At 45.6% G+C, this 72089-nt stretch overlaps 4 protein-coding genes across 5 annotated transcripts in view; 1 reads left to right on the top strand and 3 right to left on the bottom strand.

Moving 5' to 3' along the window:
* The window catches only part of LOC311122865 (protein lin-28 homolog A-like), a gene marked incomplete at both ends in the record, with an annotated part of 10595 nt that extends 9865 nt beyond the window's left edge, over positions 1–730 (bottom strand). Inside the window, one exon of the mRNA XM_084158112.1 lies at positions 700–730. Coding sequence (XP_084014238.1) covers positions 700–730 — 31 coding nt within the window. The remainder of the gene's footprint in view (positions 1–699) is intronic.
* An 8421-nt stretch (positions 731–9151) lies between these two features.
* LOC311110541 (glycoprotein endo-alpha-1,2-mannosidase-like protein) lies at positions 9152–19090 on the top strand (the record flags this gene model as incomplete). 2 transcript variants are annotated; one of them, XM_084153052.1, is made up of 4 exons in its annotated part: positions 9152–9659; positions 9910–10019; positions 16480–16556; positions 18454–19090. In XM_084153052.1, the coding sequence occupies 4 exons, from the start codon at positions 9152–9154 to the stop codon at positions 19088–19090; spliced, it is 1332 nt and encodes a 443-aa protein (XP_084009178.1). The 2 variants fall into 2 exon arrangements, with proteins under 2 accessions (XP_084009178.1, XP_084009177.1); XM_084153051.1 differs by having other exon boundaries at positions 9910–10058.
* A 4565-nt stretch (positions 19091–23655) lies between these two features.
* LOC311109970 (metal regulatory transcription factor 1-like) lies at positions 23656–50494 on the bottom strand (the record flags this gene model as incomplete). The annotated part of the gene is made up of 10 exons (XM_084152954.1): positions 23656–23996; positions 24261–24330; positions 30478–31118; positions 31225–31282; positions 34042–34116; positions 34344–34477; positions 35886–35982; positions 47991–48102; positions 48493–48731; positions 50021–50494. 10 exons carry the CDS (start codon positions 50492–50494, stop codon positions 23749–23751), a joined length of 2148 nt encoding a protein of 715 aa, XP_084009080.1. The 3' UTR covers positions 23656–23748.
* A 4255-nt stretch (positions 50495–54749) lies between these two features.
* Positions 54750–60586, bottom strand: LOC311117487 (splicing factor 3A subunit 3). The gene is made up of 15 exons (XM_084157528.1): positions 60179–60586; positions 59831–59878; positions 59627–59679; positions 59404–59509; positions 57957–58029; positions 57781–57872; positions 57605–57687; positions 57128–57266; positions 56897–57033; positions 56533–56640; positions 56368–56437; positions 56004–56168; positions 55724–55834; positions 55374–55464; positions 54750–55107 (listed from the first exon to the last, which is right to left on the bottom strand). The coding sequence occupies exons 1-15, from the start codon at positions 60272–60274 to the stop codon at positions 54974–54976; spliced, it is 1506 nt and encodes a 501-aa protein (XP_084013654.1). The 5' UTR covers positions 60275–60586; the 3' UTR covers positions 54750–54973.
* Positions 60587–72089: the final 11503 nt, after the last annotated feature.

The following is a 72089-nucleotide window of genomic DNA, read 5'->3' as shown; positions in this document are numbered from 1 at the left end:
GTCGATATATTATCCATACGAATATACTTATTTTTTCTCAAAAAGCTGGTATATTAGACGGACTCTTTTTCAAGTTGTTTTGAAATGGAAACGTATATGCTAATGGTGATAATAATAAGAATAATAGGTCTAATCATAATAATCATAATAGCCTAATTATACATAACAAGACGATAATAATGATGCATCATTATAAATAATAATATGCGTACTAAATATAGGCTAATCGAAATAATATCGTCAAAATTAATAATTTGAATAAATATACACGTTTTAAATGTATCAACCATTGTAATATTATAGATTTTAACTTGTTGATTTACACAATACAGGCCTAAATAATTCCCAAGCACGTATGGGATTGACTCTGATAATGTAGCCTAATAAAAGTTTGCCTTTTCATCCCACGAGGAGCCACAAGAACCGAGAACACAATATATTTGAATATTTGAAGAAAAAATATATAGATAATATTCAACTTGAAGATTCAGTTACCAATGAAAAGTATAAAGCAACATGTATCACCTATAGTCATAATTTATCCCAAAACTTCTAAGCAAGCACTGAAAACCATTCTTCCATGAAAAGAGATTGTAGGTCCCAAATCGAACAATAAATAATTACAACAACATTCTCAGGCAAAAGTGTGTTGTTGCTTTCGGAGAACGTTCCTTATCTAAACACTGATGACCGATCTACCTGTAAACTGCTGTTCGGAATAAGAGCCCATCCCTTTCCCGGGTATATTTTAATCCAGGGTTGCCGTGTCCTCCTCTCCCCAGTCCCCCTGCCCTGCCCTGTCCACCTCCAACCCTCCTCCACTCTACACAACAACACTTTCCCGAATACAGTTTAACAAAGGCGCAGAAGAGGAACGGAACAGCAGTGGAGACAAACAAAGAGGGTTGGAGATACTTTCGCCCTGACAACCAGTGCTGTAAAACTGCTGGGAAGCATTTCTCAAAAGAATCCCCAAATCTGAAAGACAATGCAAGGAAACCCAACCCGCCCTCTTTTTGTCTCTTCTCATAAAGAGATCTTTCCATCGAATCCCCTCCAAGATCTTCAAAGAACCTGTGGAACCATTGCCTGTACCTTCTGCCATGGTTTGGGGGGTTCCTGGGCCTCATACAACTCCAGAAGAATCAGGCAATAAACTCTGGTTTATCGGTGCACGTTTTTCGGTAATCCCTCTTTGGAAAATAGTGTATTTTCCTTCTCCTGGTCTCTTGCACAATATAGAGAGCGAGCCCCCTCTGATCCTCCTATACCTCTAATATCAACCCCCACCTTTTCGGTCCAGTCCACCACGTGATGCTCAATTGCAATCTTCTGGCTGATAAATTAGACATTCCACGGTGATAGGGCCCAAATTCTCCGAGCGACCAATCAGCGGTGAGGACCACCTAGCTGTTAGCAGCGGGGCCTTGAGGGACCCACACCCCGTGCGACCCCCTCCTCTTCCCCGACAGGAGAGAGCCACAACCCCCACACCCCCTGGAGCATATGCGGATAGTCAGTCACTCAGGTGCATAGTTTCACGGAGACCATTCAAATTAAACCTTGCCCTTCCACATTCCACACCACCATGTTTGAAGTTAAAAGGACATCTAAATCCAGTAGCATACATCAACCTATAGCTGTGTTCTGTTTCTGTTTGTTGCATTCACACATGAACACACTAAAAAAGTCACAATAAAATACATCTATAAACGAAACAGAATAGGTTAATATCAGAAAAATAAATGTAGCAATGGGCAGGGAAAAAAATAGAAGACCTTATTAAGGTAGCTGATCTTACAAAAATATCCAGGATAGGCAGGCCTACATGCATTCCCCTTTGTCATTTCGTTTGAAACAATTTTGAGCTAACATATTTTGCTACTGTCATACGTGTTTAGGATGACTATCGACTACACGCTGTAAATAAAGGATAGAAATAAACACCTATCTCTTGAGATATTAGTTCCACACAACCCTCCTGTGAATGTTGCTCTTATAATTCACCATAACTTGCTTGTTATTTGTGTCCTAGCTTGGGGGTGCACCGTCCGTGAAAGGCGGTTTAAAAGGTTGGTTTCCCTCAGAATCGCGAACGGATACAGATAATGAATGTGAACGTAAACAGAGGGGTTGTGTTGCCTTGTGTGAGAGGGGGAGGGCCTATCCTTATAGACTACAAGGCTAGGGCACATTATTACGGATGCATTGTTATAATTTTGTAGTGCCCTCTCAATATTGGTAAGTTTAAATGGAAAATAAATCCAGATAGAACCACCTTGAAATGAATCCAAAAAGTTGAGTGAAGAGTCACTCCTACAAATCCGACTATTTCTCATCATCTCAATTGTGATTGGGAGGATGAAAAAACAATCTAGAAAAATAAGACGTTTACAGGCTACCAATGCAATCCCCTGCAATGAGACAATTCCCCCTGATGGGAACTGCAGACTAAACGTGAGGTAACAATAGGATAAAAAGATGGGTAACAGAACAAGTAATCATGTGTAAAACACACCAAGTCACACACACACAATAGCCCTACTTCATAGTGCCCATATATTTGGCATATATTTCAAGTTAACAGAGGGAAAAAATGGGCTACTCACCACAATTGGGATCTTTTGGACACATTTTAGAAAGTAATTCTTGGTGAGCTCTTCAAAGGCAAGGCTATACGTAAAACATGTCAGTACCTTCACCGACTTGACAGATCTTGACACGGGTATTTATGGCCTCTGAAACCCAACGGTTCAGGAACCCTGCTGAAGCATTTGAATAATTAGCGACGATGAGTCACCTTTACCGGATCTGTGCCCTAACTCAGCCATCAACGCTTTCCAATGGCAGCTGTCATGACATTGACAATGCAGGTGTCATCCGGCTTTCCTCTAAGCACTGAGTACACAGCATGAACTCAATAGGCTACAAGACATCATTTGATATAAGTCAATTAAAATGTCGGATAATTAAAATGACTAAGATAACTTGGGTTGTGGGAATGAGCTGCATCATAAGTGGAAAGACCATCCACCTGTTGCGGTAAAGCGCCTGACAAAGACAGTGACTCACGCGTATCAATAGTAAAACGTGTTACCTTGTCGGATACAGGAAACGGAAACCAATCGCACGTTGTGAACAGGACACTTTGAGGCCGTGCATGTCCGTTGGGCAGCTGGTGCACGGGGCCATATGGGACCCTTGTCACCTGCACCCTCGTGCCTTACCCTTCTTCTTTACATGTGGGCCAACGACACCTGTGAGATAAGGCGCCCCCATGATGAACGGGAAGCAGAGGAGGGAGTCATTTTGGGATGGACATAGGATCCTCCATCTTACCAAACCATGAGTTATCTTAGAGCATTACCCACTGGACAGAAAGAGAGAGAGAGCGCTAGGGAGAGAGAGCGAGAGAGAGGGAGAATGGCAGATAGAGAAGTAGAGATATAGAGGTGAGAGGGAGAAAGAAAAAGAGGGAGAGGGGCAGATGGAGGGATGGAGGGACAGAGAGAGAGAGAGAACGAGATGGCTAGAGAGAGGTGTTAGCTATTTAAAGCTATATGACTGGTTTCATTCATATTCTCCTCTAATAATCTCTCAGGCTTGCTGCTACACTGCAGGCTTCTCTGGGTCACCATGGAGATGAAGGGCCCAGGATATGTTGGTCAGAGCACAAAGAGGGCTGGCCTTAAGGTGACCCCTGTCACACACAGGGGCTTAGTAATTACAATGCCTCGACATGTGCTCACTGGTCACACACACTGCAAACCCCCACCCAACTTCCACACACACGCATGCTAGCAAACACACAAATGCATACACCCACACTACCAGATGTTATGTAATAGTGACTGAAAGGGCAGGGGGTTCTATCTATCTTACCCCTCTCATGGTTGTTGACTATCATTCCTGTAACAGCAGGTAAGATATCTGTAAGATTATCTACAACCAGGCTGCAAAAGTGTATAGTGTTTCTCTTTTGACATGGGTTAATTAATTGAATGTGTGTGTGTGTGTCTGTCTGTGTCTGTGTGTGTGTGCGCACACATGTGTGTGTTGTTGGGGGCATGAGGTGTACTGATCCATGTTTTCATATCAATAATTGCTTTGAGGAGTAGTTGACCTGAGAAACATGTTAGGGCCTTGTGGTTGGTTGAAGGAGAAAACAGCCCAGTGGCTCCATATGGTTTCAGCTGTCAGCTCCCCTCTCCCCTTCCTCCCCCAGGGGACAGAGCACTGATCAATAACCTGATCCATCTATACCTGATCCATACATCATACTGTGACGCTCTGACAGGAAGCCCTCTCTCTCACTTTTTCTCTCTTCCTTACTCCCACAAAAAACATTTCCTTACAAAAGCCTGTGGCTTTTATATCAAAAAAAAATTTTCAATCACTGTGGTACATTTTTCAGATGCAAGTGGCATATTTTTATAACTGATAACACTTGTCTTATGTTCAGAATCTTTGATTGAGCATTCATTGGAGTTAAACATTTCTTTCACCCCTGAGTTATTCATGCAATATCAACGTTTTTCGTGAAATACCATGAGAACATTTTGTTTAGTCACCAACACATCAGATAATGATAGGCTCACCGTTTAGTCATTTTAATTAACGTAATCCAATTGTAACAACTGCATGATACAATTTTAAAAACTGATATTTTTGAAGTGCTGAATAGAAGGAATAAAATAAGGTAAATACAATTTTTTATAAAGTATTTAGCTATGTACAGTATGTACTATTTTTCAAGTTTATGGCAAATATTATTATTTTTTCAGCATTTGTTTGTATCCAATGTAAAGTTTGGAGCATGTTGAGAAAAATGTCAGTTTTACAGTTTCAGTATCCTTACTGTAAACAGCACATACGTAGAATAAATCATCAGATATAGGAGTATTGTGGCATGTACTGTAAATCAGAAGCCTACAGTAAAAAGGTATTGGTGTAGCCTGGTATATGTATCCCATTTCTGCCCCATGCAACATTGCACAAGATTAACTTTTCTATGTGACTTGTTACTGTAACTGCTACAGTATCACCTCTCTCGCTCTGCTTGACAAAAGAATCAGCTTACAGTGTATCAGTGAAACTCAGATAATAAGTGAAATATACTGCAATTTACAAACCAAGTATTTCAGCATTTCAGCAGTGCAATGTATACTTCTGCACCATAAGTTCAAATGGTAGCACATAGAGTAACTCTTTACACTTTGCCCTACTGTATTGAAGCACACTGGCTGATGTAGAATGATAATGATGTAGTAATTACAGCCACATCCATATATGATTTGGTTTTACCTTCCAACCTAAATTGATGTAAATTGATACATTCATGGTGTAAAAATAGAGCATTTTACAGTGCTCAGCAGTTCTCAAACTATATACGTAAACTAGGCACTATACAATTTTGAATAAGCAGTTCTCCGTTTTGAGCAGTTTGATTAAGTGATAGTTAAATGTATGTATTGTTAGCCAATTACAAGAAATCTTATCAAAAGTAATGTGAGTATTGCATTGTGAAAATCAGATACTTAGTTTGAATATGTATGTAAATGAAAAGAGCGATTTGGTGCAGTGAACAAGAGACTTTGAATTTTTTGTTGTTGTACTCAGTCAATTGAAAATGTGCTCAGAGTTTTGAAACATGAGTCATTTTGATGATCTGTTTAGATTTGTGTGTCTACAGTTGTGAAAATGTACCACATAGTTGTTAAAATTGCAGCAAAGTGATTGAAAAAAACGGTAATAAGTTACATACCCTATACATTCATGTCGAAGTATTCTGATTGCAGGTTAACCGTTTTAAAAATGGAATAACATGTAGCTAACCGTGTTTGATTGGTTAATGTGTTGTTACTTGTTAAAGTCAGTACAATGGAATAAGACTATTGAGACTGTTGTGAGATCTGATTAAGGTAAGACAGTCCATCTCCAAGCCATCTGCTGAGGGAGCCAATACATCAAACTGCTGTGACACTGTCACTGTTGGTTTTGCTGATTACCTGCCAATAGGGGTTGAGAAACAGAGATACTAAAAACAGTTCATTTTCACATAAATTTTTCAGATATTCTACAGTCGTGTGTGTGTGTCAGAGCAGAGAACATTTCTGGCTGGCGTTTGACGATAAACGTTAAAGTAGCATTTATATATATATGTCACACACACCGGATAGGTGCAGTGAAATGTGTTGATTTACAGGGTCAGCACAGAGCCCACGGAGCAAATTAGGGATAAGTGCCTTGCTCAAGGGCATATCGAAATACTTTTCACTTTGTCGGCTAGGGTATTCGAACCAGCGACCTTTCGGTTACTGGCCCAACGCTCTAACCTAACCACTAGACTATTTCAGCACCTTGGACAGCTATTACACCTACAGCGAAAGCTCTAAAAACAAACTGTTGATGATTTCTGAAAGTTAGATCTGGCACTCGACGAAGACTGTTAGTCAGAAGAAACGTTCATATATCAAGCCACAATGTTGCATTTTTTCATAAAGCTTCAAACATTCAAATCACTTTATGCAGAATCAAGTCAATTCCTGAGCTAGAACACGGGATTGATGATTGACTTCAAGGTGTCTCTATTTACATTTTAACTAATCATGTGTCGATCGATATCGTTATTCGATAACGAAAAGCGCCCATGTATAAATGTTGTGAACCCATCCCTTGTGGTGCATGGTACTATAGTCTACCTTTCAATTCGTCTCACAATTCAAACTCGTTTTAATGATACATTGCCTCCCCCTGGTGGTGACAGATGTATATGCATGGACACAGTGAGAGATTACATTAAATTCGTCCTCTCTCTCCATCATCACTGAATGCCACTGAACCGGTCACTTTCATTAATAGTGTGTGGCTCGGATCCACACCAGTCATATTTCTCACATCAAGAAGATTACTGTAAAACAATGTCTCTCTCATCCCACTAGATGTCGCTCTGGTTCTGTTACACATTTGCAGAGGCCTAAACTGGATCGAGGCTTGTTTGAATTAAATAGATAGAGTTTATATTTTTTGTGCATGAAACCTAAAGACACACACATATACAAATCATAATGAAGACAACATCAACAGAATAACATAATGAAAAACCATTTTGTTAGCTATATATGCTAGTGATCTTTTAGCCTTAAAAAAAAAGAAGACAACAATGAAAAATAAGAAGCCTTAGGCTATAGAAAGCAACATAAGCACAGTCAGGGGCCCTCCATAACAGAAAAGCCTGACTGATTATTATGGAGAGAAGCGAGCTGTGCCAGTGGGCTCGATTCGAGGAGAAGATCCTAGCCGTGGGTGTCCACTCCACTCCGGTTCCCAGTGCGCGCTGCCGGTGCTGCGGCTCTAATCCACCGTGTGAGTGGGTATTTTTCTGCCTCCAAGGAGCTAATCTTGCCAGGGCTTCTAGCTCGTCCAAAAGGATGTGGTGGGTGGCATCATCTTTCATCTCAACCGTCAACTTCGAAGCTTCCACATATTTAAATGTTTTAATGGTTTCGACATAGGCCCACTCAGCCCACAGATGCTTCGTTGAATTGGAAATCTCCTGTGTGAAACGCAATAATGCTCAAGAAGAAGTAGGCTATTTCAAAGATTTATGATTCAGATTTTTTTGCTGTTATCTTTATTGGCAAGGAACAAAATAACTCTGAAAAGGCGCTCATCTGGGGCCACACAAGGGCCCTTAGCCCTCGTTGTTATTTTATGTTTATTAAAATGTAATCGCTTTCACTCTCCACTACCATATACTGACAAACTGTGTTCTACAGCCTGTAGACATAGGCTGTTTCATATAGGCAAAATCGTACAAGTTGAATCTCTTTTGTTCAATAAATTGTAGATGTTAGTCAATGTGTCCAAATTGTAACATATAGCCCACATAGCCTATAGTGTGACCAGCCAAATTATCTGTGAGAGAAAGGCTTTTGAAATAGGAGGATCTTTTGAAATAGGAGGATAGCAAGAGAATGCAACGCAGCCTACTTATATTTCTACACATAGATACTGAGTTAAAGTAACCATATTAGGCTACAGCACAAACAAAGGCAAAAGTAATAGGCTACCCATTGGTTCCACGCGCGCTCTATTTTCCTCTCAAAGCAGTGCGCGGGATTAATCCATAGACATTAAAACCAGGGTTAATCCCACCCACTCTGCTCGCCCCCACATCGCACCATCGAGCGCTGTGCTCAGCCTCCTCCTCTTCCTCTACCCCTTCCTCCTTCTCCTGCTGTGTGTGGCGAGAAAACGATAGATATAAAAGCAGTCTGCCTAAAACCGCATGTCGACCTAGCGCAGACTATTACATTTCGACAAATTCTACCGTTCTGGATATGTGATGGATTATAACGGTTTGTTCCCTGAAGAGCAGGTTCAAATGCATAATCAAGGTAGAGAAGAGACGCGGATAAACAAGGGGTAGAGGTAGCAGGCGAGCGGAGAGCACTTGCAGAAGACAAAGGTAACTGTGCTACGAACTATGTGATGAATTAACAGCCGAGAAGAACAGCTGGGAGTTTGCAGGAAGCATAGTTTGAAAAAAAAACTCGAGAGATTGGCTTTTGAAATATGAACAGAGCGACATGCTTTCTCTGCCTCCTCTCTCTGTGGAATCTACAAATGAGCTCTCCGCGATCGGGAAGCATAAAACCCCTAAAATGACGATGCCCTGAAATAGTAATGACAGTCAGTCGTTAGGAGAAGCTAAACCGTAACCGTTAGAGACTGATGTGCTATTCGTGGATAGAGGCAGAAAACTAAGGACAAATGAGAGATTCGTTTAAAAACACATTACCAGGAAATTATGATGGTTTGACAGGCTATAGCTTAGATGTTTGAAGGGACATGTATTTGATTCTTTGCGTTCAAGTCAGACGTCGAACTCAAGCCACGAACGCTGGCACTCTGAACTCTATGACGAAACGCGCAAACCACTGTAGTGATTGAGTGGCTTTTCCCACATTCTTCTCATGCTAAGTGTGTATACTTGAAGACTTCACATGTTGATGGAAGAGACTGACATAGATCTACATACGCTATAGTTTCGACGAAAGCAATCGACCGCTCGACTGTCCATTCATCTCAGCAACTCAGCACAGAGTGTTCTACTAAGCTTCTTTCAGCACCAGGGACAGCTACCAAAATGACACGGCTGCGCAAGAAAGCTTTCATTGCACTTTTCTTATTCACCCTCTTCATTTTCGGGACCATGATGGGCCTCAGAACACTGAAACCCAGCGATGGCTTCTCAGACCTGGCCCCGGGGATGGGAGAATTTGTGGGGGAAAGAGGAGGCGACCGGCGACGGCCAGTTTCAAACGACATGGTAGTTTCCCCTGGTCAGTCCCATCTAGCCAGCGACACCAAAGTCGTCTTCACAAAATCCGACCGTGACTACAGTATATTCTACGACGTACAAATCTTCTATTACCTATGGTACGGCACCCCACAGATGGACGGTAAATATATTCACTGGGACCATGTTCTAGTACCGCACTGGGACCCTAAGATCGCCGCCAGCCACGCCAAAGGAAGACACACTCCTCCCGAGGACATAGCGTCGAGTTTCTACCCGGAGCTAGGACCATACAGTTCCAGAGACCCCACCGTGCTGGAGTCACACATGTCGCAGATTGAAGCGGCTGCAGCAGGTAAGGGATTTCGGCACCACTTACCCCTCAAAACTGAAATATTATCATCAAATGGTGTCCTGGACATGATACTGTACCTCTCAAATATTGAAGTATTGAAGTAGCTTCACTTAAACTCCCCAATTCAATCTGCACCAATGTTGTGCACCTCATACTTTTGAGCTTTCATAGGAAGGGGGATGTGTTATAGACCTACCCTCATGTCAATAGTCATACCAAAGACTGTACTCACTAACTGTTTCCTCCCCAGGGGTTCTGGTTCTGTCATGGTACCCACCTGGCATTGCAGACAACCATGGTGAGCCATGTGAAGACCTGGTGCCTGCTGTCATGGACGCTGCCTACAGACACAGCATCAAGGTAACTGGTGAGAGAACCGGTATGTTTTTACACTTTCTGGTGGTTTACTGAATTAATAAATGTCTGGCTACGGGGTTGGGGTCGATTCCATTCCAATTCAGTCAATTGGAATTTCAGTTTTCTTCCAGAATGGACTGAATTCAAAAGGAATTGGCCTCAACCCTGGCTGGCTAGGTGGCAGTGATGATTGGTTGGTAGGTGCTTAAGGATTTATGTTATTCACTCAGATTCTAAACTTGAGATTCAGAAAACAGACCTACGTCTTGTGTAACAGCATGTCACAAGAGACTATGTTAACTCTGACCTTTGTTGTAGTAGTCTAAGTGAGTATCAGTCATGGCCTTTGAAATATTCATGTTAGAAAAACAGCCAATGTGTATGTCATAACTTCACTGTGTTCCCTCAAAGACAAACGCAATGCATTTCGTTTTTAGAGGGTGAAGTGTGTGATATTGGTTTTGGAATGTATTTTCTATGCCTAAAACCATCTGTTCTAGCCCATTTTCTTCCTCCATCTCCTATATTATTGATGTAGTCAGAGAAAACAAATTTCTTCAAAAACCTCTGAAGGTCCTCTGAAGGCAGACTTATTTTTCTTCAGGATTTTAAAACCAAAGGAAGACCGTTTCGAATTGACTTGGAGGAGTGACTCAGGGAATATGGTTCAAGGCAGCATTGGCCCCAGAGGCATAACTGGGACTGACCATGCAGCCTGAGGCCTGTGTGCATGGCACGAGAGGGTCTCTCTCTCTCTCTCTCACACACGCACGCACGCACGCACGCACGCACGCACGCACGCACACACACACACACACACACACACACACACACACACACACACACACACACACACACACACACACACACACACACACACACACACACACACACACACAGCATAAACCCATAGCATGCTGAAGGTGCCTTTGACAGAACAGTGCGAGGCAAGCTACAGCAAGCTTAGTCCAGAGTTAGTTAAATAAAGCCCAAGGTTCTTCCTTCCATCCGCTTTCATATTTAGAATATGGCAGGCTTACATTAGCAGAAGACAGTGCAGACCTTTATTTCCAACAGTGTGTGTAGTGTGGAATTGAATGAATAATGAGAAGTACTGTAGGTCTGTTTGGGACTTACACAACAGTAACAGTTTGTATCTCTGTATGACTAACCTGAGGGCTAACACTGCAATGTTCTGTTCCAACCAGTGTTCTAGAATCACTGCCACACAGGAAATATAGGTTGAGGTAGAGGGACAGAGAGATTTCTTTCCTTGCATAATTACTTGATCAACACATTAAATAATGAATAAGAATTTACAGAGCCTAATGTGTAAACATTAAACTGCCTCAGGCTTAGTTGATTATTACTTCTCACAATAAAAACACAATGATAAAACAAACATCTGTGTTAAATATTTAGATGTTTCTATCACGATCAACGTCCCAAGTTTACAGTCAGCGTAGCTACACCTAAGGGCAGAATGCAAATAGGAGAATCTGTTCCCACTACACTACACGACGTGTGAACAAACAAACTGAAAAACCGCTTCTCATCCCCTGTACACACACACACACACACACAGTTTTTTCAGATGAGGAAAGGGACAGATTGAACAGCACATAAGCTCACCTTGCCGCTCGGCCTCTCTGATTTCAAAACCAGCGAAGACACAAACTGACAGCCCAGCGAGCGAGTGAGCCCGGTCGCTGCCGTGCCAAACACTGTGTTGCCATGGAAACTGTTTATGAAGGAGAGCCAGAGAGAGGGTGTGGGTGTTCTTTCCAGAGAGAGGGTGTGGGTGTTCTTTCCTTTCTATCTAGCCCGCCACGCTCCGTCATGGCTCAACGATTCTATCAGCGGTTGTCGGTGAGCTGAAGTAGACCTTTTGCTATACAGCAGCTGAGGTAAACTTCCTAGTCGTCAGGCAGTTTAACCCTGGTCCCAAATCTGTTTGTGCTGTCTCGACAATGACATTACATTTTAGTCATTTAGCAGACGCTCTTATCCAGAGCGACTTACAGTTAGTGAATACATATTTTTTTTATACTGGCCCCCCGTGGGAATCGAACCCACAACCCTGGCGTTGCAAACGCCATGCTCTATCAACTGAGCTACATCCCTGCCGGCCATTCCCTCCCCTACCCTGGACGACGCTGGGCCAATTGTGCGCCGCCCATGAGTCTCCCGGTCGCGGCCGGCTGCGACAGAGCCTGGATTCGAACCAGGATCTAGTGGCACAGTTAGCACTGCGATGCAGTGCCTTAGACCACTGCGCCACTCAGGAGTGAGGTAGGTGTTGGCTATACAGTAGGTGTTGGCTATACAGCACAAACAGATCTGGAATCAGTCTAACCCTGGGGTGAGAGAGGGCAGCCATCACTCAACTGTATGTCAGCCCTGCTGTCACAGTCCCATTCATGTCATTTGGATCATACACAGTCATCTGTGTCACACAGCAATCACAGTCATCTGAATGCTGAGAGACTCCCTGTTGATCCTTCAAGGTGTGGTGTGTGGAATGTGGATCCGATCCAGGTCTCCCTGGAAAAAGTTTTTAAACCTCAAGGGATTTCATCCTGGTTGGATGTACAGTGGGGGAAAAAAGTATTTAGTCAGCCACCAATTGTGCAAGTTCTCCCACTTAAAAAGATGAGAGAGGCCTGTAATTTTCATCATAGGTACACGTCAACTATGACAGACAAAATGAGAAAAAAAAATCCAGAAAATCACATTGTAGGATTTCTAATGAATTGATTTGCAAATTATGGTGGAAAATAAGTATTTGGTCAATAACAAAAGTTTCTCAATACTTTGTTATATACCCTTTGTTGGCAATGACACAGGTCAAACGTTTTCTGTAAGTCTTCACAAGGTTTTCACACACTGTTGCTGGTATTTTGGCCCATTCCTCCATGCAGATCTCCTATAGAGCAGTGATGTTTTGGGGCTGTCGCTGGGCAACACAGACTTTCAACTCCCTCCAAAGATTTTCTATGGGGTTGAGATCTGGAGACTGGCTAGGCCACTCCAGGACCTTGAAATGCTTCTTACGAAGCCACTCCTTCGTTGCCCGGGCGATGTGTTTGGGATCATTGTCATGCTGAAAGACCCAGCCACGTTTCATCTTCAATGCCCTTGCTGATGGAAGGAGGTTTTCACTCAAAATCTCACGATACATGGCCCCATTCATTCTTTCCTTTACACGGATCAGTCGTCCTGGTCCCTTTGCAGAAAAACAGCCCCAAAGCATGATGTTTCCACCCCCATGCTTCACAGTAGGTATGGTGTTCTTTGGATGCAACTCAGCATTCTTTGTCCTCCAAACACGACGAGTTGAGTTTTTACCAAAAAGTTCTATTTTGGTTTCATCTGACCATATGACATTCTCCCAATCCTCTTCTGGATCATCCAAATGCACTCTAGCAAACTTCAGACGGGCCTGGACATGTACTGGCTTAAGCAGGTGTCACGCCCTGACTCTGAGGACTCTTATTTGTTGAGTCAGGGTGTGATTTTCCTTGTTGTGTTTGTTCATTGTTGTAGAATCTAGTATGTCTAGATCTATGTTGGCCGGTGTGGTTCTCAATCAGAGGCAGCTGTCGCTCGTTGTCTCTGATTGGGGACCATACTTAGGCAGCCTATTGGCACTAGTGGGTTGTGGGATCTTGTTCCGTGTTAAGGTATGTTGTGTTTGTCTACCTTGGACTTCACGTATCGTTTGTTTATTGTTTTGTCATTGTGTTTATTCGTTAATAAACATGAATGCATATCACGCTGCGCCTTGGTCCTTCTCGTTCGTCAACGATCGTGACAGCAGGGGGACACGTGGTAGGCTTTGTTACTTTGGTCCCAGCTCTCTGCAGGTCATTCACTAGGTCCCCCCGTGTGGTTCTGGGATTTTTGCTCACCGTTCTTGTGATCATTTTGACCCCACGGGGTGAGATCTTGCGTGGAGCCCCAGATCGAGGGAGATTATCAGTGGTCTTGTATGTCTTCCATTTCCTAATAATTGCTCCCACAGTTGATTTCTTCAAACCAAGCTGCTTACCTATTGCAGATTCAGTCTTCCCAGCCTGGTGCAGGTCTACAATTTTGTTTCTGGTGTACTTTGACAGCTCTTTGGTCTTGGCCATAGTGGAGTTTGGAGTGTGACTGTTTGAGGTTGTGGACAGGTGTCTTTTATACTGATAACAAGTTCAAACAGGTGCCATTAATACAGGTAACGAGTGGAGGACAGAGGAGCCTCTTAAAGAAGAAGTTACAGGTCTGTGAGAGCCAGAAATCTTGCTTGTTTGTAGGTGACTAAATACTTATTTTCCACCATAATTTGCAAATAAATTCATTAACAATCCTACAATGTGATTTTCTGGATTTCTTTTCCTCAATTTGTCTGTCATAGTTGACGTGTACCTATGATGAAAATTACAGGCCTCTCTCATCTTTTTAAGTGGGATAACTTGCACAATTGGTGGCTGACTAAATACTTTTTCCCCCCACTGTATATACCTTATATGTATGCCATCTACTGTATCTCCAAGTAAGGACATGGTGTGCTTCATTGAAAGGTTGGCAGGCATTGTCTCTCAGTTGCAGCAAAGACAGTCACAGAGAGAAAAAGGCCTTAGATAATACTTTAAGGTAGAGAGTATTATTTGCCTTAAAGTAGAGAGCAGTATCGTGGTTATTATCTATCTCCAGCAGATAAAGTTCACTGCAGGACCACTGGAAGGAATATAACTCCAAATCACTTTTCTTTTTTTAAAGGAGGATGGAGGATCACTTGAGACATGACAGAGAGGTTGAGGTCCTGAGTTTAGATATTGGATATGACCGCTGGAAGCTAGGAGTCGCTACTTCAGCGGTCCGCTCTTTCTCATCCTCCTCCCAGTCTTGTTTTTCAGTTTTCATGAAACAAAAACTCACTCCACATCCAGCTCCTCTCTCTAAATGTAGCTCCTGCCCTGTGCCATTCCATTGCCTTATGTCCTTACTCTCGGGATACAAGCGCTCTCTCTCACACTCACACACACACACCCACATCGACACACACACACACACGCACGCGCACACACACACACACACCCTATGAGGCCCTGGAGTCAGAGAAGGATTTGTAGATGATCTGCCAGCTATAGGCAACCTCTGATTGGCTGATCCCAGCCCGGAGGCCTCTGACACACACAATAGTCTGACAGGATCAATTTCATCCGTTCGATTAGTCCCCAAAATAACTGTTATTCTGGAAGGACACTGGGGTCCATGACATTTGATTAAACACATATTGCACATTAATTCCCTGAGGAACAGGTTCTACACTCTTAGAAAAAAGAGGTGAACCCATAGGAGAACCCTTTCTGGTTCCAGGTGGGACCCTTTTTGGTTCCAGGTAGAACTCTTTTTGGTTCCATGTAGAACCTTCTCCTACATGGAACTCAAAAGGGTTCTACCTGGAACCAAAAAGGTTTCTTCAAAGGGTTCTCCTATGGGGACAGCCGAAGAACCCTTTTAGGTCCTAGATAGCACATTTTTTTCTAAGAGTGTACTATTTAAATAATATGCCATTTAGCAGACGCTTTTATCCAAAGCGACTTACAGTCATGCGTGCATACATTTTTTGTGTATGGGTGGTCCCGGGGATCGAACCCACTACCTTGGCGTTACAAGCGCCGTGCTCTACCAGCTGAGCTACAGAGGACCATTTACTGATGGATATGCCAGTTGGAGGGTAAATGACGAAACGCATTGGTTTGGAACAATAATCCGAATCACTTTAGTCGCCAAGTACGTGTACAAATACCCAGAATTTGACTCAGTGAATAGGTGCTGCCAGCAATAGACATTGTACAAACAGAAAACAGACACATAGTCAACATACAGAATATACTGTATAATACACTCTTTAAAAAAAGGTTTATCTAGAACCTAAAAGGGTTCTTTGGCTGTCCCCATAGGAGAACCCTTTGAATAACCCTTTTGGGTTCCATGTAGAACCCTTTCCACAGAGGGTTCTACATGGAACCAAAAAGGGCTCTACCTAGAACCAAAAATAGTTATCCTATGGGGACAGCCGAAGAACCCCTTTGGAACCCTTTTTTCAAACAGTGTATAAATACAGTAAATTCTGTTCATGTACCTTTGTTGGAAAGAACGGTATTGACAGTATTTATTATTTCTCTATGCCAGTGCATTGAACAGTCAAACAGATGGTGCTCACCACACCTTACCAATTGAATTCTGAAGGCATTGCCTTACTGCATTTCAATACAACAATCAAATGGCAATGTGCTGATATACTAATGAATGTGAACATTGCTTTTCATTACTTCTTCATTTACAGGACAGTGTTTACATTCAAGTGGTATAATAATGCTTCAAAGACCTTGAAAATGTGTATTGCATACAGTATTGTCCTCTTTATTAAGGGTTTATTATGATCAGTCTCCCTACTCTGTTCACACAGGTGGCGTTTCACATCCAGCCGTACAAGGGACGGACTGACCTCAGCATGCATGATAACATCAAATACATCATTGACAAGTAGGTTGACCTTCCACTGTCCTATACATCAACATGTCCTCTTATCTCTCTTTCTTTCTTCTCTCTCTCAAACTACATCATTGACAATTCACATATCTCTCCAATCCTCTTCTCTCTAGATCATTTATTTTTTACATTTTTAGTCATTTTGCATATGCTCTTATCCAGAGCGACTTACAGTAGTGAGTGCATACATATGTATACTTTTCGTTCATACTGGTCCCCTGTGGGAATTGGGATGTGAGTACCCACAACCCTGCAAGTGCCATGCTCTACCAACTGAGCAACACATTGACAAGTAGGTTGGACTTCCGACTGTTCTGTACATCCACTTCCTCTAGCCAGCCACTCCACTTCTCCTCTAATCTCTTCTCCTTTCCTCTCTCCACTCCCCCCCTCCCTCTATCTCCACTCTCACTCCCCACTTCTCTCTTCCTTTCTCTCTCTCTGCCTCACTCTCGCTCTCAAACTCGCACTCGCACTCATACAGATTAAGATTTTCTTATCACTTACTTTAAGCCAAAGGTCAGAGCTCTGCTTTCCATGTCAATGTCCAGTGACTGGAGGTCTAGGGATCTGGAGAAATCGGAGCCTTCTTCAGGTCTGAAGGAGGTAGAGAGAATGAAACCGCAAGTAGTGGTGAAAGTGATTGTATCACTTTCACTTTCACTTTTAGAGTATTACTCTGAGGGCTTGAGACAATTGATAGTGCCACTAAAAGATTAGTACCTGTGGGAAAATGTATAAAAAGAGTTGGAAGAGACCAGTAGTAGCCTGCATGTCCCAGATCTGTTTGTGCAGTCTTGTCAACTCCTATGGTCATTATCTGTTTGTGCAGTCTTGTCAACTCCTATGGTCATTGCCATGCCAAACATATTTAGAACAACGACTATACATATATGTAGGATCTTCATTTGAGCCAGTTTGCTACAGCAGGAAAATAATCCTGCAGCAACAGGAATGTGAATTATTATGTGGATTAAAATTAATGGACATTATTGTAGGGGTTGATACACTTTTCATAAGGGAAAATCAAGTCTGAAATTTCAAAGTGGAAATTACAAACTTCAGAAGCCTTTTTAACCCTCAAATATACTACAAGTTTAATATTTCCTGCATTGCAGGAAAGTTCTCCTGCTGCAGGGTGATCAAATTAAGATCTTACATCTGTAGGAGTCGGTTACAGTGCACCAACAGATCGGGACCAGGCTAGACCAGTAGAGGACAGAAATATGAATATGTGATGTTTTATATAATGAGGCATGATAGTGATCAACATTGTCCCAACTTTGAGACACCCTCTGTGGTAGGGCGGTAGGGTTAGCGTATCGTAGTCAAGCTAACTGAACAGTGATGATCGTGATTGAGGACAAGCCTAGTGTACCTTGACTTGTATTTATTATGTTTCCAGGGCGAGATGTTTCTGCCAACTTCTGCACAAGCAACTGTGCTAGCCATCTGCCTGAAAATAAACCAGAGAGAGAATGAGAGTGGGAGATAGAGAGAGGGGGTACATTTATAAATGCTGATCTCTCCATCTCCATTCACACATTCCAAACGTGCTCTTGAAAATAATAGCACCATTTTCTGTAGACATCTGGCACTTCACTCAATTGAGAACCATTGTGTTGGCAGAACCTCCTGCTTTGTAACAAGTGTAAAAATAAAATTTAAAAAACACTTTTATATAATAATCTCTGACTGTAAAATCGAATCACCCAGGTGGGTGATACACATTGGGAGTGGAAGATTGGCTACCTATGGAGTCATTATATGTTTTTCTTCTTGCTTGTTCACTTCTCTATAAAAAAAAAAGCGTGATTTGTATGTATACTGCAATTCAGCTTCTAGCTGCATATGTAAACATGAACTAAAGTAAACAAAATCTTTACCTCAGGTACGGGAACCATGGCGCCTTCTACCGCTTCAGGTCGACCAAGGGGCGGATCCTTCCTCTGTTCTACATCTACGACTCCTACCTGACCCCACCTGAGGCCTGGGCCGAACTGCTCCACCCCACCGGCGCCCACACCCTCCGTGGCACGCCCTACGACGGCATCTTCCTTGCCCTGGTCGTAGAAGAACGCCACAAACACGAGATCCTGGCCGGTGGCTTCGACGGCATGTATACATACTTCGCCTCCAACGGCTTCTCCTTCGGCTCTTCTCACCAGAACTGGAAGGCGGTCAAGGACTTCTGTGACGGGAACAACCTGCTGTTTGTGCCCAGCGCTGGGCCGGGATACGTCGACACCGCAGTGAGGCCGTGGAACAACCACAACACGAGGAACAGGGTCAACGGACGCTATTACGAGACCAGCCTGCAGGCTGCGCTATCGGTGCGGCCGGAGATCGTGACCATCACGTCGTTCAATGAGTGGCATGAGGGGACACAGATTGAGAAGGCGGTGCCCAGGAAGACGGTGACGCGACTGTATCTGGACTACCAGCCCCACCGGTCAGATCTATACCTGGAACTCACCAGGAAGTGGGCCGAACACTTCAACAAGGAGAAAGACAAGTGGCTCATGTAGAGGACAGGACTCCTGATTGGACTGAGTCTATGGGAATAATACCTTTTGGGTGTGACTAGAGCAAGTAAAACTGAGGAGCTTTTCCCACTACTGAGCTGAGCCGAACCGAGCCAAACCAAGCTGTACTGAGCTGGCCTGGTTAGTGGTTACACATCCACCATAGTTGCTGGAACCTGCTGAAAAGAACAATTTGGAAAGAAAATAGCACAGCCAGCACAGTTTGGTTCAGCATGGTAGTGTGAAAAGTGGCCTCACTACTGAGTATTCCGAGTCGTTGTGAATATAAACCGTATTTATTTTGAGAGTGAAGCAAAAATGTGTACATTTGGCCCCATACTCCAGCATTTTGGATTTGAGATCAAATGTTTAATATGAGGCGACAGTACAGCATGTCACCTTTTATTTTAGGGTATTTTCATACATATCTTGTTCTATTCTATTCATACATAGAATGCCGCAGCCCGTCTGGTGTTCAACCTTCCCAAGTTCTCTCACGTCACCCCGCTCCTCCGCACACTCCACTGGCTTCCAGTTGAAGCTCGCATCTGCTACAAGACCATGGTGCTTGCCTACGGAGCTGTGAGGGGAACGGCACCTCCGTACCTTCAGGCTCTGATCAGTCCCTACACCCAAACGAGGGCATTGCGTTCATCCACCTCTGGCCTGCTGGCCCCCCTACCTCTGCGGAAGCACAGTTCCCGCTCAGCCCAGTCAAAACTGTTCGCTGCTCTGGCACCCCAATGGTGGAACAAGCTCCCTCACGATGCCAGGACAGCGGAGTCACTCACCACCTTCCGGAGACACTTGAAACCCCACCTCTTTAAGGAATATCTGGGATAGGATAAAGTAATCCTTCTACCCCCCCTTACCCCACCCCCAAAAAATATATTGTAAAGTGGTTATCCCACTGGCTATAAGATGAATGCACCAATTTGTAAGTCGCTCTGGATAAGAGCGTCTGCTAAATGACGTAAATGTAAATGTAATATCTGTTTAACCGTTCAGAAATGAAAAACTTAATGGATCTAGCCCCCCCATTCGAATACGTTTTTTTTATTCTCATAAGTATTTGGACAAATTAACATATAGCGTATTAAAGTATTCAAAAGTTTAGTATTTGGTCCTATATTCATAGCACGCAATGACTACATCAAGCTTGTGACTCTACAAACTTGTTGGATGTTTTGGTTGTGTTACAGATTATGTTTTGCCCAATAGGAACTGAATGGTGAATAATGTACTGGAGTCACTTTTATTGTAAATAAGAATAGAAGACATTTCTGAACACTTCTACATTCATGTGGATGCTGTCATGATTATGGATAATAATGAATGTATCCAGAATAATGATGAGTGAGAAAGTTAGTGAGAGTGTAGCATATTTTTTTGTGTGTGTGTGTGTGGGGGGGGTATAAACCTTTGACTACTTTAATACACTATAAGTGAATTTGTCCAAATACTTATAAGAATATTCTTTTTCAAACGGGGGGACTACATACACAAAAGTGCTTTCCTTTCGGGGGCGGCAGGTAGCGGCAGGTAGCTTAGTGGTTAAGAGCGCTGTGCCAGTAACCGAAAGGTCACTGGTTCTAATACCCGAGCAGACTAGGTGAAAAAATCTGTCTGTGCCCTTGAGCAAGGCACTTAACCCTAATTGCTCCTGTAAATCGCTCTGGATAAGAGCGTCTGCTAAATGACGTAAATGTAATTTCTAAACTGTCAAACAGACATGTATGAAAATGCCCTCAAATAAAAGGTGACGTTCTGTAGTCGCCTCATATAAAACATTTGATCTCAAATCCAAAATGCTGGAGTATAGAGCCAAATGTCCACATTTTATCTTCACTATCCAAATAAATTCGAGGAGTGTATGCTTTTGACTGGAGCAAATGGGACTGATGGCTCACACCATTGATTTAGCAACAATTCCACCTGGCCTATCAGAGGGCAAGATGAAGGTTCCACTATATTGCTTACACCTATCCAATCCTCTCAGATCTGCAAAAGCATCTAGGGGGAGGGGGCTAGGGCTTGATTTGGGATTCAGGGCTACACTCATGATTGAACCTGTCTCTGTGTTCATCTGTGTTCATCAACTCTTCTGTTCTTCTCTGAAATGAACATTCTCAAATGAACTTTTCCATTGATGTGAATTTAATTTTTTTTTTTTTACATCTGAATACACAACACAAATACTTTTGTACAAAGTTTCATTGGTTGGTTTACATCGACTTATGTTAGTGCAGAGAAATAGCCTGTTTTGAGTGACTTAAGTCTATTCCTTTCAGATTAGTTATGTTGTGATAATAGCCACAGTAATGATATAGCCACTGGGGTTGTGTAGTGTGGGTGACCTTTGAGACTTTCTGACATTGAGGACTTATTCTTTCCTGTATTACTTTTAAATGGTGAAAAATAAACATATTGTCTGTTTACTATGTGAGAATCTTTGGTGCGTTTGAAATAGGGTGGTTTCGACAAAACCGAATCAGCAAGGTTCAGACCCACCATTTGGGAAGGAGCCTGTTCTGTAGTACACTGTTCTATCATTATCAAGCCATACCAGGCTGCCTGGTCCCTGCCCAACACACTGCACTAGCTACTTCATCACTCAACTCAAGTCAAATAAAAACCATGGGGTCAGTGCTGAGTCTCTGTCCTATTCCACACCCACCCACACAGTGCCCAAGCACATCAGCCGGTAACACCAACTAACCAACCAGGCGTTGTGCGGTTATAAATGTCAGGCTTCACAGCACCGTGCAACGGCCGGCCACGACACTCCTCATCATCACTGATGTTTCTAGTTCCAGGTGACAGATCAGATTATTCCAGGTGACAGCTCTATGGTTTGGTAACTCAGAATGACAACAGTCGAAAGGGCAGTGAACTGGGAGAGAGGAGAGAAAGAGAGCAAGCATGAAGAGGAGAGAAAGGGACAGAGAATCAAAGAGAGAGAGAAGTATGAAAATAGAATTTGACTGACAAGACATTGGGAGGGTGTAAATAAAGAAGTAGTTGACTTTTAGAAAGCCAGTTGTTCCTTGACTTTAGCATCATCTTAGCCTGGAATCCAAACTGCTGTTCTACAATGGTAAAACATTTAAGTCATTTAACATTTAAGTCATTTAGCAGACGCTCTTATCCAGAGCGACTTACAAATTGGTGCATTCAACTTAGGATAGCCAGTGGGACAACCACCCTTTTCCCCCTTTTTTTTAATGGGGGGGTGGGAGGAAGAAGGATTACTGTTATACTATTCCAGGTATTCCTTAAAGAGGTAGGGTTTCAAGTGTCTCCGGAAGGTGGTCAGTGACTCCGCTGTCCTGGCGTCGTGGGGGAGCTTGTTCCACCAAAACTGAGCATATCAGTTCAGATTCTAAATTAGCATCATCCATACAGAGCTTGTTCATCCTTGAATCCAGCGCCATCTGATCATACTGCATGGGTCCATCAGGCCAGCTAAGTAGAAGCAGGCTAGGAAAAACCTCCAACCGAAAGATAATGTTTCCTTCTGTTAACTTAGTAACACGTTTAGAATGTTGAGGTCATTTGAAAACATTGTCCAATCTAATGGCCAGTGACAGAAAGTCACAACAGAAAAAAAGAAAGGGAGAGAGAGCGAGAGAGAGAGAGGAAATGCATCTAAAGGCAGCAGGGTTGGCCGGGGTGACGTCGTCGAGGGAATTCTGCCACTCAGAGAGTTCCAAACCAGGAAGCCCATTAAGCTAGTTCAATAATGCAGAACAACATTCAAAGAGGCACAATCAAGTGGATTTGTGTACATTAAAAAACTGTTACTTTTCAGAGCTCCAAAAGGAGCCTGATGCAGTCACCTCAGCTAACCTGTCCCTCTGATCAAAATGGCAGTAAGCAGAACAGTTCCAGATTAAAAACGGTTATATTATGAACATTGAAGAAAAAACAAATATTTTTGCTTTGCCAGATTAGTTTGCTAGTGTCTAAATACGCTGCACTGTATTGTTATAGCAGCATTTGCTACTTACATCATCTCCCATTATTTGAGACCCTTGAATACACAGAGATCATTTGCAGGTTCAGAATGAAATGGTACGGATACATGACGCACATTATGCAAATAACAATTTGCATTCCACACACATTTGACAAAAACTGCAATGCTAAGTACTGCATGGGGAGTGATAGTCTGTTTTGACAACAGTGCTTTTTCTGTCTGCGCCATCAAAATAAATGTCACCTTTAATGTTTCCAGTGGGACTGGATGTAAAGAGGAATGTTGCTGCAGAGGATTTGTATTTGAGTCAACCATTTTCCACACTACGTTCAGCGGCCAGCCACTGTTCAAGCCCAATTCATAATAGACCGCTACCAGACATGTCATAAATCTAAATAAAACACTGTAGTTAAACTGAATTGATCTGATCCACACTGAAATGCAGCATATGATTGCTTTCTACCCTTAGCAACCAGTCTGGGGTTGGATTGGATTACTGTTGGTTAAGGTTATGGGGACAGGGTATGGAGACCTGATCTTGAACTAGGTATTAACAACAGAAAGAGTTAAGTACACAGTACAGTGCATAGAGACGCCTCAGTTGGATAAGGAACAGGAACAGTTTCTCCAGTAACAAAAAGGTTGACTTGAATTTTCATCGGACAGGTGGAGGTGGAGGCTGCTATGGTGGAGGGGGCTGGAGTGGTGGGTCCTGGGGCTGAGTGGGCTGGGGTGGTGGGTCCTGGGTTGATAGGTCCTGGGGCTGCTTGACCTGGGTACCAGAGGGTTCACCAGTAGTTTGACAACTAGTCTGTTTCTCTGTGTCTGCTGCTGTGCTGCCGTCTCTGCAGGGGCACCGACACTGGCATGACTCTCCCTGTCTAATGACGACGACAGGGAGACACAGGCCTATCTGCTGCAGAGCTATCCCTAGCAGACAAGACAGAGAGCATGTCAAATAATGTTTTAAAAAGTCAATACATCCATAAAAATTGTACAGTACAACAACCTCACAGATACGGTCTTGTAGCTAGCTTTACAATATCTACAGCTCTGCAACTGTAATGTTTAGCGATCAAATACATTGAAATGATCAAAATGTAGAATACTAGTGTAAAAAGCACACCTAAATTCATCAGAGGTGGCATATACCGGTAAATATCACAAAGCAAAAGATGAATCTCTGTAAATTACCTGTGTTCCCTCCCATAGGTATTTCTGTGGTAAAATAGAGCTTCTCTACTGTTGAGCCACCGTGTTGTTGCTGAAATACAACAGAAGAAGAGAAGAGCGCATGTTCAGCATATAATTAACAGAATGTCAATGCCTCGTGGCTAAACAGAGGAATAGTTTCATTAAAACAACTGAAGGTCAATTAACAGTTGTACTGGATGAGATTCAGCAGGCCAATGATTGGACAGTCCCTCTCCACATCTGTCACAGATTCTGCCGAGGCTGCCCCTCCTCCTTGCTCGGGCAGGTTTCGGCGTTCGTCGTCACCGGAGTACTAGCTGCTGCCGATCTATGTTCTATGTCTACCTGTTGTTGTCAGATTGTTTCACACCTGTTGCCCATTTTGGAATTACTCCGCCCCTATTTAACCCTGTGGCTCCCATTGTGTTCTGTGTGTGTTTGTTGTTTGTTTTCGGATGTCGTTGGTGAGCGGGTTTATTCCTCCCTGCGTGGAGGTTTATTGTTTCTTTACGTGTTTTAGTAAAGATACGTTTTCTTTGAGTTCTGTGTCCTGCGCCTGACTTCGTCTACCGCATTACACTGACACCGTGACAGAAACACGCACCAATATGGAGTCAGCAGGAACAACTGGATCTACCGAGACGATGGAGGAACGAGTCCAACGTCAAGAGACGGTACTTCAGAATCTCGGTGCCACAATGGAACGAGTGTTCCAGATGATGGAACGATTTGAGAGAGGTGGTATCCCTTCACCATTTCCAACCACACAACCACCTACAACACTGGCTACCACTTCGCCACCTGGGTCCAGTGGAATTCGGCTCTCGCTCCCGAGGGCATATGACGGTACACCTGCCGGGTGCCAGGGATTTCTCCTCCAGGTAGAGCTCTACCTGGCCACCATTCACCTGGCGCCCTCGGGATACGAGAGCGTGTCCGCCCTCATCTCCTGTCTATCGGGGAGGGCGCTTGAGTGGGCCAACGCCGAGTGGGGAGGTATAGACTCGAGAACTGTCCGCTACGAGGATTTCACCCGCCGCTTCCGGGCGGTATTCGATCATCCACCTGAAGGGAGAGCGGCGGGAGAACGTCTGGTCCACCTACGACAGGAGATGTGGTGGTCCTCTGTAGCTGTTCTCAACTGGCTTACCTGGTTAAATAAAGGTGAAATAAAAATAAAATAAATAAAAGTAGCTCAGCTGGTAGAGCACGGCGCTTGTAACGCCAAGGTAGTGGGTTCGATCCCCGGGACCACCCATACACAAAAATGTATGCACGCATGACTGTAAGTCGCTTTGGATAAAAGCGTCTGCTAAATGGCATATTATTATTATATTATTATGAGGAGCGCGCAGGATTTTGCGCTGGAGTTCAAGACTTTAGCAGCCAGCGCGGGATGGAATGAGCGAGCCCTTATCGACCACTATCGTTGCAGCTTAAGGGAGGACGTCCGTCGGGAACTGGCCTGCAGGGACACCAATCTCAACCTGGACCAACTGGTGGACATGTCCATCAGGTTGGATAACCTGTTGGCAGCCCGCGGACGTTCTGATGGGGGGCTGTCCATTCCATCCCCCAGCACCTCCGAGCCTACCCCCATGGAGCTCGGAGGTGCTGCAGTTAGGGAGACTGGGAGAGGGACCGTCCCCTGCACCAAGTGTGGCCGCAGAGGACACACTGCTGGTCAGTGCTGGGGAGGGTTCTCAGGAGGTCGAGGCAGCAGGCAGAGCACTGGTCGACCGTCTCAGGTGAGTAGGCACCCGACTAACCCAGAGCTCCCTGTTGCTAATATGTGTATTGACATTATGTTTCCAGAATTTTCTCCCCATTCCCAGCATAAGGCGCTAGTAGATTCAGGCGCGGCTGGGAATTTTATTGATCGCCAGTATGCACGTAGTCTAGGGATTCCCACAGTGGCTGTTGATAAACCTTTCCCTGTTCACGCATTAGATAGTCGCCCGTTAGGGTCAGGCATAATCAGGGAGGTCACGGCTCCACTGCTGATGATGACGCAGGGGGGGTCATGAGGAGAGGATTAGCCTCTATCTGATTGATTCTCCTGCGTATCCTGTGGTGTTGGGACTTCCCTGGTTAACCATTCATGACCCCACGATTTCATGGCAACAGAGGGCTCTCAAGGGATGGTACGGTCAGTGTTCAGGGAGGTGTTTAGGAGTTTTCTTGGGGGCAACTTCGGTGGAAAGTCCAAAACCAGGTTTCCACCATGCACATTCCATCCGAGTATGCAGATTTGGCTATCGCCTTCAGTAAAAAGAGGGCGACTAAATTACCACCCCATCGTCCGGGGGATTGTGCGATAAATCTCCAGGTAGGAGCTGCACTTCCCCGGAGTCACGTGTATCCTTTGTCTCAGGAGGAGAAGGCGGCTATGGAGACATATGTCACCGAATCTCTGAGGCAGGGATACATTCGGCCATCCACTTCACCCGTTTTCTCAAGTTTCTTTTTTGTGAAGAAGAAAGATGGTGGGTTACGCCCGTGCATTGATTACCGTGGCCTAAATCAGATTACCATCAAGTACAGCTATCCATGACCTCTGATAGCTAGTATGACGGAATCATTGCACGGGCACGCGTCTTCACAAAATTGGATCTCAGGAGCGCGTACAACCTAGTGCGTATCCGCGAGGGAGATGAGTGGAAGACGGCATTTAGTACCACCTCTGGACATTTTGAGTATCTGGTCATGCCATACGGGTTAATGAATGCTCCATCAGTTTTCCAATCATTTGTGGATGAGATTTTCAGGGACCTGCACGGACAAGGGGTAGTGGTGTATATTGATGACATCCTTATATACTCCGCTACACGGGCCGAGCATGTGTCCCTGGTGCGTAAGGTGCTTGGAAGACTGTTGGAGCATGACCTGTATGCTAAGGCAGAGAAATGCCTGTTCTTCCAGGAGTCCATCTCTTTCTTGGGGTACCATATGTCCGCGTCAGGGGTGAGGATGGAGAGTGACCGCATTTCGGCCGTGCGTAATTGGGCGACTCCTACCAAGGTAAAGGAGGTGCAGCGATTTTTGGGTTTTGCCAATTACTACCGGAGATTTATCCGGGGCTTTGGTCAGGTAGCAGCTCCCATTAACTCGTTACTGAAGGGGGGGGGCGGTGCGTCTGCGGTGGTCAGCTGAGGCGGACAGGGCTTTTAGTCGTCTGAAGGACCTGTTTACCTCGGCTCCAGTGCTGGCTCATCCGGACCCCTCCTTAGCCTTCACGGTTGAGGTGGATGCATCCGAGGCTGGAATAGGCGCTGTACTGTCTCAGCGCTCGGGTACGCCACCTAAACTCCGCCCCTGTGCCTTCTTTTCGAAGAAGCTCAGCCCGGCGGAGCGCAACTATGATGTGGGGGACCGGGAGCTGTTGGCTGTGGTCGAAGCTCTGAAAGCGTGGAGACATTGGCTTGAGGGGGCTAAACACCCTTTTCTCATTTTGACTGACCGCCGCAATCTGGAGTACATCCGGGCAGCGAGGAGATTAAACCCTCCCCAGGCAAGGTGGTCCATGTTTCTCACCTGTTTTGTTTTCACCCTTTCTTACAGGCCAGGTTCCCAGAACGCTAAGGCAGATGCTCTGTCCCGACTGTATGACACGGAGGGGAGTTCCGTGGAGCCCACTCCCATACTTCCGGCGTCGTGTCTGGTGGCACCGGTGGTGTGGGAGGTTGACGCGGAGATCGAGCGGGCGTTGCGTAACGAACCCACTCCTCCCCAGTGTCCAGAGGGTCGTGTGTACGTACCGCTGGATGTCCGCGATCGGATGATCTATTGGGCTCACACGTCACCCTCCTCTGGGCATCCTGGCATAGGTCGGACAGTGCACTGTCTTAGTGAGAAGTACTGGTGGCCCACCTTAGCTAAGGACGTGAGGGTTTATGTTTCCACCTGCTCGGTGTGCGCCCAGTGCAAGGCTCCTAGACACCTGCCCAGAGGGAAATTGCAACCCCTACCCGTTCCACAACGACCATGGTCCCACCTATCGGTGGACTTCGTGACGGATCTTCCCCCCTCACAAGGGAACACCACGATCCTGGTTGTTGTGGATCGGTTTTCTAAGTCCTGCCGCCTCATTCCGCTGCCCGGCCTCCCTACGGCCCTACAAACGGCTGAGGCCCTATTTACACACGTCTTCCGGCACTACGGGGTACCTGAGGATATAGTGTCTGATCGGGATTCCCAGTTCACCTCTAGGGTTTGGAGGGCGTTCATGGAACGTCTGGGATTCACGGTCAGTCTGACCTCAGGATTTCACCCAGAGAGTAACGGGCAGGTGGAGAGAGTCAACCATGAGGTGGGTAGGTTTCTGAGGTCGTATTGCCAGGACCAGCGGGGGAAGTGGTCGGTTTTCCTCCCCTGGGCAGAGATAGCCCAGAACTCCATCCGCCACTCCTCCACTAACCTTTCTCCATTCCAATGTGTATTAGGTTATCAGCCGGTCCTGGCACCTTGGCATCAGAGCCAGATCGAGGCACCTGCGGTGGACGAGTGGTTTCGGCGCTCGCAGGAGACCTGGAACGCTGCTCATGTACGTCTGCAGCGGGCCATCAGGCGGCAAACGGCGAGCGCCGACCGCCACCGCAGTGAGGCCCCGGTGTATGCACCGGGGGACCGAGTCTGGCTCTCGACCCGAAACCTGCCCCTTCGCCTGCCCTGCCGGAAGCTGGGTCGGCGGTTTGTGGGGCCATTCAAAGTCCTGAGGAGATTGAACGAGGTATGTTATAGGTTACAACTTCCTACTAATTATCGTATTAATCGTTCCATGTGTCTCTCCTCAGGCCGGTGGTAGCTGGTCCACTCCAGGAGTCTGAGATACGGGAGGTTCCTCCGCCCCCGCTGGACATCGAGGGGGCACCGGCGTACTCGGTTCGTTCCATATTGGATTCGAGGCGTCGGGTGGGGGGCCTGCAGTATCTCGTGGAGTGGGAGGGGTACGGTCCGGAGGAACGGTGCTGGGTTCCTAGGAGGGACATCCTCGATCCCTCCATGTTAAGGGATTTCCACCGCAATCATCCCACTCGCCCCGCACCGCGTCCTCCTGGCCGGTGTCGACGCCGGGGGGGGGGGGGTACTGTCACGGATTCTGCCGAGGCTGCCCCTCCTCCTTGCTCGGGCAGGTTTCGGCGTTCGTCGTCACCGGAGTACTAGCTGCTGCCGATCTATGTTCTATATCTACCTGTTGTTGTCAGAGTGTTTCACACCTGTTGCCCATCTTGTAATTACTCCGCCTCTATTTAACCCTGTGGCTCCCATTGTGTTCTGTGCGTGTTTGTTGTTTGTTTTCGGACGTCGTTGGTGAGTGGGTTTATTCCTCCCTGCGTGGAGGTTTATTGTTTCTTTACGTGTTTTAGTAAAGATATGTTTTCTTTGAGTTCTGTGTCCTTCGCCTGACTTCGTCTACCGCATTACACTGACACCGTGACAACATCCTAATAAAAAGGCCAATAATGGGCCTCCCGAGTGGCGCAGCGGTCTAAGGAACTTCATTGCAGTGCTAGAGACGTCACTACAGACATGGGTTCGATCCCGGGCTGTATCACAAATAAAAAAAATCGGGAGTCCCATAGGGCGGCGCACAATTGGCCCAGCGTCGTCCGGGTTAAGGGAGGTTTTGGCCGGGGGGGGCTTTACTTGGCTCATTGCGCTCTAGCGACTCCTTGTGGCTGGCCAGACACCTGCAGGCTGACCTCGGTCGTCAGTTGAACAGTGTTTCCTCCGACACATTGGTGCGGCTGGCTTCCGGGTTAAGCGGTCATGTTTCAGTTTACGCATGACTCGACCTTCGCCTCCCGAGCCCGTTGGGGAGTTGCAGCAATGAGACAAGATCGAAATTGGGGAGAAAAAAATTATATATTTATATATAAAATACCATTTTTAAAAAGGCCAATAATTGGACGACCCTCTCCATATTTTTATTAAAAGACCAAATGATTGGACGGCGGCCTTCTCCATATTCTAATTAGCTGGCTTTACTACCCTCCTGGTTAGGAGGTTTCAATAAAGCATCTAGAATAATGACACCAATAAATACCGTATGACAACAAATTATACAATCATAAAAAACTGGCCTATAAAAACATATTATATTCCTAGATCAACATCTAATAGCAAACCTTATTAGCTGCTTATAATAACTTATAAAAGGCCTAACTTGTTATAATTATAATAACAACCTATTACTAACTTGTTAATGATGACTTACTGACAGCTGTGTCTGCGTGTCCTGCTGCCTCTGGTCATTGATACTGTTCAAAAGCCACTGGAAGTTCTGAGTGGACAAGGTGATGGGCTGGAGGGTACTGTGGGAAGGGACAGTAGGAGGAGCAGAGTACCCCAGGGAGAGGGGTGTTAGTGGGGCCTGGAGGGAGGAGCTGGGTGGTGGAGGGTATGGGCCTGTGCCTGGTTGAGAACAGATGGAGGGCATGGCAGCTGGCTGTAGTAGTAGGCTCTGGGTGGAGCCTGGTTGGGAATGGAGGGTGGTGGTTGGTTGTGGTAGTAGGCTCTGATTGGAGCCTGGTTGGGAATGGAGGGTGGCGGTTGGCTGTGGTAGTAGGCTCTGATTGGAGCCTGGTTGGGAATAGATGGATGCGGCTGGCTGTTCTGGATTCACCTCATGTTTAGGTATTTCACTGATCATGGGAGAGACAGGAACTGGAAAGGGTTCACTAGGGGTCCACCCAGGGGTGAGGACAGCGATGGGCTGGGGTACAGGATGGGGTACACCAGGGATAGAGTCAGAGGGTTCAGGACAGGTAGAGATGAAAGAGGGAGATGCTTCTGGAAGCACCACTGTTGGAGATGGGTTCTCCAAACTGCATGAGGGCACTGCCAGCAACGACACATCTGGAGAAGATAGGGGACTGATAAAAACGATTTGAAGGGCTTAACAGGAGACAAGGCATTTAGACAACAAAGCACTGGTGGTGTTGAACACAACATAGTACAGTACCCTGTGGCTGGGGCTTGTCTTGAAACAGCAGTTCAAACATCAGGTCCAGGGCATCAGACTGCCACAGGGATAAGACAACAGCAGAGTAATGTTAGTCTAACAGGTAAAACATATACAGCACGTGTCTTAGTTACCATCTATTACATTTAGCTACATTATTTACCATACAGTATGCACAACATATACATGTATACAATTTGCCCTGAGACATGACTGTAGTCTTTAATATTGTCTATATAGCCAATAGCATAGGGCTAACTGTATACTGTATATATACTCAGTACCGGGTCGGACCACCCTTTGCCTCCAGAACAGCCTGAATTCTTCGGGGCATTCTACAAGGTGTCGGAAACATTACACAGGGATGTTGGTCCATGCTGACATTACGCAGTTGCTGCAGATTGGACGGTGGTACATTCATGCTGTGAACAGCCCGTTCCATCTCATCCCAAAGATGCTCTATTTGGGTTGAGGTGCAGGGACTGAACAGACCACTCTAGTAAGCTGTCATGTTCCAGGCTCTTTTTCCACTCCTCAATTGTCCAGCGTTGGTGATCGCGTGCCCACTGGAGCCGCTTGTTCTTGTTTTTAGCTGATAGGAGTGGAACCCGGTGTGGTCGTCTGCTGCAATAGCCCATGCGCGACAAGGACCGACGAGTTGTGCGTTCCAAGATGCCGTTCTGCACACCACTGTTGACCTGCGCCATTATTTGTCTGTTTGTGGCCCGCCTGTTAGCTTGCACGATTCTTGCCATTCTCATTCGACCTCTCTCATCATCAAGCTGTTTTCCACCACAGGACTGCCACTGACTGCATATTTTTGGTTTGTCGCACCATTCACAGTAAACCCTAGACACTGTCGTGCGTGAAAAGCCCAGGAGGGTGGCCGTTTTTTTAGATACTGGAACCGGCGCGCCTGGCACCGACGATCATACCACGCTCAAAGTCACTTAGGTCACTCATTTTTGACAATTATAACGTTCAATCGAACAGTAACTGAATGCCTCGATGACTGTCTGCCTGCTTCATATACAGTTGAAGTCGGAAGTTTACATACACCTTAGCCAAATACATTTAAACTCAGTTTTTCACAATTCCTGACATTTAATCCTAGTAAAACGTCCCTGTCTTAGGTCAGTTAGGATCACCACTTTATTTTAAGAATGTGAAATGTCAGAATAATAGTAGAGAAAACGATTTATTTCAGCTTTTATTTCTTTCATCACATTCCCAGTGGGTCAGAAGTATACATACACTCAATTAGTATTTGGTAGCATTGCCTTTAAATTGTTTAACTTGGGTAAAACATTTCGGGTAGCCTTCCACAAGCTTCCCACAATAAGTTGGGTGAATTTTGGCCCATTCCTCCTAACAGAGCTGGTGTAACTGAGTCAGGTTTGTAGGTTCTCCTTGCTTACATACGCTTTTTCAGTTCTGCCTACAAATTTTCTATTGGATTGAGGTCAGGGCTTTGTGATGGCCACTCCAATACCTTGACTTTGTTGTCCTTAAGCCATTTTGCCACAACTTTGGAAGTATGCTTGAGGTCATTGTCCATTTGGAAGACCCATTTGCGACCAAGATTTAACTTCCTGACTGATGTCTTGAGATGTTGCTTCAATATATCCACATAATTTTCCTTCCTCATGATGCCATCTATTTTGTGAAGTGCACCAGTCCCTCCTGTAGCAAAGCACCCCCACAGCTTGATGCTGCCACCCCTGTGCGTCACGGTTGGGATGGTGTTCTTCAGCTTGCAAGCAACACCCTTTTTCCTCCAAACATAACAATGGTCATTATGGCCAAACAGTTCTATTTTTGTTTCATCAGACCAGAGGAAATTTCTCAAAAAAGTACGATCTTTGTCCCCATGTGCAGTTGCAAACCGTAGTCTGGCTTTTTTATGGCAGTTTTGGAGCAGTGGCTTCTTCCTTGCTGAGCGGCCTTTCAGGTTTTGTCGATATAGGACTTGTTTTACTGTGGATATAAATACTTTTGTACCTGTTTCCTCCAGCATCTTCACAAGGTCCTTTGCTGTTGTTCTGGGATTGATTTGCACTTTTCGCACCAAAGTACGTTCATCTCTAGGAGACAGAGCGTGTCTCCTTCCTGAGCGGTATGACGGCTGCGTGGTCCCATGGTGTTTATACTTGCGTACTATTGTTTGTACAGATGAACGTGGTACCTTCAGGCGTTTGGAAATTGCTCTCAAGGATGAACCAGACTTGTGGAGGTCTACAATTTTTTTTCTGAGGTCTTGGCTGATTTCTTTTGATTTTCCCATGATGTCAAGCAAAGAGGCACTGAGTTTGAAGGTAGGCCTTGAAATACATCCACAGGTACACCTCCAATTGACTCAAATGATGTCAATTAGCCTATCAGCAGCTTCTAAAGCCAGACATCATTTTCTGGAATTTTCCAAGCTGTTTAAAGGCACAGTCAACTTAGTGCATGTAAACTTCTGACCCACTGGAATTGTGATAAAGTGAATTATAAGTGAAATAATCTGTCTGTAAACTTTGGAAAAATTACTTGTGTCATGCACAAGTAGATGTCCTAACTGACTTGCCAAAACTATAGTATGTTAACAAGAAATGTTGGAATGGTTGAAAAACAAGTTTTAATGACTCCAACCTAAGTGTTTGTAAACTTCCGACTTCAACTGTAGCAAGCCACAGCCACGTGACTCATTGTCTGTAGGAGCGATCCATTTTCGTAAACAGTGTATTTTTTAAAGACATATTGCATGGTGATATGTTTATTCAGACAGTGTGTGATATTGAAAATGTGGAAAGAAAGAGGTACAAAATTACTTACATTACTTTCTCTGAGCTGAGAGACAGTGGAAATCAGGCTCATATCACTGAGACATGGGGAACGAGGATTCAAGTCCTGTTTCAAAACATGATTATTGATTCATTATAAGAGATGATTAGAGAGCACCGCATATTGAGAACAGATTTAAAAGACAGAAAAATACAGAGAAAATCTATTGATTGCATGGATATTTGATCAGTAAGTCTTGACACATACTGTGCGAGACAGAAACTGATGAAATGTGTCATTGTCAAAACATCATTAACAAGTGCCATTTTCAGTCACATGGTGGGAGGACTCACCTCTGAGAGGGAGTGGCTGTGAGTTATGGCAGCTGACGGTCCAGGCTTGTGACCTTTGATGTTGTCCCTCAGGCTGTTGGAGGAGCTTAGGGAGTTATCACCGTCTGTGTTCCCCTGAAGGAGGGGTGGTTCGCCTAGGAGAAATAACACACACACACACACACACACATACAGACACATGTATATGTGTGCACGTGCATGCACTGCACACACACACAAACACAGACATATATTACTTTTATTGGTCTCTCTTATACAGCAGCCAACCCTATTGCTTACAACCCCATAAGAATTTGAGATATAGTCCTGGCTTGGAGAAAGAAAGGTCATTTGAGTCCACAACTCTTAGCCTCATGGGTGAAGAGACAGGATATAGAAATACGCTCAGCAATATCCAAGTCCATGCATAATGACAATGATCATTAATAACATTACTTTATGCTGATGTAGCCTTTAGTGCCTTGAAGACTGTGGTTTTTAGGGAAAAGGGCAAGGAGGTTCAAGCCACTAGCGTTGTCTGAGAAACAGGCACACAGACACACACAGTCGGAGAAAAGTCCTGGCTACAGACACAAGCAGTTCTGCAGGATACAGATGGAAACTTCCACTGGGAAGCCAACCAAACGGCAGGCAGATAATGTTTCCTCAGCCTCTGATATCAATGTGAGTTTACAGACGTCTCCATGCATTCACAGATCACATGTAATGGATCCAAACCCCATCTGAGATTCATAGGTATCAGAGGAACAGGCTAGAAAGACAAATGACAGTGTTATAGTCAGAATGGAGTGTGTGTCTCTGTCTGTCTGTGTGTGTGTGTGTGTGTGTGTGTGTGCATGTGGGTGGGTGCGTGCATTTGTGCCTGTGTGCGTGTGTGCATGTGAGTGAGTGAGTGAGTGAGTGAGCGAGAGGACCTGGGCCCCAGAGGAAGCTGCAGCAGCAGTATTAATAGCTCCACCACAACAACAGCAGCAGCAATCAGACCTGGGTTCAAATAGTATTTTGAAATCCTACAAATATATGAGTGTTTGTTTAAGCCTGCCTGGAGTGCTAGATGGACTGGGTTTGGATCTTTGGGACTGTTTTGTGTGTGTTTGATGTGTGTGTGCGTGTGTGTGTTTGATGAGTGTGTGTGTGTGTTTGATGAGTGTGTGTGTGTGATCTCAGCACTCTGTTGGATGTGGATAAATAGGCACATCAGGATTCGCTGACAGGGCGTTGGGAGAATAAATGGGACAATAAGAAGCTTGGGAGCTGAGCGGTGTCGAGGCCTATCTACTGGGCTGGAATAAACTCTGATGTTTTCAACACACACACACACACCTGTCTGAGGATCTGACTCAGCAGAGGAAGCCATACCCCATTAAGAACACTCAATAACACGTAGCGGGGAGGAAAGAAAGACGTGCTAGAACGTATTGTTTTATCTCCAACTCTGAAAAAAAAGGATTTCAACTCCCCTAGTCTCATTTAAAAATAAACAGGGATTGAGCTAAAGGAGTTAGCTGTGTATCTCCACCCCACTATTCCTGTCATACACACCTGTACCTATGTATCCCAGGAAGTGTGTTTGGAGGTGGTCACTAGAGGTGAATGCCTTGTAACAGCCAGGATGGTCACACCTGGGGAGAAAACAACACTAAGTTTAGTTATTTATGTTAATTCATTCATTCATTTGTGCGTTCATGGAGTACGTTTACATGCGCACTAATAACTCAATATTAAACCGATTATAGCAGAATGCAGAGTATGACATTAGTCATGTAAACACCTTACTCTGCTTATCTCAATCGGCGTACGGTCATAATCGAAGTAAGCATACGCCGATTAAAACACCTGGTTTTCTGAGCAATCTTTAGAATTATTAGGAATGTAAACAGAATAATCAGTGTTCCAGTGGTGTATTTGATCTGTGCGAGTGAAGTGAGTTCAGAAAAACTGAAAGTGTCACCCTGATCTGTTTCACCTGTCTTTGTGATTGTCTCCACCCCCCTCCAGGTGTCGCCCATCTTCCCCATTATCCCCAGTGTATTTATACCTGTGTTCTCTCTCTGTTGCCAGTTCGTTTTGTTTCGTCAAGCCTACCAGCATTTTTCCACTTGCTCTTGTCTTTCTCAAGTTCCTGTTTTCTAGTTATCCCAGTTTTGACCATTCTGCCTGCCACGCTGTACCTTTTGGACTCTGATCTGGATTACTGACCTATGCCTGCCCTTGATCTGTCATGTTGCCCCGTGTTTTTGTAATAAACTTTTGTTACTTCGACAACGTCTGCATCTGGGTTTTCTCCTGAAACGTGATAGTACGAACTGGCCATGACTGACCCAGTAGACTCGGACGAGCGCCGCAACGACATCTCCTCCCAAGGAGCCACCATTGGAACACCATGACCGAGCATTTAACACATTGCTGGAGCAATTCCGTGGGTTGTCTGTTAGGCAGCCTACCACGACGGTAACCTCCCAGCCCCTCAGTAACCCGGTCACCCCGGTTTCCCGGGAACCCCGCTTACCTCCCCCGGAACGCTTCGCTGGAGAGTCGGGAACCTGTTTGCCATTTCTCACTCAGTGTTTGCTCATCATCGAGCTGCAGCCCTCCTCCTTCCCCTCGGACCACTCTAAGATACCGTACCTCATCATGCTGATGTCCGGGAGGGCTCTCGCCTGGGCTACGGCAGTGTGGGAACAACAGTCAGTCGTATGCTTCAGTCTGGAGGAGTTCATGCAGGAGGTAAAGAAGGTTTTCAATGCTCCATTGTCCGGGAGAGAGGCTGCCAGAAGTTGCTTCGGCAAGAATTACACAGTGTGGCAGACTATGCAGTGGATTTCCGCAAGTTGGTAGCTGTGTGTGCCTGGAACCTGGAAGCGCTGTTCGACACGTTCCTGCACGGAGTATCGGAGGAAGTAAAGGACGAGCTTGCAGCCCGGGAACTACCGACGGATCTCGACTCGCTCATCGCCTTGACCATTCGGATCGATGGGCAACTACAGGAACGAAGGAAGGAGAGGAAGTCCGATTCTTCTCGCCCGCCCAAGGATTCCACCTCGCCATTGAGGCATCCCGGAAGTCCCGACGGCTCCGTTGCCGAGAGAACCCGAGGCTACCCGAGTTCCCCCGAGAGTCTCCGAAGTCTTCCGATCCACCTCTTCCCAAGCCAACGCAACTAGGCAGAGCTAGGTTGTCTCCAGCCGAATGGCAATACAGGCTTCACACGAAGAGTTGCCTGTATTGCGGGACTACTGATCATTTTGTGTCCACCTGTCCACTAAAAGACCAGGCTCACCGGTAGGAGCGAGTACTCTGGTGGGCCATACGGATAACTTTTCCTCTCCCCTTACTCGCACCCCTTTTCATGCCATCTTGCTGTGGGGGAACCAGTCGAAGTCTCTCCAGGTACTCATCGACTCTGGGGCCGATGAGAGCTTTATGGACGCTACCCTGGCGTCCAAGCTGGGTATCCCCACTCAGCCCCTCTCCTTTCCCATGGATGTTAGAGCGCTGGACGGGCACTCTATAGGCCAGGTCACCCACAATACCAACCCCATGAACTTACGAGTATCAGGGAACCACAGCGAGACGATCCAATTCCTGCTAATTAAGTCTCCTCGGGTTCCCGTGGTATTGAGTTTCTCTTGACTGCCTTCAACATTTACATTTACATTTTAGTCATTTAGCAGACGCTCTTATCCAGAGCGACTTACAGGAGCAATTAGGGTTAAGTGCCTTGCTCAAGGGCACATTTACATCATTTAGCAGACGCTCTTATCCAGAGCGACTACAAATTGGTGCATTCACCCTATAGCCAGTGGGATAACCACTTTACAATTATACTTTTTTTTTTATTTTTTTTTTGGGGGGGGGGGGGGGGGGGGGGGGGTAGAAGGATTACTTTATCCTATCCCAGGTGTTCCTTAAAGAGGTGGGGTTTCAAATGTCTCCGGAAGGTGGTGAGTGACTCCGCTGTCCTGGCGTCGTGAGGGAGCTTGTTCCACCATTGGGGTGCCAGAGCAGCGAACAGCTTTGACTGGGCTGAGCGGGAACTATGCTTCCGCAGAGGAAGGGGAGCCAGCAGGGCAGAGGTGGATGAACGCAATGCCCTCGCCTGGGTGTAGGGACTGATCAGAGCCTGAAGGTACGGAGGTGCCGTTCCCCTCACTGCTCCATAGGCAAGCACCATGGTCTTGTAACGGATGCGAGCTTCAACTGGAAGCCAGTGGAGTGTGCGGAGGAGGGGGGTGACGTGAGAGAACTTGGGAAGGTTGAACACCAGACGGGCTGCGGCATTCTGGATGAGTTGTAGGGGTTTAATGGCACAGGCAGGGAGCCCAGCCAACAGCGAGTTGCAGTAATCCAGACGGGAGATGACAAGTGCCTGGATTAGGACCTGTGCCGCTTCCTGTGTAAGGCAGGGTCGTACTCTCCGAATGTTGTAGAGCATGAACCTGCAGGATCGGGTCACCGCCTTGATGTTAGCGGAGAACGACAGGGTGTTGTCCAGGGTCACGCCAAGGCTCTTCGCACTCTGGGAGGAGGACACAACGGAGTTGTCAACCGTGATGGCGAGATCATGGAACGGGCAGTCCTTCCCCGGGAGGAAGAGCAGCTCCGTCTTGCCAGGGTTCAGCTTGAGGTGGTGATCCGTCATCCATACTGATATGTCGGCCAGACATGCAGAGATGCGATTCGCCACCTGGTTATCAGAAGGGGGAAAGGAGAAGATTAGTTGTGTATCGTCAGCGTAGCAATGATAGGAGAGGCCATGTGAGGATATGACAGAGCCAAGTGACTTGGTGTATAGGGAGAAAAGGAGAGGGCCTAGAACTGAGCCCTGGGGGACACCAGTGGTGAGAGCACGTGGTGCGGAGACAGCTTCTCGCCACGCCACTTGGTAGGAGCGACCGGTCAGGTAGGACGCAATCCAGGAGTGAGCCGCGCCGGAGATGCCCAGCTCGGAGAGGGTGGAGAGGAGGATCTGATGGTTCACTGTATCAAAGGCAGCAGACAGGTCTAGAAGGACAAGAGCAGAGGAGAGAGAGTTAGCTTTAGCAGTGCGGAGAGCCTCCGTGACACAGAGAAGAGCAGTCTCAGTTGAATGACCAGTCCTGAAACCTGACTGGTTTGGATCAAGAAGGTCATTCTGAGAGAGATAGCAAGAGAGTTGGCTAAAGACGGCACGCTCAATAGTTTTGGAAAGAAAAGAAAGAAGGGATACTGGTCTGTAGTTGTTGACATCAGAGGGATCGAGTGTTGGTTTTTTGAGAAGGGGTGCAACTCTCGCTCTCTTGAAGACGGAAGGGACATGGCCAGCGGTCAAGGATGAGTTGATCAGCGAGGTGAGGTAGGGGAGAAGGTCACCGGAGATGGTCTGGAGAAGAGAGGAGGGGATGGGGTCAAGCGGGCAGGTTGTTGGGCGGCCTGCAGTCACTAGTCGCAAGATTTTATCTGGAGAGAGAGGGGAGAAAGAAGTCAAAGCATAGGGTAGGGCAGTGTGAGCAGGACCAGCAGTGTCATTAGACTTAACAAACGAGGATCGGATGTCGTCAACCTTCTTTTCAAAGTGGGGGGAGGATTCAGCAGTGAGGAGAATGTGGCAAAGAGCTTCCTAGGGTTAGAGGCAGATGCTTGGAATTTAGAGTGGTAGAAAGTGGCCTTAGCAGCAGAAACAGATGAAGAAAATGTAGAGAGGAGGGAGTGAAAAGATGCCAGGTCGGCAGGGAGTTTAGTTTTCTTCCATTTCCGCTCAGCTGCCCGGAGCTCTGTTCTGTGAGCTCGCAATGAGTCATCAAGCCACAGAGCTGGAGGGGAGGACCGAGCCGGCCGGGAGGATAGGGGACACAGAGAGTCAAAGGATGCAGAAAGGGAGGAGAGGAGGGTTGAGGAGGCAGAATCAGGAGATTGGAGGGAGAAGGATTGAGCAGAGGGAAGAGATGATAGGATGGAAGAGGAGAGAGTAGTGGGAGAGAGAGAGCGAAGGTTGCGGCGGCGCGTTACCATCTGTGTAGGGGCAGAGTGAGTAGTGTTGGAGGAGAGCGAGAGAGAAAAGGATACAAAGTAGTGGTCGGAGACATGGAGGGGAGTTGCAGTGAGATTAGTAGAAGAGCAACATCTAGTAAAGATGAAGTCAAGCGTATTACCTGCCTTGTGAGTGGGGGGGGATGGTGAGAGGGTGAGGTCAAAAGAGGAGAGGAGTGGAAAGAAGGAGGCAGAGAGAAATGAGTCAAATGTAGACGTGGGGAGGTTGAAATCCCCCAAAACTGTGAAGGGTGAGCCATCCTCAGGAAAGGAACTTATCAAGGCGTCAAGCTCATTGATGAACTCTCCAAGGGAACCTGGAGGGCGATAGATGACAAGGATATTAAGCTTAAATGGGCTAGTGACTGTGACAGCGTGGAATTCAAATGAGGAGATAGACAGATGGGTTAGGGGAAAAATTGAGAATGACCACTTGGGAGAGATGAGGATTCCTGTGCCACCACCCCTCTGACCAGATGCTCTCGGGGTATGCGAGAACACATGGTCAGACGAGGAGAGAGCAGTAGGAGTAGCAGTGTTTTCAGTGGTAATCCATGTTTCCGTCAGCGCCAGGAAGTCGAGAGACTGGAGGGTAGCATAGGCTGGGATGAAGTCAGCCTTGTTGGCGGCAGAACGGCAGTTCCAGAGGCTGCCTGAGACCTGGAACTCCAGGTGTGTCGTGCGTGCAGGGACCACCAGGTTAGAGAGGCAGCAGCCACGCGGTGTGAGGCGTTTGTGTAGCCTGTGCGGAGAGGAGAGAACAGGGATAGGCAGAGGCATAGTTGACAGGCTGCAGCAGATGCCTACAATAATGCAGAGGAGATCGGAATGAAATGAACTAAACATCAGGGAAAGGAGAGAGCAGGCCTCCCTCACCAAAAAAAAATAATATATATATATATAACTCTCCCAACTTCCACCTCAGAAACTATAATTGTTTCACTGAACCACCCGAGTAAAACTCTCCCAACTTCCACTTTAGAAATTAGAATTGTTGTAAACTACAGCAGACTGTTATCAGTAGCTGTAATTAAGTACAGCAGCTACCAACCACCTAACGTTAATGCCTCGGATGAGGTTAGAAAAACAGCTGAATGGTAGCAGCTAGCTGGCTCAATCACAGGTACTCTTAAGCATGAAATAACATTGGAAACAATTAACCACAGTTGCAAAAAGTTACCAGTAGCTACCCGCTAGCTAGCTAGCTAGCTTTGTTGGTCCAAGTAGTGGGTAAGCTAGCCTCGTGCTTCGCCGGGGTCCGCCGAATACAGTCCTTACCTACAATAATTACCTACAATAACCTTCAATAACTACCTGAGTAAGCTACCTATAATACCAAACTACAATACCTACCTACAATCTAAATACATGGTTTAAGCTTAACTCAACACCATATAAGAAGCCAAGCTTACCTTTCATAACGCAGCAATGATTAAACGTTGGGTAGCTAGCACAAAGATATTGTATTTAGCTACCACAGTACAGCCAGCTGGTAGTGTTGGCTGGCTAGCAATGGCTACTGTGTTGACTTTGTTTGAAAAACGGCGTCGCTGCGAACGAATGTAGCTGGCTAAAAGGATATTGTTTTTAGTTGCAACCGTTGCTAATAGCAACTCGCCAGCTAATCCAGGAGGTGAGTTAGCTAGCTAGCTTCGTGCTACACCCGGCACCGTCGAATACAAAAGTAACCTACAATAACTACACAACAGCTACCCACAACAGCCCACGATGCCTACCTATACTACTTAATAATATACAGCCCACGATGCCTACCTATAGTACCTAACTACAATCTAAATACATAGTTTAAGCCTTACTCGACAAAGCCCAAGCTATGTATAAAGCCAAACTGGCAGACTGCAATCAGTAGCCGAAATTAAGTACAGCAGCTACCAACCACCTAACGTTAATGATAATGATAACGGCCAGCGGTCACTACGAGTACCTGGTCATGCCATTTGGCCTTACCAATGCTCCAGCTGTGTTCCAGGCCCTGGTTAATGATGTTTCCCGCAACATGTTGAACTGGTTCACCTTCGTCTACCTCGACCACATCCTCGTCTTCTCCCGCTCCGCCCAGGAAAGCGGAGAAATGCGAATTCCATCGCTCCACCATCCCCTTTCTGGGCTACATCATCGCGGCAGGGAGTGTACAGATGTCTACGTCCAGAGTGTAGCTGCAACGTTTCCTGGGATTCGCCAATTTTTATCGCCGCTTTATCCGGGGTTACAGCACCCTGGCGGTCCTGTCCCAGCGTTCGGCCATGGACCTCAAGTTACATCCCTGCGCCTTCTTCTCCCATTGCCTCAACACCACGGAGAGGAATTACGATGTGGGGAATCGTGAGCTTCTCACGGTGAAGATAGCGTTGGAGGAGTGGAGGCACTGGCTGGAGTGGGCGGAACATCCGTTCATTGTGTGGACAGACCACAAGAACTTGGAATATATCCGCACCGCCAAGCGTCTCAATTCCAGGCAAGCTAGGTGGGCCCTGCTTTTCACCAGGTTCAACTTCTCCCTCTCATACCGACCGGGATACAAGAATGTCATGCCAGATGCGCTGTCACGCCGCGTTAGCCCCGCGGCTACACCCCCGGAATCCGAGGCCATCCTTTTCACCTCTTATTGGCAGACTAAATAGCCTTGGTTTCTCAAATGACTGCCTCGCCTGGTTCACCACCTACTTCTCAGATAGAGTTCAATGTGTCAAATCGGAGGGCCTGTTGTCTGGACCTATGGCAGTCTCTATGGGGGTGCCACAGGGTTCAATTCTTGGGCCAACTCTTTTCTCTGTGTATATCAATGACGTCGCTCTTGCTGCTGGTGACTCTCAGATCCACCTCTACGCAGACGACACCATTTTGTATACATCTGGCCCTTCATTGGACACTGTGTTAACAAACCTCCAAACGAGCTTCAATTCCATACAACACTCCTTCAGTAGCCTCCAACTGCTCTTAAACACTAGTAAAACTAAATGCATGCTCTTCAACCGAACGCTGCTTGCACCCGCCCACCCGACTAGAATCACTACTCTAGACGGGTCTGACCTAGAGTATGTGGACAACTACAAATATCTAGGTGTCTGGTTAGACTGTAAACTCTCCTTCCAGACTCACATTAAGAATCTCCAATCCAAAGTTAAATCTAGAATCGGTTTCCTATTTCGCAACAAAGCCTCCTTCACTCATGCTGCCAAACATGCCCTCGTAAAACTGACTATCCTACCGATCCTTGACTTCGGCGATGTCATTTACAAAATAGCCTCCAACACTCTACTCAGCAAATTGGATGTTGTCTATCACAGTGCCATCCGTTTTGTCTCCAAAGCCCCATATAATACCCACCACTGTGACCTGTACGCTCTTGTTGGCTGGTCCTCACTACATATTCGTCGCCAAACCCACTGGCTCCAGGCCATCTATAAATCACTGCTAGGCAAATCCCCGCCTTATCTTAGCTCATTGGTCACCATAGCAACACCCACCCGTAGTCTGCGCTCCAGCGGGTATATCTCACTGGTCATCCCCAAAGCCAACACCTCCTTTGGCCGCAATTCCTTCCAGTTCTCTGCTGCCAATGACTGGAACAAATTGCAAAAATCTCTGAAGCTGGAGACACTTATCTCCCTCACTAACTTTAAGCATCAGTTGTCAGAGCACCTTACCGATCACTGCACCTGTACACAGCCCATCTGAAATTAGCCCACCCAACTACCTCATCCCTATATTGTTATTTATTTTGCTCATTTGTACCCCAGTATCTCTATTTGCACATCATCTCTTGCACATCATTCCAGTGTTAATACTAAATTGTAATTATTTTGCACTATAGCCTATTTTATTGCCTTACCTCCATAACTTGCTAAATTTGCACACTGTATATTATATGTATTTCTGTTGTATTTTTGACTTTGTTTTGTTTTACCCCATATGTAACTCTGTGTTGTTGTTTTTATCGCACTGCTTTGCTTTATCTTGGCCAGGTCGCAGTTGTAAATGAGAACTTGTTCTCAACTGGTTTACCTGGTTAAATAAAGGTGAAAAAAAAAAAAAAAGTGCTTGGCGACGGCACTCAGTTGGGGAATAGGCAAGCAGGTCCGGGAGGCGTAGAATTCACAACCAAACCCCGGGGGGGGGGGGGGGGCAGATAACCGGATGTTTGTTCCTGACGCTGTCCCCTCCTCGGTCCTGGAGTGGGCCCACCCCTCCAGGCTTGCCTGCCACCCGGGCTCCCGTCGGACCCTGTGCGACAGCACTTTTGGTGGCCTACCATGGTTCCTGACGTCTCCGCGCTCGTCGCCGCCTGCACGATCTGTGCACAGAACAAAACTCCTCGGCAAGCTCTGGCTGGTCTCCTCCAACCTCTGCCTGTTCCTCACCATCCCTGGTCTCACATATCCCTGGACTTTGTCACAGGTCTTCCCCCGTTTGATGGCTACACCGCCATCCTGACAGTTGTGGACCAGTTTTCCAAAGCCGCCCACTTCATTCCTCTCCCCAAGCTACCCTCCACCAAAGAGACGGCCCAGCTCATGGCGCAGCACGTCTTCCGGATCCATGGACTCCCAGTGGACATGGTCTCCGACCGGGATTCTCGTCCCGGTTCTGGAAGGCGTTCTGCACACTCATTTATACCTGTGTTCTCTGTTTGTCTGTTGCCAGTTTGTTTTGTTTCGTCAAGCCTACCAGCATTTTTCCCCTTGCTCCTGTCTTTCTCAAGTTCCTGTTTTCCTGGTTTAGACCATTCTGCCTGCCCTGACCCTGAGCTTGCCTGCCTGCCATTCTGTACCTTGTCACACCACCCTGGATTATTGACCTCTGCCTGCCCTGACCCTGAGACTGTCTGCCGTTCTATACCTTTTGGACTCTGATCTGGATTACTGACCTCTGCCTGCCCTTGACCTGTCGTTTGCCTGCCCCCTGTTTTTGTAATAAACTTTTTTTACTTCGACACTGTCTGCCTCTGGGTCTTCTCCTGATAGAAAGTAAGCATCTTATGAATAGTTTTCACATACAAACTTTATAAGTCCGAACTCAGAATCAAATAGTCTTCTCAAAAATAACATGGTCGGGCCTCCCGAGTGGAGCAGCGGTCTAAGGCACTGCATCGCAGTGCTAGAGGCGTCACTACAGATCCGGGTTCGATCCTGGGCTGTGTCGCAGCCGGCCGCGGCCAGGAGACCCATGAGGCGGCACACAATTGGCCCAGCATCGTGCGGGTTAGGGGAGGGTTTGGCCGGCTGGGTAGTCCTTGTCCCATTGCGCTCTAGTGACTCCTTGTGGCGGCCGGGCACATGCACGCTGACTTCGGTCACCAGCTGTACGGTGTTTCCTCCGACACATTGGTGAGGCTGACTACCGGGTTAAGCGAGCACTGTGTCAAGAAGCAGTGCGCCTTGGCGGGGTCGTGTTTTGGAGGACGCATGGCTCTTGACCTTCGCCTCTCCCGAGTCTGTACAGAAGTTGCAGCGATGGGACAAGACTGTAACTACCAATTGGATATTACGAAATTGGGGAGAAAAAGGGTAAAAAGTACCAAAAATATATAAAACAATAATAATTATATATTTTTTAAATAACATGGTCACTGTGGTAGAACATTTATTTTGATTGCCGATTTTCTGCATTTATCAAAAGTCCCATCAGTAGCCTGATTTCAGATGTGTCCATGTAAACAGGATTATTAGGGAAATGATTAGGATGTAAACATTTTAATCAAACTATTATACACTGCTCAAAAAAATAAAGGGAACACTTAAACAACACATCCTAGATCTGAATGAATGAAATCATCTTATTAAATACTTTTTTCTTTACATAGTTGAATGTGCTGACAACAAAATCACACAAAAATTATCAATGGAAATCAAATTTATCAACCCATGGAGGTCTGGATTTGGAGTCACCCTCAAAATTAAAGTGGAAAACCACACTACAGGCTGATCCAACTTTGATGTAATGTCCTTAAAACAAGTCAAAATGAGGCACAGTAGTGTGTGTGGCCTCCACGTGCCTGTATGACCTCCCTACAACGCCTGGGCATGCTCCTGATGAGGTGGCGGATGGTCTCCTGAGGGATCTCCTCCCAGACCTGGACTAAAGCATCCGCCAACTCCTGGACAGTCTGTGGTGCAACATGGCATTGGTGGATGGAGCGAGACATGATGTCCCAGATGTGCTCAATTGGATTCAGGTCTGGGGAACGGGCGGGCCAGTCCATAGCATCAATGCCTTCCTCTTGCAGGAACTGCTGACACACTCCAGCCACATGAGGTCTAGCATTGTCTTGCATTAGAAGGAACCCAGGGCCAACCGCACCAGCATATGGTCTCACAAGGGGTCTGAGGATCTCATCGCAGTACCTAATGGCAGTCAGGCTACCTCTGGCGAGCACATGGAGGGCTGTGCAGCCCCCCAAAGAAATGCCACCCCACACCATGACTGACCCACCGCCAAACCGGTCATGCTGGAGGATGTTGCAGGCAGCAGAACGTTCTCCACGGCGTCTCCAGACTCTGTCACGTCTGTCACATGTGCTCAGTGTGAACCTGCTGTGAAGAGCACAGGGCGCCAGTGGCGAATTTGCCAATCTTGGTGTTCTCTGGCAAATGCCAAACGTCCTGCACGGTGTTGGGCTGTAAGCACAACCCCCACCTGTGGACGTCGGGACCCTCATACCACCCTCATGGAGTCTGTTTCTGACCGTTTGAGCAGACACATGCACATTTGTCCTCTGTAGCTCAGCTGGTAGAGCACGGCGCTTGTAACACCAAGGTAGTGGGTTCGATCCCCGGGACCACCCATACACAAAAATGTATGCACGCATGACTGTAAGTCGCTTTGGATAAAAGCGTCTGCTAAATGGCATATTATATATTATTATTATTATATTTGTGGCCTGCTGGAGGTCATTTTGCAGGGCTCTGGCAGTGCTCCTCCTGCTCCTCCTTGCACAAAGGCGGAGGTAGCGGTCCTGCTGCTGGGTTGTTGCCCTCCTACGGCCTCCTCCACGTCTCCTGATGTACTGGCCTGTCTCCTGGTAGCGCCTCCATGCTCTGGACACTACGCTGACAGACACAGCAAACCTTCTTGCCACAGCTCGCATTGATGTGCCATCCTGGATGAGCTGCACAACCTGAGCCACATGTGTGGGTTGTAGACTCCGTCTCATGCTACCACTAGAGAGAAAGCACCGCCAGCATTCAAAAGTGACCAAAACATCAGCCAGGAAGCATAGGAACTGAGAAGTGGTCTGTGGTCACCACCAGCAGAACCACTTCTTTATTGGGGGTGTCTTGCTAATTCCCTATAATTTCCACCTGTTGTCTATTCCATTTGCACAACAGAATGTGAAATGTATTGTCAATCAGTGTTGCTTCCTACGTGGACAGTTTGATTTCACAGAAGTGTGATTGACTTGGAGTTACATTGTGTTGCTTATTTTTTTGAGCAGTGTATTAACCTGACTATCCACAATAATCTCATTATTGTGTGCATGTCACAGTGCTCATTTATTCATTCATTTGTGCATTCATTCATTCATTCATTCATTCATTCGTGCAAGCACTAATTTGTTCATTCGTTTGTTTGTCCATTCAACCCACTGCAAACTTCAGCCATTCATTGTGAGCTCACCTGTGTCCGGATGTGTTTCCTCAGGTCACTCAAGGTGGTGAAGTACTTGGTGCATCCGTCCGACTCGCAGTTAAACGTGTTCCCTGAGTGCAGTCTCTGGTGGGCTTTCAGCCTGCACATCAACACAAACACAACAGATAGAACAAACACGGCTGATGTTTGCAGATCAGCACACCAACAGACAGCCACTGTGAGCTGTGGCTTGACTTGGGGTCAGCATACCAAAGGTCACTAAGGTGTGTTCATTAACTTTGAGATCAGGGGGTCAGGAGAGTGCACAACTCATGACTGATGAAACATCATCGCGTGACAAGTGTCTTGACCCATGGCAGGAAGACTATCCCCTACAATAATTTGGCTGCTATTGCTTCAGTTGATAATTTTGGTGCCTGTGGGCCTGGAAATGATCTATTAACCAAATAGATGTGGAGGGCAAGACTGCTAGGTTGGAGTATCATCTCCGGCATTTCAATGGTAGGGAAAACACTGGTGTAACACTTACCTGTACAGTGTGTTGTAGGCCTTCTCACAGCCCTGTTGGTCACACTCGAAGGGTTTCTCGTTGGTGTGAACGCGGACATGGATCTTCAGACTATAGGAGGTGAGGAAGGCCTTGTCACAGCCCAACTGGTTGCAGACAAATGTGTACTCTCCTCTGTGTCTCTTCTGGTGGGTGCGCAGGTTCCCTGCTGTGCTGTAGGTACGAGTACAGTCCTCGTATAGACACTGGTAACGCTTCACCTGCAGAACAGACAGGCAAAGAGTTGTCGTCGTTATATAAACTATGTCAAAAAGATGAAACACCAACATTTACATAAACATAAGCTTAACATGTAGGAAGTGTTTTTAGCAAGTACCGGTATGTAACACTTGACAAACATTACTATACATCAAGTCTGAAAATGAATCAGCTGTATTGGTTTATATGAGAAGATTGAAGTGCACATTTATGAATGAGACCTAATTAACTTCACAGAAAGAGAACCAATAGGTTGAAAAGCCTAGAGAGCAGTGAGAGAATCCTCTCATCTTGACATCTGCAGAGACCTTGAATATATTAACTCTGTGGTTCTGGATGGGAGAGAGGCTGATGATGATGAGGGAAAACAGAAGCGTCACAGCTAGCTCCCGGTCTGGCCCAATTTCACCGCCCCAAACCAATCTCCTCTCCTGTCTCTGCCTCTCACTCACTGACTTCATCATAACAGTTGGCTTGTCGCCTTCACACAATATGGTGCTGCTGCTGATAACCTAGCATGGTCTATTTTCTCTGTGATGATGATGATGCAAATTAATGACCTCAGGGACTTCTTTCTCCCTTCCAAATGTTATACACTGAGAAAAAAAGGTGCTATATAGAACTTTAAATGGTTATTTGGCTGTCCCCATAGGAGAACCCTTTGAATAGCCCTTTTTGGTTCCAGGTATAACCCTTTTGGGTTCCATGAACAACCCTTTCCACAAAGTGTTCTACATGGAACACAAAAGGGTTTTACATGGAACCAAAAAGGATTCTCCTATGGTGACAGCCAAAGAACCCTTTTGGTACCCTTTTTTTCTAAGAGTGTATATGTGATATGCTAAAGAGGGTCTGTCTCAGTTATTCACAGACTGAGTATACACATCATATGATATGATCATCACGTGTAAGCCTGACCAACCCCATGTAATGTTTGCCCTAAGGGTTGAGGCCTACACTCTCAATTTCAAAGAAGACTACAAATGGTTCTCTGCCTACCTATAGCCTTGTAACATCCTTCAGGACATCATGGCCGGGACATTAGAGAATATACAGTATGTGAATGAGCAATGATGCCTCTCCTCCTCACAACCAGAATACCCAGAATACCAGGAGTGTGTTTTCCTGACAACATATCCAAATAAACACTGAACATGATCAGATATCAAAACAGGCTTATGTGATCGACTGGAGTTGAACCAGGGATTAGCCCACTGAGCCAAAGCCCAGGCATTAACTCAAGGTGTTAACACAAGTCTTCAGGTCTTTGGATATCAAGGCCATGCCTTACCTCGCTGTGGTGGCTATCTGGGCACTCAGAGTGCAGTGTGATGGTGGCCCCCTGGATGTGCCGGGGCATGGGTGTGGAACCAGGGTTGATGGTGAACTGGATCTGGTCCTGGGAGATGGTGTGGTGGATGTACCCCTGTGACATGGCCTCCCAGTGGTCTTCCAGACCTCCACGGCCCTCTGTCTCACATCCCTCATGTAGGTACATCATCAGGTCCTCTTCTTCCTCTTTATTGTCAGTTCTAGAACCCACAGGGTCTTGTTCAATCATCACGGTGGTTCTGTCGTACACTGTGTCCAGACTGTGCACACCAGAGTCCAGTGGTGAGGGCAGCAGTAGCCTGTCCCATTGGTCCCAGTCGACAGTAACCATCTTCCTGGACACATTGTCCTCTTCAACCTGCTGATTTGTCTTGTCCACCTCTTCCTCCTCCTCAAAGAGCATGGTCTCATTGGATTTGACATTCATCCTCATGCATGGTAACAAAGGTGTCACACACTGGGTTGCCACTGAAAGGAGAGAAGTAGAGAGGGTTAGAAAATGTATCAAGTAACAGTAGGCTATCATGATAGCAGCTACAAATGCATAGAATTTTGTTCACATAAAAATGAGATTAACGACTATTGGTTAAACGTTACAGTAGCCTAATACAAAGTCAACGACAATCTTGGCATTCCTCAGCGAGTTTAGGCTATCATCAAAACTATTTTAGTTGTTGCTACTAAGAAGCACTCATTCAGCAGACGCAGCACATAAATGTTGCAACGTTTCAATAACAACCCCAAGCTACTCAGTTTTGAAAGTTCACCACGTAAATGCAGTCAAGAACTACAAGGTCGTAAAAAGTATTTATAAAATGTATTCCGCTTTGTTTATTCTGTTTGAATCCCAGCTCCTCCGTTGTTAGTGTTGCTACATCGTAGTTACCCTAGCAGCCTACTTATCCAGCTTCCGCCCAGAATTAACTCACTCAACCTTGAAGTAAACGACAGGTAACTGCCTAAATAAAGGAAACACCAACATGGGCCGCCACGAGCCAGAACAACTTCAATGCGCAGTGGCATAGATTAAACAAGTGTCTGGAACTCGAGGTATGCGACACCATTTTTCAACGAGAAATTCCATCATTTGGTGTTTTGTTGAAGGTGGTGGAAAACTCTTTCTCAGGCGCTGCTCCAGAATCTCCCACGTGTTCTGAAAGAGAGTGACCCTGCTCTACATATGGTTAGTTCTCTAACATGTTCAATAAGGTTGAGATCTGATGACTGAGACGGTCATGGCATATGGTTTTCATGCTCGTCAACCATTCAGTGACCACTCGTGGCCCTGTGGATGGGGGCATTGTAGCCAAGATAATGGCCTGCCCAGCAATTTATACTTGACCCTAAGTAAGATGGGATGTTAATTGATTAAGTCAGGAACCGCGCCTGCTTTCAACATACTTTGTATCACATATTTACTCAACCGTTTCTATTATTTTGGCAGATACATGAATACGCAATAGCTCCTGGATAGAACTGTGCTACAGCGCCATCTTGTGAAGATTAATTATTACTGAACACTAGCCTAATAGGCTTTTAGAGGTTTAGCCAAAGCTACACTGCACACCATCTGAAATACCTATTTTTGTAAAGCTGACTGATACAATCTTGATGAAATACCTAGACATATAAGGGTCAACATAGTTAAGGCATGAGCCTAATTGTCTGAGTTGAAAACATTTTGAACAGTAATTGGTCCATAGCGGGTTAATTGTAGGCCTATGTATCCCCTGGCAGTAACGCCCACAGAAGAACAGCACACTCAAACCCATGACTGGATCCACTAGAGGTTGTGATGTGTGATTTAAGGACATCATAAAGCTGGAAAACACTGTTTTATTTTCACGAGAGCTTGCATTCACAGATTAAGAAAACATGAAAGAACTAATGACACCCAAGCAGTGGATATGACAAAACTGAAAATGCATTTAGTTGATCCATACTAAACCCTCTGTATTGAAAAGTGAGTCTAATGTCACAGGAAGGTTAGTAGATTAGCGAGTGTTGAGTAGACTGCCCAGTAGAGAGGTTACACTCAGGGCCAGGAGGGCGAGACTCCCCAGGCCACAGCAGGCAGAGTTGACAGGCATGTTGAGATAACCGTCCAGTCTGAGACATGAGACAGACCCAGCCACACAACACTCCTTGTGGCATTGGTACGAGCTGAAGGGACCACACTTAGTACGCTGTCTGCAGTCTCTGGAGCATCCAGCACTCCACACTGCCACGTATGTATTCCAGGTGACCTGGCTTGAGGCTTTCTTGAGCTGTGGGATAGTGTATGGTGTATCAGTTGTATTTATCATCATCACTATCAATATCATCCTTGTGATCATCATCACCATCAGCAGTAGCATAATCATCATCATTAACAACAACACTTCATCCATGAACAGTTAAGATTCAGGTTAACTTACATGTTGATAACCAAGCCTATTGAATATTGACATTGCATGGTAAAGACGTTTGTTAGAAAGCCACAATAGGAATGGGTGTCTTCTTACCTCACAGAAGTCCATGCCCTCCTCACACAACTCCTCAATGGCCTTCATATGTTTGTAGCATGTTATTCCGATGCAGCTAAATATTTTACAAGTCCTCATCTGTGAAGGAAAGCAAATTATAATTTATAATGTATGCTGAAAAGTTGACATTTTTGCAAAAATTGCCAGTATTTTGCATTTATTTGTAAGAAATGTCTAGTACCTTCTTCCCAGTCAAAGCAGCATTTACAGTCATGCCTCCCATTGTGGATATGGTGGATCTTGGAGTAGCTGTAGTGGTAGGCTCTGTGGTGATATTATAGTTCTCAGTTTGGGTTGTACTGGAGGCAATGGAGCCTTGGTCATCAATGTCCTTGCCCTCATCTTGAGTATGGTTTCCATTGGTCTGAGATGTTTGTATGACATCAATATAGTTCACTAACTCATTCTTGAAAGAAGGGATGAGGTTCATATCATCTGCTTCGGTGTTGCTTCTCTCCATCTTGAGTGTAGAGGAGATGTTTGTGATGTAATCTTGAGCTTTGGTGTATTCTCCCCCAGTGTGGGATGTAGGGAAGAGTTCCTTGTTGCTGTCTGTATTGTAGTAGTCTCTTCCTGGTGCGACAGTGGTGGTGTGAATGGTTTGGCTGTTTTCAGTCTTTGACCTGGTTGTGTATATGGGATACAGTTTGCTGATGATTGTGGTGGGTTGGGTGGTTTGAGCAACGGTCATCTTGGGGTCATTTGTGGAAGTTGGATGTTGGTCTCCCACAGTATTCTTAATGGTTAGATTCAAAAGCACTAAATGATAATGAATTGATCATCAATGAGTTATAATCAAACTTCATTAAATATCTCAGCTATTAAAACATCAACATAAATCAGGGATAATCAGATAATAAATATCAGTGATGTTATAATCTTACCAAGAACAAATACAACAGATCTCCTTTGAGGACCGGAAAGACCAAGGACTCCTGCTTTCAAATGGTAAAATAAAAATGGAAATCAAGGTCAGTTCTGTCATTATGGAGCAAAAAACCAACTGATATTTACTGGACTACTGATATTGATTAGGTAAGGTGATGACGATACCTCTGAAGTCCTGTTTTAAAAACATCTTTAGCTTACTTCCCCCAGCAGCAGACGTGTGGAGAATTAACCTGCAAAAGTGTAGCATGAGTCCCAGTACAAACAGAGCGCATACAAACAGATCTGATACTCAGGCACGCAATGGTGTGTTAATTAATGGTTTCAGATTCTCAGTCATGTGATGTCGTGGGCATTGTTATGTTGGTGAGCGGAATATTCATAAACACGTTATAAATCCATCTAGTTAGTGTTGTCCCTGGGGTCCAAGAGTACTTGTAGAACACACTGTGGTCGTTTTATGATCCCCTCAGGATACACTTTGCCCAGACCAGGAGCCAGAACTGCCATCTCAACCCGTCACCTAAGGAAATGCTTATCTCCTCTCCTAATTACTTTTAATGGGTGCAGCCTGGAGACTGGTAATGTGGTCATGTGAATTAGTGCCCAATTAGAGTGGTAAACAATGAAATGCTATCATGCCCATATCCCTGTTTAATACATGTTTATATATGACCATTTATGATGACTGTTGGATGGTGAATATTATGGATAAACACAGACCAAATCCAACATCAGATCCACTGTTCTTTTAGTAATATTCAGACATATTTCTTCCCTCAACTGTACTCTTATATTGGCAAACTGATCCTGTGTCAATTTGCATGTCATAGCTAGCAAGACATGCTACATGAAAGAACAATATTTAAATCATTAACAGCTCACTCAAATACAGTACTAGTGTCTTATTTGTTTAATGCCAAAAAGACTGCTGTGCTGAGAAAGCATCTTAAATGTTTTAATGAATGTATGAATTAGTAAATAAAGGTGAATTTTCCTTACCAGGCAAACAGAGGAATCAGTGAGCAAGTGTGAATATATCTATAGACTCCCCTCCTCTCTCTTCCTCTAGTACACTCCCTTTAAAAGGGACTTGTCCTCCACGTGACAATGGGAGAGTTCTTCCAAACAATTGGTCCTGTCAAAGCACCATTGGATGTACAAAAATATGTAATCACCCATAAGGGAATGGGCAGTGGTTCAGGTAATTCCTTAAGCAACTCGTTAAGACATTAGAATTGCTTTCTACTAGAACAAATAACTCAGAAACAACAATGGTGACAAATAGTACTCATTTATTATTAGAATCAATGGCTGTTTCATTTCAAAATGGTTGTCAAAGGGAGGAATTAATAAAAACAACATTACAGCTTACAGTTAAAGATAACAGATGAAGTGTAAATGAAAAGGTAAAAGAAAACATTTTTTCACTGGGCATCACGTTGCGCTTCAGAAGGTTCCGGAAAGGTTTACATGTCATGTCTTGGTCGGTTTCCTCTCTACAGCAGACCCTGTCTCTTCAGGTCCTCATAGGTCTTCTTGTTGACCACGTTTCCACTGGAGTCCTCGTACTCCTCCTCTGTATCTGGTTGCCACCGCTCTGATGCCTTCTGTGACTTCAGCTTTGACCACACTGGGTTAAAAAGACATGATTATTATCCAGAACTTGGACTGAATGACCAGTCATTTTTCATTCTTTATTTAACCAGAAAAGACCCTTGCGGTCAGAAACCTTTTTGCGAGGGCAATCTGGATGTACAACTACACCGGAAAATATTTATTGGTCTGGTAACACTTTTTTCTCTAACATGATTCTATTCAACCCAAATAACAATACTCATTCTTTTCACTTGTGTCATCTGCCTCAGCCTCTATAAGGGCTGTAACAGAACTACTTACGAGAGACAGCGTCCTCGATCTGGGTGACGTTGGCAAAGTGAGCCGTGTTGGGAATTCCCAGGCAGCGCATGCCATGGGCGTGACGCCACTCCTGAGGGGTGAAGACAACAGGCGACAAAATATTAGCTAGCAGTAATATTAACTAACCATGGCCAACATGCTCTTTATCATCTGAGAACAGAATTAGTCCAGTTCTAAAATGGAATCCTTTGCAGTTTAACTTATTATGCAAATATCAAAACAAAAGGAGGACATTGATATAACACTGTAATAACCGAATATATGACATTGTAATAATAATACGCAAATAATAATTATACGAATAATGTTGAACAGAAATCTGAACATACTGCAAAGTGCCTCTGGAAGGCCTTGGGTCCTCTGTACGTGTAGTTTCCACAGATCTCACAGTTATAGTTGATGTTCAGGCCATGGAGTTTATACAGCCAGTATGGAATGGGCTAGAACAATTTAAAACAAGGTTAGCGTGGTGGCATGCAACCGCTGTACAATAAACTCTGAATAAAAAAACACTATTATTAATAACACATAATCATTTGTATTTCATTACTATTGCAGAGCTGTTCCACAGCTAGTACATAGGTCTGATGTCAAGGTCTGCCTCCATACCTTTCCATCCCAGCCGAGAGGCAGGTTCTTGGGGTTGTAGATGATCTCGTTGTCCTCATCTTCACTCTCACTCTCACTGAGCTGCTCCTCCTCTTCCTCCTCTCTCTCCTCTCCTGTCCGGGCCTGCTTCCTCTGCACGTTCTCATGGGTCAGCTGCCTCTGCTCCTACAGTGCCAAAGACAATCAGATGGAACTGTTAACAGGTGTTAGTGTGGTTATCGGGAGTAACACACACCCATTGCATGGCCGGAACAAACCATTATATAAAGACCCATTTCATAAGTCGTCCTCACAACTACAGACATTCATTACATACGATTGTGAAAATATGTAAAAGGAGTCATCCTTGGCAGCTTTTACTTACCCCCAGGATTTCCACATACTCATAAATCTGAGACTCCAGGAAGGCGACTTCTTTGTTACGCTCTGTGTCTCTGCAGAGATTAGAATGGTCAATAACACGGCTATAACATGCTATCAGGTGAAGAAAAACATAAAACATGCAAATGTTTAACTGACAATGACATACTTCTTGGGTCCCTTGGACTTAGGGTTCTTGGCGAACAGGGAGGGATCCAGAGATTCCAGGGATTTGCCTTTGGTGCTAAACAGCCTCTGAGCTCTCTCCTCCAGGGTTCTGTGGGGTCACATACACATTTAGCCACATACACCCATTTAGCAACCTTACATCGGAGACACCCAGTCCGATATTAGTAATCATTACACCGTCTATCTATACTCCTAGTCTACGGCTGGAATATTATGTCATTACAATACAATGTTCCAGTTACAGTTATAATATTCTAATTACAACACTGTTATTACAGTATTCCAAGTTTAATGTATGTCCATAGACGACCTCCCAGCCACAGAAGAGCATGCTTATTGCTTACCCTCCACATTTCAGGCCCAGGGCCATAAGGGCAGACTTCAATCTGTCCAGACCCAGGGAAGCCAACTCCTCCCAAGAGGAGAAAGCAGAAAGGTCTAAATGAGCTCCGGCGTGGGTCAGAGCACTGCTCGTCTCTTTCTAGAACAGCGGAAGAGAATAAAACATTTAAATCATTTAAACTCCCATATAGACCATCACTATAGTAGTCCTCTTCCCCATCTTGGACACTCACTGGCCAGCCAGGGAAGGTCCCCATCTCCCACTTCTTCTCAAACTCTCCCAGGATCTTGCCGTAGAGATCATTCTGGTCCAGCAGAGGTTTGACTCTCTCTGTGTAGTCCTGAAGGTACTCCAGGAGCATCTCTAAGTACCTGTAGAACACCGAACACAGGTGTCACACAACCTGATGGAAAAACATGCAGAGGAGAACTACCTCCAACCAAATTAATACAAGGTACTAGAATCCAATAGGAATACATGTAGTGCATTTACAGTACAATCACAAAGAAAATGTCTGTACAATAAAGCAAATTGTTAAATTTTTACATTACATTTTAGTCATTTAGCAGACGCTCTTATCCAGAGCGACTTACAGTTAGTGAGTGCATACATTTTCATACTGGCCCCCCATGGGAAATGAACCCACAACCCTGGCGTTGCAAGCGCCATGCTCTACCAACTGAGCTACAGGGGATCTAAATATGCTTACTTTTTGTATTCAGCATTCTTTCTGTCCTTGGAGACGTCAAACAGCTGGTCAAATGAGGAAAGGTAGCTGATGTACTCCAGTTTCTGAAACAGAGAGGGCAGAAAGTTAGGCTTTAGTATAGTTTTACATTAGACTAGGATGAAGAGTATTTAGAGTATGGAGAGTGGACACCTTACCTCTGCCCCTTTCAGGTTGATGAACTTCCGATAGCAGTCATGGAGATCCAGGTAGCGTCCGTACGCCTCCTCATCACTGAACTCCACCATGTCTGGGGAAAGATCACATAAATCATTACATTAACACCTACACTGACTATGACAATGATTCCACCACCATACTGTAGAAAGCTCACTCTGTGTTTCTTCAGTTGGGTTCTCTCTAGCCTTGACCAGCTCGTCAAACTCCACAGACATGGGCACACAGATCTGAAACAACAACGTACAGATTTAGCCACAGCAGCAGACATGCTAAACCCTGATGAAGGTTTGTTGACCTAAACTTTGGTTCAAGATTTGGTTTCAGACATTTATTGTGGAACATGCAATAACACAAATTATTACTTTTTTTCCTTCATGCATCTGGAACTGTAGAATTACATATAGAATTATATAATAGTTATTTAAAGGGGCAATCTGCGATTGGTGTATCTATTTTTGGACTATTAAATTAATTACATAAACCCATTGATTCTTGAAGAATAACTTAAAAATGCCTCATGCACTTAGTTCACCTGTCATACCCCACCAGAAGCCAACATATAAGCTTGTTTTACTCCATTGTTTATAAACAACGTAATTGTAAACAAACTAGTGAATAGCCTCAAAACACGTCGCAAACTATACTTTTGATATCATGGATGGTCAGTCCTAGCTCTGTCTATGAATTTGAGTGGTTACATTTCTCATGCCCCATCCCTCAGCTTTTTACCAAAAGTCCTGTGTAGCTCAGTTGGTAGAGCATGGCACTTGCAACGCCAGGGTTGTGGGTTTGATTCCCACGGGGGACCAGTATGAAAAAATGTATGCACTCACTAACTGTAAGTTGCTCTGGATAAGAGCGTCTGCTAAATGACTAAAATGTAAATGTAAAAGTGTCATTGTTTGAAATGCAGATTACCCCTTTAAAACGGATCTCTGTGTCTGGAACTACTTAGGGTTTTTGAGAACCTTCTCAATAGAGACGATATACACTGAGTGTATTAAACATTAAAAACGCCTTCCTAAAAATGAGTTGCATCCCCCCCTCCCTTTTGCCCTCAGAACAACCTCAATTCAACTGGGCATGGAGTCTACAAGGTGTCAAAAGCATTCCACAGGGATGCTGGCCCATGATGACTCCAATGCTTCTCACAGTTGTGTCAAGTTGGCTGGTGGACCATTCTTGCTTGATACACATGGTAAACTGTTGAGCATGAAAAACCCAGCAGCATTGCAGTTTTGACACAAACCAGTGCACATTGCAACTACTACCATACCCCATTCAAAGGCACTTAAATATTTTGTCTTGCCCATTCACCCTGAGTGGCACACATACACATTCCATGTCACAATTGTCTCAATGCTTAAAATCCTTCTTTAACCTGTCTCCTCCCCTTTATCTACATTGACTGGAGTGGATTTTAAAAATGACATCAATAAGGGATCATAGCTTTCACCTGGTCAGTCTATGTCATGGAAACACCTGGTCAGTGTATGTCATGAGCCGGTGTTCTTAATGTTTTGTATACTCTGTGTACTTCTGACATGATATCTTCAGTTTACAGCTAGGACAGACAGCAAGGAGCTGATAAAAAAGTTGACCTCATTAGGATGCTTCCTGTGGAACTCCTTGATCTGTTTTAGTCTGTTGTAGAACTCTGCAAACTCATTTGGTCCTGAGATGGCGTTCAGTTCATCCTTCCTCATACTGTCGAAAGAGAAAGCAACAATATTACACCACTGATTTACTCCACATAACAAGGCTGATCATGCATGAGCACTTGAAACAAACACATTACATACGTTTGCATACACACAAACTTACCCATCTTTGTCTTCATATGCTTCCCTGACAGTTGAGCTCACGTCCATGTATCTCTGAAAGGATGACAAAGCTTGTTATCAAAAAATACTGTCACATCATGCATGTCCTAGACAAGTAGGCTATTAGCCACAAGACAAGTGAATATGAAAATACAGGTCCAACTTGTTAGTGTTGTGATGTTTCAATATCACATAGAATACTCACATCCAACATTGCTCTTGTTCGATGGTCTGAGTTTATTTGTTCGCGTAACTGTTTGAGAAGAAAAATCCATAAATATTAACTAGAATGCAAAGCCAGAAACTGGACCAAACACCATCCCCATTGGGTTTTATTTACTAGTTAGCTAGCTGACGTTAGCTAACAAACTAGCCAAATAACTAATGCAGCTAACTGAATACAATAGTTGCCAGATAAATTGTAACTGGTTAATAACACATAAGTTACTATTCCCAGCAATAACGTTAGATGATCTAAATTTGTTTATAATGCTTTGAATCAATGAACGTCTTCATTAGCATTAAACAGCATTAGCATTGATGCAACACATACTGTGGTTTTCTTATGCATCATTTCCTTTGTTTTGGCATCCAACAGCCTTTCCTTCTCCTCATGGTAGCGACGTTGTTGTTCTAAAATCGTCTCCATTGTTATTTTCTGACCAACAAATTACAGAAATAAGGACTTGAACAATGAATGCCCTGAAACTTCGGCTACATTTATTTTCAATGGCGCATGTTGCGACCGAGAGGAAGTAGTTCCATAGCAGGGTTGCCAGGTCAAGATAAAATGTTTAGCCCAATGACCACTCAAAACCTGCGAAAAAGGCCTGAAAACTAGCCCCCCAAAAAAATTCACAGCAAGAGAGGAGTTGACATATCTATACAATAAACCCTTTTTCCATAACGTTATCGAGCCAATTAAGAAGGAATATCATAGTAACTTGTAACGACGTTAGAAGCAAAATTCGGGTTTCCTCAAAATAATAATTATTGCATGCTATGACATGACATAATAAAGGAATTTGAATATGTGACAAGAGAAAAGATAATTCACCTTTATTAAACTCGCCAGATCATTTTCCATCAATGGATGTCAATTTAACTCGCTTGACTGCTATGATTAAGCAATAAGGCACAAGTGGATATGGTGTATGGCCTATATCCCACGGCTAAGGGCTGTTCTTAATCACCAATCAAAGCAGAGTGCCTGGATACAGCTGTTAGCCATGGTATATTGGCCATATACCCCAACCCCCTTATTGCTATTATAAACGGGTTACCAGTAGAACAGTAAAAAAGTAATGTTTTGTTATACCCGTGGTATATGGTCTGATTTACCACGGCTGTCAGCCAATCAGCATTCAGGGCTCGAACCAAGTTTATAATTGTAAATAAATGCCCTTTGCGCATGTGAATAACTATAGCTAAATCCAACAGGAGAGTTTGAGTGATGAAAGTTGGACAGAGGATCTCGAAATCTCTGAGCAAGAAACACTTGGATGAACATTAAAAAAACGAATGTTAGGCTATTTTCTGGCAATTGTGCTGTTATTATGTGCCAGATGATAAGACAACAAACCGTTATAAATGGCCCATTTGCGAGACAGACTTGTCATTTCAATATGCATAGGCTACAGACTAAAATCTGGGTTTATGATTCTAATTAAATTTTGCCATAGTTTGCTTGGATAAAGGCAGGTAACCTATAGCCCCTGCTAGGCCTACATCTCATTTCAGATAGTCTACAGTAGCCTAGACAAGATGTAGGCAAGATGTACACCAAGTCACTTGGCTCTGTCATATCCTCACATGGCCTCTCCTATCATTGCTACGCTGACGATACACAACTAATCTTCTCCTTTCCCCCTTCTGATAACCAGGTGGCGAATCGCATCTCTGCATGTCTGGCAGACATATCAGTATGGATGACGGATCACCACCTCAAGCTGAACCTTGGCAAGACGTAGCTGCTCTTCCTCCCGGGGAAGGACTGCCCGTTCCATGATCTCGCCATCACGGTTGACAACTCCGTTGTGTCCTCCTCCCAGAGTGCGAAGAGCCTTGGCGTGACCCTGGACAACACCCTGTCGTTCTCCGCTAACATCAAGGCGGTGACCCGATCCTGCAGGTTCATGCTCTACAACATTCGGAGAGTACGACCCTGCCTTACACAGGAAGCAGCACAGGTCCTAATCCAGGCACTTATCTCCCGTCTGGATTACTGCAACTCGCTGTTGGCTGGGCTCCCTGCCTGTGCCATTAAACCCCTACAACTCATCCAGAATGCCGCAGCCCGTCTGGTGTTCAACCTTCCCAAGTTCTCTCACGTCACCCCGCTCCTCCGCACACTCCACTGGCTTCCAGTTGAACCTCGCATCTGTTACAAGACCATGGTGCTTGCCTATGGAGCTGTGAGGGGAACGGCACCTCTGTACCTTCAGGCTCTGATCAGTCCCTACACCCAAACGAGGCCATTGCGTTCATCCACCTCTGGCCTGCTGGCTCCCCTTCCTCTGCGGAAGCATAGTTCCCGCTCAGCCCAGTCAAAACTGTTCGCTGCTCTGGCACCCCAATGGTGGAACAAGCTCCCTCACGACGCCAGGACAGCGGAGTCACTCACCACCTTCCGGAGACATTTGAAACCCCACCTCTTTAACGAATACCTGGGATAGGATAAAGTAATCCTTCTACACAAGTGACACACTGATTTGCAATGACTCCAGTAATATCGTAATTTCAACATATTTATTGTATCAAATGGTAGCCTACAATGACATATACATTAATAGGCTACTTGATGGCCAACAGAGGCAAATGTATAATTATCCACATTTAGCCTAATGTCAGTTTCATTGAGGACTTTTCCCCATAAAAAGAACCACGCGGAGTTCCATAACTTCCATTTCAAATTTCCACTCAGTCAGCCCCGTAGACCCAAGAACTGAGCATGCATAAAGCACTTCGCTTGATACCGTTTCCTTTAAGCAGTCAACGTTAGAATGTAGTTTAAACCACCTCCGAGCAAATGTACGTAATGGTGCGCCCAAAGTCGTTTTCCAGTGCTTAGTCTCTATTATTTCTTGATGTGCATCAGTTCTAGCGTATTAACATGTTTTATGGAAACAGGTTTGGGAATAGGTGTCTCCATGACATTCTACATAGCCTACCAACAACTGGTACAAAATTGTCACAACGTGCGCGCGCGCTCCTCTCGCTCACGTGACTCAGCCAATAACTGTAGCGTTCTCTCAACACACACACATCTACCCCTCCCCACCACTCACTCACTCATAACGGCCTTTCTCACTGCCTGACAGTCAGGAGCAGGTCACAGTGAAATATATATATTTGCAACTTAAATAGCACAAAAAACCGCAATCCGTGACCAAAATGTTTTCACCCACGACATCTTCTTCTTCTTCTTCTTCTTCAGTGGGGTTTATCGGCGGTTGGCATCTAATATTATGGTGCATTACCGCCACCTACCATACTGGAATGTGGGCCAGAGACAGGGAGAAACTAAATCCTACCTGCCAACCCCGTCTCTCTTAAAAAAGATAACAAAATATTTGAGACTATATCTAATGACGTTCTGCTCAATATACTCTTTAAACTAATTTCCTGTATCCCCTTCTCCCTCATACTAAATCTCATCCTCTCTCTTTCCCTCTGATACTGCCCACACTGTAGCAATACATGCTCCACAGTCTATTTCCTGACAATAATCACACTATCCTGATGGATGCTTTCCTATCACGTTTAATGTCTTATTCAACTGGCTGTGTCCCACCCTTAATCTTGTAGAAATAGCCTCCTCTCTTCTGTCCCTTCCTGCCGTCCTCCCCTCCCCGACTTCCTCTGTACCTGAAATAAATGCCTTCCCTTGTTATTTCTATTCCACTGCTCCTGCCATCTCTGCACCATCACTGTATATATCAGTCTTTTTGCCTCTGCCTTGCTCATTGACACTTCAAAATCAACATCCCCACTACTAAGTGCTTGTTTAGCCTGTTCATCTACTGCCTCGTTCCCCTCCACCCCACACGGGCTGGAACCCAGGGCCAGACGGATTACCAGGACGTGTACTCCGAGCATGTGCTGACCAATTGGCAAGTGTCTTCACTGACATTTTCAACATGTCCCTGACTGAGTCTGTAATACCAACATGTTTCAAGCAGACCACCATAGTCCCCATGCCCAAGGACACTAAGATAACCTGCCTAAATGACTACCGACCCGTAGCACTGACGTCTGTAGCCATGAAGTGCTTTGAAAGGCTGGTCATGGCTCACATCAACACCATTATCCCAGAAACCCTAGACCCACTCCAATTTGGGTCCTCTGTAGCTCAGCTGGTAGAGCACGGCGCTTGTAACGCCAAGGTAGTGGGTTCGATCCCCGGGACCACCCATACACACAAAAAAAATAATTTATGCACGCATGACTGTAAGTCGCTTTGGATAAAAGCGTCTGCTAAATGGCATATTATTATTGTTATTATATTATTATACCGCCCCAACAGATCCACAGATGATGCAATCTCTATTGCACTCCACACTGCCCTTTCCCACCTGGACAAGAGGAACACCTATGTGAGAATGCTATCCATTGACTACAGCTCAGCATTCAACACCATAGTGCCCTCAAAGCTCATCACTAAGATAAGGATCCTGGGACTAAACCCCTCTCTGCAACTGGATCCTGGACTTCCTGACGGGCCGCCCCCAGGTGGTAAGGGTAGGTAACAACACATCTGCCACACTGATCCTCAACACGGGGGCCCCTCAGGGGTGCGTGCTCAGTCCCCTCCTGTACTCCCTGTTCACCCATGACTGCATGGCCAGGCTCGACTCCAACACCATCATTAAGTTTGCCGACAACACAACAGTGGTAGGCCTGATCACAACGATGAGACAGCCTATAGGGAGGAGGTCAGAGACCTGGCCGTGTGGTGCCAGGATAACAACCTCTCCCTCAACGTGACCAAGACAAAGGAGATGATTGTGGACTACAGGAAAAAAAAGAGGACTGAGCATGCCCCCATTCTCATCGACGGGGCTGTAGTGGTAAGTAAAACTTATCTGAATACCCATCTGCTTAATCCTGCCATGGGTTTGTAGCAACTCATAAAGCAGGTCTTGTCTGCTACGTGAGCTAAAGGACTGGAGACTCATTAACACTGCACATTAGTCAGAGCAAATAACTATTCTGTCTGGCTTAACATCCTCCACTCACTGCAAGGCCAACAGTATGGCCATCAGCGCCGCCGTATATACAGCCAGATGATCTGTAATACGTTTCCTGACTTCCACCCCACACTCCTGCACTACAAATGCTGACCCAGTACGTCCTGTCCTTGGATCTTTTGAACCATCTGTGTAAATGGCCACAAAATCCTGATACACAGTTTCCAGATGTCTCTTAAAGAAATCAGCTGGACCAACCCCCTCCCTATCTTTCTGTAGTCTCTCCAACACTTCTATATCAACTACTGGAGGCGGGAGTAGCCATGGGGGATTTACAGGAATAACTATCGTTGGACTAAACTCCCTTCCATACAGTCCCATCTCCTTCGTCTGGGTATTACCCACCCACCCAAAGCTCGTGTTCGGTCTTCGCTCATGTTCCCAGCATGCCTGTAAAATCCCTTTCGCAGGATGAGACACCCCATGTCCTTGTAGGTTGACCCAATAATTCATTGACAGCTGCTGTCTCCTAATCTGCAACGGCATATCCCCCATCTCCACCTGTAATGCAGCCACTGGGGACGTCCGAAACGCCACACTACATATTCTGAGTCCTTGCCCCTGTATGACATCCAGTGAGGTCTGGGCTGCCGAACCATATGCTATATTTCCATAGTCTATTACAGATCGGATCAATGCAACATACATGGTCTTCAATGAGGAACGCCCAGCCCCCCACTCCTTCCCCGTCAGACAGCGCATCACATTTAGCACCTTCTTACACTTTCCCACCACTCTCTCAATGTGTTCTGCTCAGGTCAGTCTAGTATCAAAGTATACCCCAAGGAACCTGAAGGCCCCCACCCTCTCCAAGTTTCTCCCATAAACCTCAAGCATACCTCATCCTACCTTCCTCCTGGTAAAGAACACTGTTTGAGTTTTCTCTACAGAGAACCTGAATCCCCACATTAATGCCCACCGCTCTACCTCATAAATTGCTTCCTGTACCTTCCTGACTATGTATGGCACATTTCTTCCCCTCTTCCATAAGGCACCATCATCTGCAAATAACGACCTCCCTATATTCGGCTGTACCTGAGAGTAAACATAATTGATCATGATTGAGAACAACAGAGGACTAATCACGCTCCCCTGCGGTGTACCATTATCCACCAAGTAGCTGCCTGATAAAGACTTCCCCACCATCACTTGGATAGACCTTCCAAACAGGAAGTCCTTTATCCAGTTGTACATTCTTCCTCCTACTTCCATAATATCAAGCTTGATTAACAACCCCTCCTTCCACATCATATCATACGCCTTCTCCACATCAAAAAAGACAGCTACAACAGTCTCCTTGTTCACCTGAGCCTTCCTGACCTCTGCTTCTAAGCAGAGCACTGGATCCATAGTTCCCCTACCCTTCCTGAATCCACTCTGATATGGTGTTACTAGCCCTCTGCTCTCCAGGAAGTAAGTTAGCCTCTCCGTAATCATACGTTCCATAATCTTACATACATGTGATGTTAAAGCTATTGGCCGATAGCTTGTTGGCTTCGTTGGATCCTTCCCGGGCTTCCGGATTGGTACCACTACTGCCTCCTTCCATCTGCCTGGTAGTTTCCCCTCCTCCCATACTCTGTTGTACAACACAAATACCTTATCCAGTGCCTCATCACTAAGATGGGCCAACATAACATAGCACACCTCATCTTTCCCAGGTGAAGTTAACCCACCCTTACCTATTGTTCTTTTCACCTCTGCCCTGGTAAATGGTGCACTCAACGCATCATTTACATCCTCCCACCTTTCCAGCACTCCAGGATGCTCCTCTCTCGTGTTCTCTCTCCCCCTCTGCCCCTGTTCTGACAGATTTGCGGAGCTATGCACTTGGACAAATACTTTGGCTATCATCTCTGCTTTCTCCTCATCTGTTACTGCCACATCCTCCCCACTCGTCAACACTGGATAATCCCACTCCCTTCTGATCCCACTCATCCTCTTAATCATCCCCCACACTTCTCCCACAGGTGTCGCCATTCCAATGGTGTCACAGAACCGATGCCAACATGACCTCTTTGCCTGACGGATAGTTCTCCTCACCATGGCCTGGGCCTGCTTATACTGATACAGATGTTGGAAGTTATGCGTCCTTTTCAGTACTCTAAATGCCCTGTTCCTAATCCTCACCATTGCCCCACATTCCTCCGTCCACCATGGGACTGCTTTCCTCCTCCTCCTCCCTGAACTTTTAGGTATAGCCTCAGTAGCTTCCCCCACTAACGCTGTTCTCACCCAGATATTCATACTATCTACATCCCCTCTCATATCCACCCGAGCCATCACCTGCTCACTCAGCTACTGAAACTGATCCCACTTTGCCCTTCCAAACACCCACCTGCCTACACCTCCTCCTCCCTCCGGCCTACTGTACATACTATGGGGTAATGATCACTCCCTACTGTCGACTCCTCCCATACCTCCCACTCACGGGCAGGTAGCTTAGTGGTTAAGAGCGTTGTGCCAGTAACCGAAAGGTTGCTGGTTCAAATCTCTGAGCAGACTAGGTGAAAAATCTGTCGATGTGCCCTTGGGCAAGGCACTTAACCCTAATTGCTCCTATAAGTTGCTCTGGATAAGAGCGTCTGCTAAATGACGTAAATGTAATATTCCTGCCATCGCACTAAATACCAGAGTGAGGTCCAAGGCAGACTCTTTCTCTGTGGCTACATCAATCCTGGTCCCTCTGCCATCATTCAGGCATACCAGATCTTTATTGTCTATCAAATTTTCCATCACTTGGCCATTTCCATCCCCCCCCCCCCCCCCCCCCCCCCAAAGCGTGTTGTGGGCATTAAAATCCCCACACCACATTACCTTCCTCCTTTCCTGGCCCTCCACCCTCTCCAGCACTTCCATTTCCAATATCTGACACAGATTATAGTAATTCACTACCACTAGCACCCCTCCTCTCAGCCACACATCCACCACCACTCCTGTTCAATACCTTTGCCTATTATCTTGTAGGGAATTCCTTGCTTAATGAAGGTGGCACCCACAACATTGTTTTCAAAGTAGCACAATAGCAGGAAAACAGCGAACATGGCAACACTGTTCCACAGTTTATTCACCACGTGAGGAGAATCGTTCCCATAATTTAGGTTCCACCACGGTCAGTGAGTTTTTGAGTGTGGAAAACAGATAATCCGATTTTTTCCCTGTTTTTTGTTGAGGGATATAATCATTCTACACTGAACAAAAATATAAACACAACATGCAACAATTTCAAAGATTTTACTGAGTTATAGTTCATTTAAGGAATAAATAAATTAGGGCCTAATCTATGGATTTCACATGACTGGGCAGAGGCGGGAGCCAGGCACAGCCAACCAGAATGAGTTTTTCCCCACAAAAGGGCTTTATTACAGACAGAAATACTCCTCAGCACCCCCTTAGACGTTCCCACAGGTGAAGAAGACGGATGTGGAGGTCCTGGGCTGGCGTGGTTACATGTGGTCTACGGTTGCGAGGACGGTTGCGAGGACGGTTGGACGTACTGCCAAATTCTCTAAAACGACGTTGGAGGCGACTTATGGTAGAGAAATGAACATTCAATTCTCTGGCAATAGCTCTGGTGGACATTCCTTTTTTTGTATTTCTTTTTTTACTTTAATACCCTTTTTCGTGATAACCAATTGGTAGTTACAGTCTTGTCCCATCGCTGCAACTCCCGTACAGACTCGGGAGAGGCGAAGGTCGAGAGCCATGCGTCCTCCGAAACACGACCCTGCCAAGCCACACTGCTCACTTAACCCGGAAGCCAGCCGCACCAATGTGTCGGAGGAAAAACCACACAGCTGGCGACCGACATCAGCTTGCAGGCGCTCGGCCCGCCGCATGGAGTCGCTAGAGCGCGATGGGACAAGGACATCCCGGCCGGCCAAACCCTCCACTAACCCGGACGACATTGGGCCAATTGTGTGCCGCCTCATGGGTTTCCCGGTCACGGCCAGCTGTGACACAGCCTGGGATCGAACCCGGGTCTGTAGTGACGCCTCAAGCACTGTGATGCAGTGCCTTATACCGCTGCACCACTCGGGAGGCCTTGGTGGACATTCCTGCAGTCAGCATGCCAATTGCACGCTCACTCAAAACTTGAGACATCTGTGGCATTGTGTTGTGTGACAAAACTGCAGACTTTAGAGTGGCCTTTTATTGTCCCCAGCACAAGGTGCACCTGTGTAATAATCATGCTGTTTAATCAGCTTCTTGATATGCCACACCTGTCAGGTGGATGGATTATCTTGGCAAAGGATAAATGCTCACTAACATGGATGTAAACAAATTTGTGCACAACATTTGAGAGCAATACGCTTTTTGTGCCTATGAAAAATGTCAGGGATATTTTATTTCAGCTCATGAAACATGGGAACAACACTTTACATGTTGCGTTTATATTTTTGTTCAGTATACATTGGTAACCTAGCCAAGTTTGGACCCACCAAGACTCTTCCTAGAGCTGGCCGCCCGGCCAAACTGAGCAATCAGGGGAGAAGGGCCTTGGTCAGGGAGGTGACCAAGAAACCGATGGTCACTCTGACAGAGCTCCAGAGTTCCTCTGTGGAGATGGGAGAACCTTCCAGAAGGACAACCAACTCTGCAGCACTCCACCAATCAGGCCTTTATGGTAGAGTGGCCAGACGAAAGCCACTCCTCAGTAAAAGGCACATGAGTGCCCGCTTGGAGTTTGCCAAAAGAACTCAGACCATGAGAAACAAGATTCTCTGGTCAGGTGAAACCAAGATTGAACTCTTTGGCCTGAATGCCAAGCATCACATCTGGAGGAAACCTGGCACCATCCCTACGGTGAAGCATGGTGGTGGTAGCATCATGCTATGGGGATGTTTTTCAGCGGCAGGGACTGGGAGACTAGCCAGGATCGAGGGAAAAATGAACGGAGTAAAGTACAGAGAGATCCTTGATGAAAACCTGCTCCAGAGTGCTCAGGACCTCAGACTGGGGCGAAGGTTCACCTTCCAACAGGACAGCGACCCTAACCACACAGCCAAGACAACGCAGGAGTGGCTTCGGAACAAGTCTCTGAATGTCCTTGAGTGGCTCAGCCAGAGCCAGGACTTGAACCCGATCCAACATCTCTGGAGAGACTTGAAAATAGCTGTGCTGCGATGCTCCCCATCCAAGCTGACAGAGCTTGAAAGGATCTGCAGAGAAAAATGGGAGAAAGTCCCCAAATACAGGTTTGCCAAGCTTGTAGCGTCATACCCAAGAAGAATCGAGGCTGTAATCTCTGCCAAAGGTGCTTCAACAAAATAAAGGGGCTGAATACTTACAGTGCATTCGGAAAGTATTCAGACCCCTTCACTTTTTCCACATTTTGTTACGTTACGGCCTTACTCTAAAATTGATTAAATAATTTCCCCTCATCAATCTACACACAATACTCCATAATGACAAAGCAGAAACAGGTATTTACAAAGTTTTGCAAAAATAAAATACAGAAAATACTGGAATATCACATTTACATAAGTATTCAGACCCTTTACTCAGTACTGATGTTCTAAAAGAGCTGCAAAATCTGGACCCCTACAAATCATCTGGGCTAGACAATCTGGACCCTTTCTTTCTAAAACTAGCCGCCGAAATTGTCGCAACCCCTATTACTAGCCTGTTCAACCTCTCTTTCGTAACGTCTGAGATCCCCAGAGATTGGAAAGCTGCCGCGGTCATCCCCCTCTTCAAAGGGGGTGACACTCTAGATCCAAACTGTTACAGACCCATATCCATCCTGCCCTGCCTTTCAAAAGTTTTTGAAAGCCAAGTCAACAAACAGATCACCGACCATTTCGAATCCCACCGTACCTTCTCCACTATGCAATCCGGTTTCCGAGCTGGTCATGGGTGCACTTCAGCCACGCTCAAGGTCCTAAACGATATTATAACCGCGATCGATAATAGACAGTACTGTGCAGCCGTTTTCATTGACCTGGCCAAGGCTTTCGACTCTGTCAACCACCGCATTCTTATTGGCAGACTAAATAGCCTTGGTTTCTCAAATGACTGCCTCGCCTGGTTCACCAACTACTTCTCAGATAGAGTTCAATGTGTCAAATCGGAGGGCCTGTTGTCTGGACCTATGGCAGTCTCTATGGGGGTGCCACAGGGTTCAATTCTTGGGCCGACTCTTTTCTCTGTGTATATCAATGACGTCGCTCTTGCTGCTGGTGACTCTCAGATCCACCTCTACGCAGACGACACCATTTTGTATACATCTGGCCCTTCATTGGACACTGTGTTAACAAACCTCCAAACGAGCTTCAATTCCATACAACACTCCTTCAGTAGCCTCCAACTGCTCTTAAACACTAGTAAAACTAAATGCATGCTCTTCAACCGAACGCTGCTTGCACCCGCCCACCCGACTAGAATCACTACTCTCGACGGGTCTGACCTAGAGTATGTGGACAACTACAAATACCTAGGTGTCTGGTTAGACTGTAAACTCTCCTTCCAGACTCACATTAAGAATCTCCAATCCAAAGTTAAATCTAGAATCGGTTTCCTATTTCGCAACAAAGCCTCCTTCACTCATGCTGCCAAACATGCCCTCGTAAAACTGACTATCCTACCGATCCTTGACTTCGGCGATGTCATTTACAAAATAGCCTCCAACACTCTACTCAGCAAATTGGATGTAGTCTATCACAGTGCCATCCGTTTTGTCTCCAAAGCCCCATATAATACCCACCACTGTGACCTGTACGCTCTTGTTGGCTGGTCCTCACTACATATTCGTCGCCAAACCCACTGGCTCCAGGCCATCTATAAATCACTGCTAGGCAAATCCCCGCCTTATCTTAGCTCATTGGTCACCATAGCAACACCCACCCGTAGTCTGCGCTCCAGCGGGTATATCTCACTGGTCATCCCCAAAGCCAACACCTCCTTTGGCCGCAATTCCTTCCAGTTCTCTGCTGCCAATGACTGGAACAAATTGCAAAAATCTCTGAAGCTGGAGACACTTATCTCCCTCACTAACTTTAAGCATCAGTTGTCAGAGCACCTTACCGATCACTGCACCTGTACACAGCCCATCTGAAATTAGCCCGCCCAACTACCTCATCCCTATATTGTTATCTATTTTGCTCATTTGTACCCCAGTATCTCTATTTGCACATCATCTCTTGCACATCTATCATTCCAGTGTTAATACTAATTGTAATTATTTTGCACTATAGCCTATTTTATTGCCTACCT

The sequence above is a fragment of the Coregonus lavaretus genome (assembly GCF_964263955.1).
Source record: "Coregonus lavaretus genome assembly, chromosome: 3".
Classification (NCBI taxonomy): Eukaryota; Metazoa; Chordata; class Actinopteri; order Salmoniformes; family Salmonidae; genus Coregonus; species Coregonus lavaretus.
Note: the sequence above shows the minus strand (reverse complement) of the source record. Positions and strands in the feature narration are given on the sequence as shown.

Bases quoted from the DNA above. Each gene is read 5' to 3' on its own strand.
- LOC311117487 (XM_084157528.1), bottom strand. From the start codon at position 60,274: ATGGAGACGATTTTAGAACAACAACGTCGCTACCATGAGGAGAAGGAA. The intron at 59,680-59,830 runs GTGAGTATTCTA...TCATCCTTTCAG, and splicing joins GAACAAGAGCAATGTTGGAT to AGATACATGGACGTGAGCTC. The intron at 57,688-57,780 runs GTAAGGTGTCCA...TCTCTGTTTCAG, and splicing joins TCAACCTGAAAGGGGCAGAG to AAACTGGAGTACATCAGCTA.